Source organism: Heptranchias perlo, chromosome 22 (genome assembly GCF_035084215.1).
Source record: "Heptranchias perlo isolate sHepPer1 chromosome 22, sHepPer1.hap1, whole genome shotgun sequence".
Taxonomy (NCBI): domain Eukaryota; kingdom Metazoa; phylum Chordata; class Chondrichthyes; order Hexanchiformes; family Hexanchidae; genus Heptranchias; species Heptranchias perlo.
The window spans coordinates 35,052,316-35,124,404 of NC_090346.1; the positions used below are offsets into that span (position 1 = coordinate 35,052,316).

Genomic DNA, 72,089 nt, shown 5'->3' on the forward strand with positions numbered 1-72,089 from the left:
GAAAAGAAAGGCGTGCAAGCTACCAAGTACAGTTCCAATGCTGCACCACGGTCAAATGTGACTCATCCTTCCTCCACCCCACCCCCTCCCCCTCATTAGACACCAAACAACCTGCCATACACTGAAAACATCTTGGTTGAAGCAATGGCTGCACTTTGAAGCCAGGTAAAAATAATCACATTTTTAACCAGGCATCAAATATTCCTCTACTTTCAGTTCTGGTATCTGCTATATTTAGGTCCGGATTACAAAAGAAAAACATTCGAGTACTTGTGACAAAGATTCAGAGCTAAAAACAGAAAATTCTGGAAATGAACTGCATCTGAAAATTAGCCTGACAAACAGTTTCATCCCAGAAGTTAACCAGTCTTTTTCAGATGCTTTCAGGGTCCTTAACCCTGCCCAGTGCCAGGGTTAAGGACATCTCCTCACGACCGGAAAAGAACTTGGAGCATGAGGGGGAGGATCCAGTTGTCGTGGTTCATGTAGGAACCAACGACACAGGTAGAACCAAGAATGAGGTTCTGCGGAGACAGTTTGAGGAACTAGGGACAAATTAATAAGCTGAACCTCTAATAATCTCTGGATTACTACCTGAGCCACATGCAAATTGGTATAGGGACAAACAGATCAGAGAGTTAAATACGTGGCTCAAAGAGTAGTGTGGGAGGAACGGGTATTGATTCATGGGGCACTGGCGCCAGAACTGGGGAAAGAGGGAGCTGTTCCGACGGGATAGGCTCCACTTAAATCAGGCTGGGACCAGCTTCCTGGCGAATCGAATAACTAGGGCTGTAGACAGGGCTTTAAACTAAAAAGGGTGGGCAAGTGGGGCGTCAGGTAAGGGGAAATTTAGAAATCTAATGAAAAAAGTTAAAACAATAGAACAGTGTAGTGACTTGGGTAAAGATAAGCAAAGTGTGGCACGAAGGGAGAGTTTACCAATAATAATGCAACAAGGTCAAAGCAGGAAAAAAAGTAAAAAGTCAAAATTAAAGGCTCTTTATCTGAATGCACGGAGCATTCGTAACAAGATAGATGAATTAATTACACAAATACAGATAAATGGGTTTGACCTGACAGCCATTACAGAGACATGATTGCAAGATGACCAAGGTTGGGAACTAAATATTCCAGGGTACATGACATTTAGAAAAGACAGGCAGAATGGAAAAGGAGGGGGGTGTAGCTCTAATAATATGATATAAGGACAGTGGTGAGAAAGGATCTTGGCTCGGAAGATCAGGAAGTAGAATCAATATGGGTGTAAATTAGAAATAACAAGGGGCAGAAAACATTGTTGGGAGTAGTTTATAGGCCCTCTAATAGTAGCTAGACCATTGGACAGAGTATTAATCATGATATAATAGGAGCTTGTAACAAAGGAAATGCAATCATCATGGGGGACTTTAATCTGCATATAGACTGGGCAAATCAAATTGGCAAGGGTAGTTTGGAAGACAAGTACATGGAATGTATTCGAGACGGTTTCCTCGAGCAATACATCATGGAACCAACCAGGGAACAGGCTGTTTTCAATCTTGCATTATGTAATGAGATAGGGTTAATTAGTAATCTCACAGTAAAAGAACCTCTGGGGAAGAGTGATCATAATATGATACAATTTCACATTGAGTTTGAGAGTGACATACTTAAGTCAGAAACTAGAATCTTAAACTTAAATAAAGCCAATTACATAGGTATGAGGGGCAAGTTATTAAAGGTAGATTGGGAAATTAAAGGGTTTGACAGTTGAAAAGCAATGGCAAACATTTAAAGCAATATTTCAATATTCTCAACAAATATACATTCCATTGAGAAATAAAGACTCTACGGGAAAAGTGATCCACCCGCGGCTTACTAAAGAAGTTAAGGAGAGAATTACATTAAAAGAAGAGGTCTATAATGTTGCCAAGAGTATTAAACCTAGGGATTGGAAGAGTTTTAGAAACCAAAGGACAACCGAAAAATTTATAAAAAAAGGGAGAAAATAGAATATGAAAGTAAACTAGCAAGAAATATAAAAACAGATTGTAAGAGCTTCTACATGTAAAAAGGAAGAGTAGCAGCAAAAGTAAACGTTGGTCCCTTAGAGACTGAGACAAGAGAAATTATAATGGGGAAATCAGGAAATGCAGATTCGTTAAACAAATATATTGTATCTGTCTTCACAGTAGAAGACACATAAAGCATACCAAAAATAGTAGGGAACCAAAGGGTAAATGAGAGTGAGGAACTTGCAGCAATTAACATCACTAGAGAAAAGTACCGGAGAAACTAATGGGACCAAAAGCCGACAAATCTCCTGGACCTGATGGCCTACATCCTACGGTTCTAAAAGAGGTGGCTGCAGATATAGTGGATGCATTCATTACGATCTTCCAAAATTCTCTAGATTCTGAAATGGTCCCAGTGGACTGGAAGGTAGCAAATGTTACCCCGCTATTCAAGAAGGGAGGGAGACAGAAAACAGGGTACTACAGGCCAGTTAACTTGACATCGGTAGTTGGGAAAATGCTGGAATCCATTAAGTTATAGTCCAGCAATTTTATTTTAAATTCACAAGCTTTCGGAGACTTGCTCCTTCCTCAGGTAAATGTTTTACCTGAGGAAGGAGCAAGTCTCTGAAAGCTTGTGAATTTAAAATAAAATTGCTGGACTATAACTTGGTGTTGTAAAATTGTTTACAATTGTCAACCCCAGTCCATCACCGGCATCTCCACATCAGGAATCCATTAAGGAAGTGGCAACAGGGCATTTAGAAAATCATATGATTAGGCAGAGTCAACACGGTTTTATGAAAAGGAAATCGTGTTTGACAGATTTATGAGAGTTTTTTGAGAATGTAACCAGCAGGGTAGATAAAGGGGAACCAGTGGATGTAGTATATTTGGATTTTCAAAAGGCATTCAATAAGGTGCCACATAAAAGGTTGTTATATAATGTAAGGGCTCATGGGGTGGGGGTAATATATTAGCATGGACAGAGGATTGGCTAAAGGACAGAAAACAGAGTAAGGATAAACAGGTCACTCTCAGTTTGGCAGTCTGTAACTACTGGGGTGCTGCAAGGATCATGCTTGGGCCTCAGCTATTTACAATCTATATTAATGACTTAGATGAAGGGACCAGTGTAAGGTATCCAAGTTTGCTGACGATACAAAGCTAGGTGGGAAAGTAAGCTGTAAGGAGGACATAAAGAGTCTGCAAAGGGATATAGACAGATTAAGCGAGTGGGCAAGAAGGTGGCAGATGGAGTATAATGTGGGGAAATGTGAAATTATTCACTTTGGTAGGAAGATTAGAAAAACAGAATATTGTTTAAATGGTGAGAAGCTATTAAATGTTGGTGTTCAGAGAGAAGTGGGTGCCCTCGTACAAGAAACACAAAGTTAGTATGCAGGTACAGCAGGCAATTAGGAAAGCAAATGGCATGTTGGCCTTTATTGCAAGGGGGTTGGAGTACAAGAGTAAGGACGTCTTACTACGTTTGTACAGGGCTTTAGTGAGACCTCACCTGGAGTACTGCATACAGTTTTGTTCTCCTTATGTAAGGAAGGTTATACTTGCCTTGGAGGCGGTACAACGAAGGTTCACTAGATTAATTCCTGGGATAAGAGGGTTATCCTATGAAGAGAGGTTGAGTAGAATGGGCCTATACTTTCTCGAATTTACAAGAATGTGAGGTGATCACATTGAAACATAAGATTCTGAGGGGGCTTGACAGGGTGGATGCTGAGAAATTGATTCCCCAGGCTAGAGAGACTAGAACTAGGGAGCTAGTCGCAGGTTAAGGGATCAGCCAGTCAAGACTGAGATGAGGAGGAATTTCTTCACGCGGAGGGTTGTGAATCTTTGGAATTCTCTACCCCAAAGGGCTGTGGATGCTGAATCGTTGATTATATTCAAAGCTGAGATGGATATATTTTTGGACTCTAGGGGAATCAAGGGATATGGGGATCGGGATCGGACGGGAAAGTGAGTTGAGGTCAAAGATCAGCCATGATCTCGTTGAATGGCGAAGCAGGCTCGAGGGGCCGTATGGCCTACACCTGCTCCTATTTCTTATGTTCTTATGTTCTAGATACTGATCAAGCTGTTCACTTTCAGCATTTTGATCTTATTACAGATTTCCAGCATTCAAAGTTTTCTTTTTTTTTAAACCTGTAATGAAGGCAAATTTAAAAGAAAAGTAACCAAAGCCATCAAGGGGAACAGAAACAGAAAACGAGAGCAATCTGGAGATTAACATCAGTTGCCTGCATCAAATGTAAAAATATTCCTCCTTCCCATAAAAACAAGTAGTGAAAAGAATATGAAACATACCTTTAATAATCCAGACATAAGAAAAAAATCAGTGCTTTGGGTTACAATTTCGGTACCACTGATTTGGAAATCGTGACCATTGGTTTCACCAGGGGGATGAAATGGGGATGAAACGAGTTTGGAACCAAAGAAGATACTTTAAAAAGCAACTGATGACAAATCAGTTAAAACAAAAAGCATAGTAAATGTTAAGATTTACAAATTACTATATATATACAAATATACAAAAATATTTACACAACAGATGAATCAATTAGACAAAGGAGCTCAGCGAGTCGAAGGAAAAAAAGTCCAGACAAAAGTTAACTTCAGTTTACAATGCTCCTGAACAGTCTGCTGTAGGATTTTCTTCTCCATTTTAACACATTATGCTAGTAGTGCCTATCATACAAATGGAAAGCAACTTTAAAAAAAAACACATATGTCCTCTGAAAATTTGTACATTTATCTGATTTACAATGAAGTTCAAAAGTGACGCAGTGGAAACGTAATAGGTGGAGAGCCTACACTGCTTGGACTTTGCATGTGGGACTCAAAAGAGCTCGGCGTGATCCCAGTCTCATTTTGCAGTGTCTCTCCTTTTAAGAAATCATCCTCTTCATCTTCGGCTGTATCCTAAAAATTGATGTAGAAGGAGCATCATTAAGTATTTTGAAGTCTAACCAATACTATCCAGTTTCCTAGCAGTTACAACAGTGGCTTACCAACCAAGCACAACTGAGTTCAAGTCCAATGCTTGTATCACTCAGATCTGCCTGTCACAATAGTCAGGAGCCTAGTCAATCTTCAAATGAATAGAATTTTGGAACAGCAAAGTGTTTCACTTCAAAAACCACTTGTTGACTCATTATGATCTCACAGTGGCATTGATGGTAGCTGATAAGTTAGCAACCTGCCCTTCTAACTAAAGGCAGCTGTATGGATTAGATACATTTGTACCCAATTTCTCCACAGAGCTAAATGTAATGAGAGAAAAAAATGTAAACAGCATAGAAAGCCACATGGAAAAGCACCAAAAAAATTAGATGTAATGAAACGTGTCTTTAGCAGTATCAAAAATTTTCTTTTAAAAAGTGTTAACCACTTTAGTGCTTGCCTATTCGGACTCAACAATGGGTTCTCCTCAGAAACATAAATGAAATTCCAGCTCATTAGCAGTCATTACTGCAGACATTTACGCACAAGAACCCTTAGCAATGCACTGATACTAGTGTTTCTATTCAATAATAATGGATATTTTCTTTAACATGCCCTATGGGGTGTTCAAAGGAACCCCTAAATGGAGAAGACAGTGGGTGTGGAAAGCTATTTTCCTTGTTTCTTTCCTTACATCATCTTCCTTGTATCCACTGTGACAAGAGGTTATGGCTTATGCTAACTTATACTTTTTCATTAGCACTTTAAACAGTTTAAAATTGCATCAGGGATGAAAGGATGAGCAGGAGATTTGCTAATGACATCACAAGTACACAAACATGCCATGACCATGGAGTATTTATAAATGGGAACATGTTATTGAGTTTCTACTGTAATAACTTATCATCCAGTTCTTGCAATATTTAATACTGAAAGTCTGTCGGGAAATTTTACTAATTCTTGTGTTTTACCTTCTGCTCACTGTATTTCCAGTGCTATAGGTTGGAAATTACATCTATGAATAGAGCTCTAGCTACAAGTTTTGCATAGTAACCGGCTGAATTGGCAGTCTTTTCACTGTTATCACCATTTAAATAGCTGTTAACCTGCTTCATAAGTATTGCACACTGGATATGTCGTCAGCCTCCCTTTGTCCGCATGGACAAATCTGTTATAGAAAAATTTCCCCATACAAAAATAGTAACAGCAGATCGCTATTTCTCTTTACAAAAAGGGCATATGAATCACCCTAAATGAGAACAAGTCAAAGTTACCTGCGGTACCAAAACCAGAAAAATCTCACCGACTCATTTTCCATTTACTACATAGTGATAAAAAAAATCTTGTTAGAATAATATGCAGTGCCCACCTGTTTCATGACTTTCTGTGGAGCCTGAACATCCTGAAGGCTCAAATCCTCCCAAACCCGATAAATACCATCAAACATCTTCTTCGATCTGTCAGAAAAACAGATTATGATCTGTGCCCAAATAATCTCTCAATGAATCACTGTGTTTTCAGTAATTAGTCGCACTCGAGTACACCTCACCCAAAAGATTAACAGTGTACCCATTTCACCAGTGCATATGCTGCCAATATTGTCTTCAGTCACTACAAAATAGTGCTGAGAATAGCTATACTTTTAACCAGAGATAAAGGAACTGTAGCACACCAAAATCTAGATTTAAAAAGTTTAATGTAATAGAAATGTATTAAAAGTGAAATCTAACGGACTAGATTCAAAAAGCAAAATCTCACAACAGAACAAGCCAGCTGTTCTTTAATATCAAACACTGCCGTACACAAACCTTTTAAGAATATAAGGATCAAAGGGAAAGAAGCAATCAAGTGGATTAGTGCAAATCTGCACCGAGTCACCTCCAGTGCTGCTCCTAACAATTGGTAGGAGTTGTCGATTGTTTCGTTCAATAATTGTGTAGCAGAAAACTAATTGATACTTCCTATAAAAAAATAAAATTATTACTATAGTTAGATCATGATGATCTCTAAGTATGCCTATGTTTATCTGCCTTTATGTAACTTTTGTTATTTGGTGTTTAGCAGATTATAAAAATCAAACTAATGCATGAGATACTTTTTATTACTAAAGCATGTTTTCTGCAATCAAGTTCCTCAAGAAATCTTCATGGAACAGTAATGTTTTTCATTTTATAACAGAATATCCACATTTTCAACAATGCATTAAGAATTACTGTTTAATAACAATGAGAAGACACCTATAAATTCATGCTTCTTTCAAATGTCACCTATAGTACTCCAAGTCACAATTAAATCTCAGTCATCAATTACAGCTAGATAAAATAAAAGCTGGATGGATTTCTGTAACCCAGTTTCATCTAAAAAGTATAGATTTTACAATATGAACATTTCTAGCACTCTAGGGTGGAACTTTGAGACTCCACATTGTCAGGAGGGCTTCACACAAAACGGGCAACATATTGGAAAATTGTGGCTACGCTGCCTGAAATTTTCCAACCATTGACATTAATAGAAGGAAAATTATGGTCATTGCACCCAAATTTTCCAATAAGGCCTCTAATGCATGAGGCCCTGCCAGTGGTGCAGACCCTTGGACAGTTCCATCCTGTGTGTAGATTTTTAAATGTACAACACTGAAATTATAATTACCTTTAAACTGTTCACAATATACATATTGCAAATTTAACTAGTGATAAACAAATCTAGTCTAGAAATTGGTTCATTTTAATAATTCAAAGTGTTACATTAAAAGATGTTTTCAAGGCTTTTGACATTTTTAGAACTTTGCTGGAACATATCTAAAAATACTGTAACACATTACAAGATTCAAAACATTCAAATATGGAGTGCAATGTCAAACAGTCTTTGTACTTAGGCCCAAGGTTATGTATTACCAACAAAATAATACTCACCTCGTAATAGAGGCAAACAAGTTGATGACAGAAGGTAAACAGACTTTGAGAGGGTTCAGTTGGCACATTACCATACGTTCAAAATTTAGACTCTGCAAGTATGTCAAACCTGTACAGTAAGACAAATGATAAAACTAGACAAAGCAAATTCAATTCTACTTAATATTTTTTGAAAGCTATTTTAAAATTCACTGTACATTCCAAAATAAATGACACCAACTTAAAAAGCCTTCAACAGAAACTAGAGTAAAAAGAAAATTCCAAAGTATCATACTTTTCAAGTTCTTTATGCTTTTATTACTGCCATTCTCGGGCCTCTACCAACGTCACACTGCAACCATCCACTGAGAGGTATGCAAGAAAAGCCTGTGTAGACCAACTCTCTGACTTCCCTGATTTGGTTCTGTTGTATGCAATCCTGTGTGCTACTTATCTATAGCAACAACAACAACTTGCATTTGTTTAACACCTTTAATATAGTAAAACGTCCCAAGGCACTTCACAGGAACGTTATCAAACAAAATTTGACACCAAGCCACAAGATAGTAGAGCAGGCGACCAAAAGCTTGGTCAAAGAGTTAGGTTTTAAGGAGCGTCTTAAAGGAGGAGAGGTAAAGAGGTTTAGAGCGGGAATTCCAGCGCATTTTAGGGCACCAACAGACTTACCACCCACCTGGTTAGTTTATGATATATTTTATATTTTCGTTTTTATTCCTCATTTCCTCTCCTGTGTGTCCCCTATACCACGGCCATTCCCAGGCAAGGCAATGGGCTGTAGTCCCTCACCAGGTCTCCACCAGTGCTGTTCTATAGCCACCTCTGAAAGAGCAGTAGTAAATTCTGATTCCCATCCCTTACCGTAATGTGGTGGTAGCAGAGAGAGGAGACAGAATGTCTGACCTTCACAAAGTAACTTTCCCCTCCCAGCAACATGACTGAGATGAACTAACCATCTGGGAACTTGCAGGTGCAAATCTGCATAATACCACTGTGGTGCACAGTGCTCGGCTATGCTAGAACATCCTGCCACTTCATTATACTAAACATATTTTACATTTTGTGGAGTTGTGAAAAATGTGGATTTTTAAAATTCCACAATAGCTTCCATTTTAAAAAGTTAGCAAATTTAATACAAAGCTTAATCATTCAATCACCTTTCCTCAGATTTCCATCCAGTAATTGCTTGTAACGGAATATGAAGATGTAAAACACAGCTTGGCAAGCAGAGTAGAATGACCCGTGGAGAGCCACATCACAGTAAGCTTTTGATCCGGCATCCTGGCTGTCAATGTAGTGGTGTAACCAGGGGACCAGCAGATCCAAACAAGCCTTCACAGTTCTAGTCAAGGGAATGAAATCTTAACTCAGTGAATTAGTTTATCAGTACATAAGAGATTCTAAGAAGTCAATTCTTGGGCATTCACTCCATTTAATTCAAATGTACAGTCATCAATTGTGTCACTTTCTCGTTCAGATATTCACCTTCCTTATTCTTTGATTCATCTCCATTCTCTCCACTTATTCTAAGTAATATATCATGTGGGTTGGGCATTGCTACAGAACTGTACAGGGGTCAGAATGCTACACGTCGCAGGAGGAACTTGAGGAAGGGGAAAAACCTGACCACTGCAAATACAAATTACTTATAAGATGTATAATACACTGTGTGGAAACTGTGCACCTTTACAGGGATAAGTCACCCCAGCAACATCTTTTACAATGGTGCCTCACAATCCTCATCAACCAACAGTACAAAGTACACAAGTAGTGGTTTTCTATCTGGTATTCATGTGTAAAAGGATTCCTATGTAAGTGACTTTAAGGCAGTCACAATATGATTTAAAATCTCTGCAGTCATCTAACAACAGCGCTCATCGTTTAAACGCCAGAAATTACATACAAGATAAAAAATAATCAATTTATAATACAAAGCCATGGAACCTGCTGATTACTTACACCACAGGAATATATGTTGCCCTGGCCAGAAAACTTCCAATGTAGCCTGCAGCTGCTTGTCTTATTACCACAGGATTATTTGGATTCTGCATCATCTTCCAAAGGTGTTCTAGGAAAGCCTCTGCCAGTCCCTGAAAAATTGCAGAGGGAAAACTAACTGCATAAGCATTTTATTCCCCAGAGAAATGTTCTGGCTTAAATCATTCAGATTTGCTCTATCTTTAACGCTGGTATTTGTAGGGCAGCTGGTGAAAGTTCATGGATCGGGATTCCAATGTTAGATTGATATCCTGAACTTTCACAAGACTTATTAGGGAACTATTTCTGCTTGGAAGCTTTACCTATGGGGATTCATTTTCCTCTGGAGATGGAACAAGGCGAGTAGGACTCAACACTGCAAATTGTACTGCTCTGTTTTAAGTACCAAGCTGAATGGGCCATAAAGCCTTTTCTCTTTCCATAAGGTTCTAATAATATCCATCATTCATTGTCATCTCCATTGGTAGACGTCCTCATTTGTGACAAAAAATAAAGCCTTTTTGCCTGGATTAGATCAGCATTTTGGATTCTGTACTGCTGGGCACAATACACACACAAGGTTAAAATTAGTTATTGCAACTGCATACTGTAAGCTGGAGGGAATTGACATTACAGACCACCTAATATTCGCACCACAGGGCAAGGCAGAGACATATGGAAGTCTTTGGTATATAGGTATAATAGCTACCATTGTACTTGGATGGGAACCCATCTAGCCGGTCATTCAAAATATTTGACAGATGAAGATATCTGATTCAATTCCAAAATGACTGATATCCTGGGGTAAAGATGTGGATCAAGTCTCCAAGGAGAGCGGGACCAATGATTCTTTGTACCTCTCTTTGACGGACCGCTCTGTGGCCAGCAGCTTCCAGATGTGGGTTTAAAGTAGGCTGCATGGTATCAGCTCAGCAATTATGGAGAGACTAAGGTGATCTGGCTCTACGGTAGCACTTCATCACTTAATAATTCAGTGACTGTTTCAAAAGGTAGCGCAAAAGAAGCATCTTTGTTGATTGGTAAAGATTATGACTACTGTAAGACTAATATAAATATGCTTTTTGTATTGAATGCTATTATTTACCGAGTTAAATATTAAATAAACGTGTTTGTTGGTTTATAGCTGGAGCCCCAGTCTGATAGTATATATTCAACTGCGTACTGAAGACGCGGTCACGAGGTGGAATGTGGTGTGTTTCAATTAGCCAGAATACAGTGGCAAAAGTCCTCTGTTCGATCCTAGGGTCTTGCTACATTTACCTCGACACTAGGCAAATAAAAACACAATTTTTTTTTTAAAAAGGGATGCAAGATCCCTTACAAAATTAAAAATTTTCCTTGTAAAATCTATACCGTCCCTTCACTAACACACTGGCTATTACTCTTTTTGTTTCTATATTGTTACCAAAATCATCCATACATGAAATAATCTGACACTCACCAACTTGAAACTGCAGATATAGAACATGAAGTACTGGACATGACAAGAAGCATGAGTGCGTAGAACCAGTTTATCAAACGCTACTATCAAGTCACGGTATAAGTCTTTTGTCCTGGTCAGCTCCAACTCACCTACAGAAGAGAAAGTAATTGATTTACACATCCAAGTAAACTAAATATTTATTGCAGAAATATATCTCAACACAGACTCAACATGTTGGTATTTAAAGGAGATGTTTAACAACTTTGAATCCTGTGTATTATCGTAATATAACTCACTTGTATGCGGTAGATGAACAAAAGAGGAAAAATATTGCATTATCTACCTTTGATATGGTCTTCCTCATTCTTTGAGCAGTTTGCCATCACATGCAAGTTGCCTCCCTCCTAAACCCACTGTTCTTTCTCTCACCTGCTGACTCTCACCTGTGAGGTTGGACTCTTTTTTTTTTAAGATGTATATTTGCTTTGTTCGATCAACTTGTGTTTCCACAGTGAGGTCTTACATACAGCCCAGCTAGGACTTGGCTGGGCTAATGCAAGGATTTAGCCTTAAAGTTTGCCGACATAACAGACATTGTGCTGCAAAAAGCATTCAGTGTATGAGGCTTTTGAGATATTTTGAAAATGTGATACGGTGCTTTATAAATACAACCTTATTTTCCTAGTCTGTTTTCTCACATTTGAAATAATTTTTATGCACAAGTGTGTACAAAATTATGAGGGGCACAGATAGGATGGATACTAAGGAGCTTTTTCCCTTCGTTGAGGGTTCTATAACAAGGGGACATAGATTCAAGGTAAAAGGCGGGAGGTTTAGAGGGGATTTGAGAAAGAACTTTTTCACCCAGAGGGTGGTTGGAGTCTGGAACTCACTGTCTGAAAGGGTTGTGGAGGCAGGAACCCTCAACATTCAAGAAGCATTTGGATGAGCACTTGAAATGCCATAGCATACAAGGCTACGGACCAAATGCTGGAATATGGGATTAGAGTAGACAGGGCTGATGGCCGGCGCGGACACGATGGGCCGAAGGGCCTCTATCCGTGCTGTATAACTCTATGACTCTATGATAAAAAAATGAACTGTTAAGTGATTGTCTATTCCAATTTTTCCTCCCTCCTCCCCACAACAGTACAGCCAAGATGAGGAACTCGAAAGGACTAAGATAGCCAATGCTCCAAAGTCCACTGCACCAAGAACTTCTAAAATAATCTGTCTTAAAAGCCCATGATTAAAATGTTCCTTTGTCAGATCCTGCAAAACACCCACCACCATCTCATCATTTTTAGAATACTAACACAAATATCAAGTGACCTTTTTTAAAATTTAGATTTCAAATGCAGCAGGTCAGCAGACGGTAAGAGCTAAATAGATAACCAAATGCAGTAACTGTTCAAAATTGAACAATTTTTATGGTCGCTAACATTATAAATGACTCCTAGGTCATGCATCAGTCCTCTCCCCTTCAAAACCACTGATCACTCTCTCCTCAAAAATATGACCTTGATCCTCTGTCCTTTTCAACTACCATCCCATAACTAATCCCTTTCCTCTCCAATGTCCTTGAATGTGTTGTCAGCGTCCAATCATCTGTACAGCTCTCCAAAAAATTATTTTCTCAAATCCCTTCTATCCAGTTTCCACCTGCCCACCGTGTCAAGTCAGTCGTAATCAAATTCATTAATGGCATCATCTAAATCTTTTTGCCTTGATACTTCTCTTTTTGACCATGCATTTGGTCAATTCTAATTCTTCTAGTACTGCACATTGCATGATCTCTTTTGTGAAACACCTTGGGATATTTATTACTTTGAAGGCTATGTACAAGTTGTTATTGTTAGTACCATTGACATAACAAACATCCTTTATGTAAGCCAGCAAAACAGACATCAGAATATCCAATCGTTCAGCCACTGGATGGGCCATCACATCATCATTTGGCAGTTCCAAATGGACGTTCTGCTTCCCTTCATCCTCATCCTGTAGAGGGAAAACACAAAAATCAGCAGGCCACGAGGAAAGAAAAACACCAAAATTTTCCTTTTTTCCTTTTCTCCCCCCAAAAACGTTATCATTTTAGCAGAAAATTAATCTAAATCTTACCATTTGCTATTTACAACAGATTACTCACATACTTCCTGCAGATTGAAAGCTTTGTTACATTTACTATCTATAGCTGGGCAAAGATGCCATTAAAGTCCTTATTAAATATGATAATCATTCTACACAAGCCCTAAAAAGTACATGTTCACCTCAGTCTTAGGGGAAAAACCCTCCATTCAGAAAGCTGGTTGTGGTGAGAATCCAGGCCAGTGAAGGTAACCTTGATCTTTTTAGAGATAAAGGAAGGAAATAATGCTTTCTTGGGGCCCCTCTGAAGTTAGGGTTTGTAGATAGTGAAAACCAGATCAGCTTGCCTTATCATCGTAACAGTCCTTATCACATCAAGTTGGTTAGGATAAAAATGCTTTTCAAATGTGTGGTATAAAGTGATTTTAAAAGAAAAATTATGTTGACATCCTGCGAGGCAGATTTATGTTTCAGTCATTATATAATCCTTTTCGTACAATGGGTTTTCAGGTTAAGTACATTCATTTGTGCTTTAACCCACTGACATCACTCTGTGAACAGACCACTATAAATTCATTGTGTATAGTTAAAGGACATCACACAATTACCAAAAGTACTCCAGTCAGCCAAGTAATAAGGAGCAATCATCATCGAGAGTGCTGCACAGGGAGAGGAAAAGGAAAGTTATCACTCGGGAACCATTCTTCTCGTAATGTCAGGTAGTAGCTGGCATGCAAAGATGGTTTTCATCACTTTTTTCCAACTGGGTCTGCCAACCCAATGGTAGCGATGGGGTGCAAGGCAAGGAGTTGAACAGTGCTGGGCCGATAGCAAAGGCAAGCATATGCCCAGCTCCAGGCATAGTTCATATTATTTGTTCAAACTGGTGTGTCTTTTTTTTATTCGTTCATGGGATGTGGGCGTCGCTGGCAAGGCCAGCATTTATTGCCCATCCCTAATTGCCCTTGAGAAGGTGGTGGTGAGCCGCCATCTTGAACCGCTGCAGTCCGTGTGGTGAAGGTTCTCCTACAGTGCTGTTAGATAGGGAGTTCCAGGATTTTGACCCAGCAACGATGAAGGAACGGTGATATATTTCCAAGTCGGGATGGCGTGTGACTTGAGGGGAACGTACAGGTGGTGTTGTTCCCATGTGCCTGCTGCCCTTGTCCTTCTAGGTGGTAGAGGTCGCGGGTTTGGGAGGTGCTGTCGAAGAAGCCTTGGCGTGTTGCTGCAGTGTATCCTGTGGATGGTACACACTGCAGCCATGGTGCACCGGTGGTGAAGGGAGTGAATGTTTAAGGTGGTAGATGGGGTGCCAAAGCGGGCTGCTTGTTCCTGGATGGTGTCGAGCTTCTTGAGTGTTGTTGGAGCTGCATTCATCCAGGCAAGTGGAGAGTATTCCATCACACTCCTGACTTGTGCCTTGTAGATGGTGGAAAGGCTTTGGGGAGTCAGGAGGTGAGTCACTCGCCGCAGAATACCCAGCCTCTCACAGGCACCTTCCTATTGCAAGTGATAAACTATGCTAGAAGTGATACATACTTTAACTGTACTGTTATGGATATATTCTACTGATGAAACTTTACAGTATAAAACTTCAGGTGACAGGAAAGTTTGAAATCAAATCAACTGTGTTGTACACACCCAATCTTAAAATCCACCATACTGACAAAATGTAGAAAGATAATCTATACCATTTCACAATTCATATTTCTATGGCTTATCAGATGCTAATTTTGCCCCATTAAATTAGCATTTTGAAATTGCTCACCATTACCTCTAATTGAGTTTAACAAAGCTTTTGATAGCCCCACGTCAATGTAAAGGTATGGGGCGGTAGCAATATGAAAGTGAATGAGGAAATGACTTTATTCATTGCCCAGACTAATAACAGTGGGAGAATATAGGTTATTTGCTAGGACTGTAGCATGCATGCTACAGGGAACCTGGACCTATGTAGATATATTTACGTTCATGGCAGAAGTGAGATACTCCCCAGAATACCTTAATTTCTTGCATTCAAATTACACAGAACTTTCACAAAGTGCAAGGGCTGAAACAATTTTTCAAAATATTTACCATATCAAAGAGGCCTTCCTCTGCACATGTAGGCAATCCATTGTTAGCCTCAGCAGTTTCTTCTGCATCTTCAATGTCATTACGTGGGGCACTCACCTGAAGAATAACGGAACCAATATTATACCTACCAACAATCCGAGAAATATTTGGTACTGAATAAATGTACGTTTTAGGCTGCCTTGGTATGTAATTCATTATATCCTTTAGGGCCTGTCCAATGTCTCCACATTACCAATTTATTTTGGTTGCGATTTGCTTTATCGCCAATGTAAACTACGTAATGGATATCAGACAAATATTGAATTGGAAAAAAATGAGTATCTTCCGGTGAATAAAATGCAGCTGACCTCTGCCAATGAAGTAACATTAATATTTTCGGTACCAGAGTCTTCACTGGGTTAGTGGTAATTGTACATTAGACCTTGAGTAAACATGACACAAATATTACACTCTTATTGCTTTAGCTTCATTTGGTCATATTAATCCAGTGATTTTCAAATATTCCTGTGTGTGAATAGGCAGAGAGAAAATGTGGCTTTTTAAAAAATAAAATAAATAAGTTCTTAAAAAAATATTTTCAAATACATCGTTCTAGCAGTGTCTTAAAACTTCTAAGAATTATAATTAAAGCATGAAGTTCCTTAGCAACCCTGACAAACCGATCACTTCAGACTTTTATTTCAAGTTTGAGTACTTACATCCAGTTTTAGGAATTTTTCCACTACGAGTTCCAAAATCTCTAGGCGCAGCACTGGGAAATACACGGTGATCCTCAGTAAATTGTGCACATAACATTCCTGACAAATAAAATCAGGAAATAAAATATACAAATTTCTGGCCCATTGTTTATTTCATGCAACATAAATTAGTTAGTCAACATCACAGTAAAGGAATTCTCAAGTAATTTCAACTATATTTTTCAAAATAAACATTTGATGTTAATTTGTCCAGCTAACAAAAACCCCAAAAAATTAAGTTAGTTTGTCTATTGTGACAATGTTGGCTATCTTCTGCAGATAAAGAGGCAGTCAGAAGAACGCCAATGTCGCAGAAAAAAAGAGCATGAGTGTGTAGAGGAGAATGCAGCTCGGTATCATACCCATAATCAATTGTCTTCAAGGCAAATTTTATTCTAATTATATCTATTGAAATGTCAAATCAACTAATTAGCACAGCCCATGCCAAAACAAAATACAAATATATTTAACACCAGAGTTACATTTTGCAGTTACTATAATCTTTTGCTAACAATTTAAAAGCTATTCAAAAAATTAGGGCCATCAAGCAATTAAAAAAAATTAACTGCGATTAACCACACAATTAAAAATTTTAATCCGTTAATCTTAGTTTTAATTGCATATTTAATGGGTACAATTACTGCATCCATTTCATGTTTGTTTTAACACTGATGATTATCAAAAAAAAGCATTAAAACCTTGTTTTCCTATTTCTGGATTCATATAGTTGGTCTCTCTTTATAGTTTCATATTTATTTATATGAAACTTGTAGAATATCTCAAATTGAAATGTTTGTGAAGAGATATTCAAAAACTTCTGAGTCATCATATCCGAAAGTGCAAATTAAAAAGGAAAATTGGTAGGCTTTACGTAGCTATACGCAAAAAAGAAATGCAACGCAACCTACAAGTCTAAAAAGAATTTCATTTCTAATTCTGCCATTTAGCCAATTGCTTAGACATACAAGTTTGTTCACATCTTTTGGGAGATAGTGCTGTTCACTTCTCATTTACAATCCAACCCAAAAGTAAGAGAAGCTATTTGCATGGCACCGTTGTTGCTGGCATTGCTAATTATTTACTTGTCAGCTTTGTTAAACTTTCTTGGCCACCAACACACTTCGACCTCCATTCCAGAAAACAATCCTCCATGTTGATAACTGGTTCTGCTTTCTAATGTTTAAAAGTGGTGTTTTGACTTTGTTCCTTCATATTCGTCCTCCGAATCAGATACTGCTAAGAGGAGGCTCATTTTCTTTCTTGGTGGTTTCAGCTTCTGAAGTTTGCGCGCCAGGCTCTAGTCTTGAGACATCTAACAACAGTAAGGTTAGAATTAACTTCCACAACTCGTCCTACCAATTGGTGTCATCCTGTCTTGTATTTCTCACTCTTTCACAACATCCAAGAAACGCTTTGCACATGTTTCAGCATTGTGTCGCTCTTCAGTATGCTTATTGCTGTTAACGCAAGACTGTATTGTCCAAGCAGCATCAATCAGGTGTGCAGTGATTCCAAGATAGATCAAGTTGCTCACAGACATCTAGTGATCACCAGTCAAAGCAACAACTGATGCATTCTTCAATAATACTGATTTTGTAGTCTTTTCGTTGTTACAGATTGTCTATTCATGATGTGATGGTTCCTCTGGAAGGCAAGGTGTACGACTGATTGAAAGGTGCTATTAATATAACATTGCTTGGCCCTGCATTGCTTACGTCAGCGGGTCTGCAGTCAGTCGCTATCCGCTTTGCAATAGCATTGGTTATATTGTCTAACTTAGCTTGATTCATGGGCTTGCAGCAATGCTGAGTTTCTAACACAGTATACTGTCGAAACTGACTGGTTTCATTTGCTGTTTCTATTTCAGATTTCCAGCATCCACAGTATTTTGCTTTTAGTTTCGGTTTCATTTGTTGTATTGTTGTTGCCTGTAGCAGAAGAACTGCTAGAAAGTTTATTTTGAGAAGTGAAGGCATATTTAGCACATACTGCAGACTTGATATACTTTTGTGATACTGGAACTCAGTTTAACAGGTACAAGCAACTGTCTTTCTATCCAACAAATCGTCACAACGTTTTTTAAAAATAAAGTTCCCATTCACAAGTCCTTTGTTGCTTTTCTCCATAATGCTTTATCGTAACTTTCTCTTTCTTTCCGTTTGTACGTTAGTCCACTTTAACCTCATGATGCTACAGATCAATCAAATCTCACAAACACATGCGGTGGTAATTTTTTTCATTTTCTTTTTTTTTAAGCTCTCTTCCCTGGTTTGTTTTTTTTTTTAAAAAGGGAGTCAGCAGCCTGGCCTGGCCTACCAACAGCCAGGCTGTGCTTCTGCTTATTACTGAGAGAAACACTACAATTGCCATAAGAGCTAGCATCCATGTTGGACAATGTGCAGATAGAGGGGTAGAATTCCACACACAATGATGACTGCTGCTTACCCAGCAGTTTCTAGTTTACTGTCACTGTTAAAAACCTCGGAAGACTAATCTGTTTTGTCCTAGAACGCGTGAATTCCTGCCATTTCCAGCCACCTAAGTGGAGAGGATGGAAAAGAATGTGCTGGAACAATTGGGAAACTTCCACGATTAACACATGTTTAAAAAAAAAGAATTGCCAAAAAAATTAACCCATTAATCACAGAAGTTAATTGACAGCCCTACTAAAAATGCCACATTATAAAGTATATTAATTTTCTGGAATTAGATTACAAAGAAGGTACTCTTGCTTACCAGGGTTCTGGCTGATTTGTTTACAAATGGAAATTTTTCAACTAGTATTGGCATCAAAAATTGTGGTGTTCTGACAAATGAGAAAAAGTATGTTTTAGTTCAATGTAGAAATTGAAGAGATCTCATGGAAACAACACCTTGATTTATATAGCGCCTTAAAATAGGAAAACGTCCCAATGCGCCTCAAAGGACTGTAAATGACAAAAATTGATCTATGGATTGGATACTAAATAGCAATACTGTGTTTATATTTTGCATCAGTCTACCAATCATGCATCATTACTTTAACACTTAGAATCAAAAGCATCAAGTTCTTGGAAGCAAGAACAAAACAGGGGTAATCAAGCTATATGCAGCTCTCTCCTTTGCAGACTGAAAACCACTCTGTTGAGACAATGCACAATTTCAAATCAACTGGTTTAGTTTACTTAAAATACATGAATAAGCAATGTACAGTTTTCACAGTGAGTACAACTGATCAATTTCCCTACGTTTCTCGATTATGGAACACAATAAAGACACAATTACCTAACTCTTTAAATACAGGCTCACTGTTCCAACTATGCTACTCAAAGCAGAACTTGTTCAGACTTTTAAAATGCAGGAAACTTCCTGCTAGGGCACAGCTCACCCTCTGTCTGAGGGAGTGAGATAGGGAGAGCAGGAGAGCAAGAGAGCACGTTTGCACAAGAGCAAGAAACCTTCCTGCCCACTGCCTTAAGTCGTAAGATGGGGGGGGGGGGGCGGTGGGGTTGGCCCAAAGTTGTCACACAAAGTTAGTACGCTAAGTGAAATGCCTATCTTTTAATGTGGAATCAGCAGGTTCCCACACATCTGTCTTAGCAAGGCCCGGTCGTGCAAATGGAATGGAACATTCCCTGGCCTCTTCTCACAATGACAGTAAATGCTTGAAATTGTATATAATGACCCTACTTTTGTTTACTAATTAATATTTCATTCCCTTTTGTTGATGCTGATTTCAGGCTGCTGGTTTATGTAGGACAGTGTATAATAATAGGAAAAATAGTTTAACAATACAGAAGTCAGCATTAATATCTTTGTATTGCAAGAATGTACTCTGTGCGATAGAAGCTAACACATGGTTTAGATTAGGTCGTTAGAATTCCACAAGGGAATGCTAAATAAGTGGGCGTTGTCAAGTTAATGCAATTTAAGAAGCATCAATGGGTTTGTTTAAGAATTATGGCTAGTTTGTGCCCAACATATTAACGTTTCAGCTGTTATTATTCTGCTACAATGTGATGTTTATAGCCTTGCAAAATTGTCTTATCTACATAAACAAAGCCCACAGTCCAGTGAGAATGGAGCATATGCGGTGCGACATTGCCATCTACTGGTGTAGTAGCATTTAGCACAAAGATTATATGACAATCTCAGAATTGATAGGTTTGGAGCAAGTCATCTGACATTGCCTATCAGGTGTATAAATACGCTCACTTTCAGTAATTCTTTGGTATTCCTGCTGAGAACTCGCCTGGATTGGTTAGGGTTAAAGGCAGACCAGAGGGATATCCTACTACAGTCAGTATATAGACGTATAATTTGCTTGTACTTTCTGTCAATATTAATAAAACCAACAAGTTGATTTATCTCTGGCATTCAAACCTATATAATTTGGATTATTATATTTGGTTGATCGATCAGCTTATTGTACAAAACAATGCTGCATGCAGCCTTGGGATTTGGCCCCTTATAAGCTGAATCTAAGTACAGAAATATTAAGGTTGAAAAATTCAGCTCAGGCAACACAAGCAAAATCCAAATTGCTATGCTAATTAAGTATGACCAGTACAGCAAAATCCTGTGGTGACATCACCCTGACCTCACATGAAAAAGTATACTTGAAAGAAAATATCTTAACAACGTGTCCTAAAACGACAATTGCACAATGTAATAATATATAACAAACTATACTGGCCAGCTGCATCACCAACGCATTCAATTACAAAATCAAAGTTTAAATACTTTGAAGGCTCCAGGTTTGATCGCTGATCTGTGCCGAGTTAGCCAATCTCAGCCGGGGTGACATGCTAGGTTCTCAGCCGCTAGTCCATCAATCCACTAAGATCCGTTTCAACAATGCAGAAAGGGAAACAGTCTCTCCTTCACCTAAATGGCCTGGCCAATTCTGGGGAGTATGAACTCTGGCTGACAATGCAATGCTTTAGGGTTGTATCGCCAGACTACCCTCTCAAAGAGATTTTTATTCAAAAAATAAAGTCCCACCATTAATACTCTTTTTCTAAGCCAAATAGTCATAAAAAATTATTAACTTTAAACTTATTGCATATTATTTGTTTTTCTGTTAACTTATTTTTTTTTAAAACAGTTGAATATTGATGACATCACAGAGGGATAGTGAACAAAAACAACGGGGAGGATGAAAGATCAAAAGTGCTCTAGAGCAGGATACAGTTTGCTCCAGATCATGTATGACTTAACTCAATTCTCAGGTACAATGAAATACAGTGAAAGATACAATAACCTCATTATTATGTGTGTTGCTCCATTTGATTTAGAAATATGGTGGAGATAAGGCTGCACTGGATAGATTAAGGAATCAGTACTGAACGTCAATATGAAAAACTACTTAAATACTGTACCCGCATGAGAAATATGTGTTAATTAATTCTTTAAATGATAAAGACATAAGCTTCTTTAAAATAAACTTTGTTGCACTTTAGCCATTGAAGGTACAAATTAAATATGGACAGCAGTGTGACATACTTACGAGGGCACATATTTTGCAATCATCTGCAGAGCTCGATGACAGATGTCAAAATTTCTAGGAAGATCTGTAGAGCAAGAATGTAACAGTTAGGACTTCCTATCGGATCCATCAAGGCAAGGAGGCTTTCTGCTCATAGCAGCACAAAAAAAGACTGCAAGGGAATTGGGAAAGATTCGTGATGTTCTAAGAGTTGTAGTCTGGGCACATTCCCAAGGATTGGAGAGGATGCAGTCAACGTGGGAATGCTTGGTTCCATTTAAGGGTGATGATATGCTACCAATGAATCGTAGGACAAAGGTCCATATTTACAGTCCCACCATTCTGAACTCCTAATCTCAGTCACACTGGGGGTTGCCAAGCAGATACCAACATTTCTCCCCAAGAAAGGGAGGGTGTGCGCAAAAAAAAGTCGCTTCCAGATCACACTTGTACATCTAGCTGCTGGCTTTCAAAATCAGGATGTTATTAGGACTGTGAGGGTATTGTGTGAGTGAGTACACATTTGATTTTCTTAATAACAGTCTGTTCTACAGAAGACTTAAAAATAATTTTTGATCTCCAGTTTACCAGCTAAAAGTGCATATTACTGTGCATAGCATTGAAATTACATTTAATTAGGAAATATTATTTTAAGATATTTATTAAGTTTATTCCATTCAAATGTTCACTTATTATAATCACTGAATGTTTCATCATTCAGGCACATATTAAAAAGATGATTAAAAGGAGCAAGGGAGCCTAGAAAAGAGCATGCCTTCAGACACAAAACAAGCTACAGTACCAAAACAATTCTAATAGAGATGAGAACCATAAAGGATGCTAAAAGGGCTGAAATAGATGATGAGCGTAAAGCAGTTAAAATACTAAATGATTATGCCCTCCAAGTATTCAGTGGGGAAGACATGAGAAAAATGCCCTCCCTAAATAGTGATGACTGAATCAGAATTAACAATTTAGAAATTAATTAAATGGATTACTAGACAGGCTAACCAACAAATCTGCATAGATACAAGATATTTATCCCCAAATACGAAGAAAAACTAATTAGATTTATGAGGTGCTGATGGTCGTTCTGAATGAATCAAACATTAAGGAGGTCCTGGTAGATTGCGAACAGTATTCCCATTTTCAAAGGAGGTCGCAGAATAGACCCATCAGTCATACATAAATAACATGTAAAATAATGGAGTCAAACATCATACGTAAAACTGAGGATTACCTGTAAGATAATTTCCTAGTAAACAGCAGCCCCCAAAAATTTAAACAGGGAAAATCCTGCCTGGCCAACATGACTTTTTAAGGAAGTGACAATTCATGTGGACTGTTGAAAGCCCTACAACCTGGACTTCCAAAAAGCTTTAAAGCTGCCCATTAAAGTTTCCTACTTAAGCTTAAAGCAATGGGCATCTAAAGCAAAACCTGGGAATGGATAAGAAATTGGCTGAAGGGTATGAAGTAGCAGGAACTTGTTAAAAAGATTCTGTTGTAGGAAGGGGTTGGGGGAAGAGAAGAGTATTAAGTGCCCTAGCGATTAGTGTTGGGATTCCTACTGTTTCTAATTTAAATTAACTTTGGATTCAGAAGGTCAGTGCAAACTGGTCAAGTTCACAGATGATACAAAATGAGAATGGTCTGTTGAGTCTGAGGAGGAGCTCAGGAACTACAAAATCAGTTATGCAAAATGTAAGTAAGCAGAACAATAACACATTAAAATTGGTAGTCAAGTGTAAATTACTGTACATAGGAAGGAAGATAATACAACATAAATACTCTGTGGATGGTGTCCAAATAGATTTAACAATTTTGGTAGACTTGATACACCACATCAAATCATTATAGAACAGAAATGAATCATACAGCCAAAATAGTACAGTATAAATAAAGTCACAGTTAAACTATACTGCTCTTATAAGGCCACTCTGAGGACTGTGCTCAGTCCCATTTTTTTTATTCATTCATTGGATGTGGGCGTCGCTGGCGAGGCCGGCATTTATTGCCCATCCCTAATTGCCCTTGAGAAGGTGGTGGTGAGCCGCCGCCTTGAACCGCTGCAGTCCGTGTGGTGAAGGTTCTCCCACAGTGCTGTTAGGTAGGGAGTTCCAGGATTTTGACCCAGTGACGATGAAGGAACAGCGATATATTTCCAAGTTGGGATGGTGTGTGACTTGGAGGGGAATGTGCAGGTGTGTTGTTCCCATGTGCCTGCTGCCCTTGTCCTTCTAGATGGTGGAGGTCGTGGGTTTGGGAGGTGCTGTCGAAGAAGTCTTGGTGAGTTGCTCCAGTGCATCCTGTGGATGGTACACACTGCAGCCACAGTGTGCCAGTGGTGGAAGGAGTGAACGTTTAGGGTGGTGGATGGGGTGCCAATCAAGCGGGCTGCTTTGTCCTGGATGGTGTTGAGCTTCTTGTGTTGTTGGAGCGGCACTCATCCAGACAAATGGAGAGTATTCCATCACACTCCTGACTTGTGCCTTGTAGATGGTAGAAAGGCTTTGTGGAGTCAGGAGGTGAGCCACTCGCCGCAGAATACCCGCCTCTGACCTGCTCTTGTAGCCAGTGTTTATGTGGCTGGTCCAGTTAAGTTTCTGGTCAATGGTGACCCCCAGAATGTTGATGGTGGGGGATTCGGTGACAGTAATGCCGTTGAATGTCAAGGGGAGGTGGCTAGATTCTCTCTTGTTGGAGATGGTCATTGTCTGGCACGAATGTTACTTGCTACTTATCAGCCCAAGCCTGGATGTTGTCCAGGTCTTGCTGCATGTGGGCACGAACTGCTTCATTATCTGAGGGGTTGCGAATGGAACTGAACACTGCAATCGTCAGTGAACATCCCCATTTCTGACCTTATGATGGAGGAAAGGTTACCAAGTCACAGGGAGGTACTGAAGCTCTGGTGACAGTGAGGAGAACCACCACAAGAATGATCCCATCAGAAGACTTGAGTGGCTGGAGAAACTTGAGCTTTTCAGTTTGTAACAGTGAGCAATATGTACCTTTTTATAAGGTGGCCGAAGATAAAATAGTATCTGGAATACTACTTCATATCAAACTATGACAGTAGGACAAGGAAGCATAGGTTCAAACTCATGAAAATCAAATTTAGAACTGGTATCAGGTCGTTCTTCACACAGAGTGATCAACACATGGTATAAACTTCTGAGAATGGTACTGGAAATGAAAACCCTGGAATCATTTAAGAAACAGTTGAATGCTGTGATGTGGGAACTGCAAGATCTTTCTAGATGGGCTAAGATAAGATGGGCCGAATGGTCTTCCTCATCTGTAACTATCACGCAATTTCTTGTGACTGAAACATGTTGGATAGTGCAGCTTTAAGACCAATAAGGAACTCCTTGGCAGTCCTCCTTTCTACTCAACTTAAGAGGACATCTGTTTATGTCAAGTCATAGGAAATCTCTCCTTCACTGTTAACTTTTGAAGACAGCAGATTAAGCTCTCATTTTGTACTAAACCTCCCACACTTCCAGTTTTTCCAATTTATGCAGAGAATATTGTTAATAAAAATTTGTTAATATTTTTGGTGTAGAAGTCAGTTTTAATTTTTTTTTCCAAAGTATGCGCTTATTACGAAAGCTGTGAAATGTGATTTTTGTCTTCAGTGTTGAAGCAGCAGTACTTCAGGATATTTCAGAGGATTGATACAAATCTTCAGAGTCTAGATTACTGCAAATGCCACTTCACTCATTCTTACCAAAAAAAAACCCTTACTTACTTTCATCTTCATCTTCGGAGTCTGAGATATCCACACCATTTTCTTGGATAACAATTCTCCCTATATGAAATAGATACACATGGATTAATATTGTAAAACAAAGGGCTATGAACAATCAAACTTGGAGGTTAATTTACTAAAGGCTCCAGAGTGATCCAGTTGACAAGTTTCACACTATCTCCTCTCCCCGAGATGCCCGCATTTTTAATGTACTCTCAGATCTAGGACAGTTGTCAGTCTCTCCATCTGCCACATGACAAGTTTCTTCTCTCAAACTCTCCTACAAAATGAAATATCACCAACATGTTTCTACGATGTTGTTCTCTCCTGTGTCTTACCTCCACTTCTCTTTTTTCACCTGGCAAAAAGCCCATACATAGTGGAAATAAAAAATCAAATCATAGTATAATTGATAGATAATTACTCCTACAGACACAAAATCTCACGGCCAATACCTACGGCCCCTCCAAATATGCTACTCCAGCGCAGCGTGGAATCACCAAGTGTTAGAGCATTAACACTCAGTTAGAACTTGTGTTTGATCCCTGTTCCCATCTGCTCCCAATTTAAACAGTACTAAGCAGCAGCATCTCCAAGCTGCCAAGATCAGCAGAAACTCACATTAACTTTTCACAGCACCAGCTACAGGAAACACTGGCAGATCATCTGCATTCTCAGCAGCAGCACATGATTTATAAGGAAGTAAACTGACATAGAAGTATTAAAAAGTGTTATTCTAGATTGTTAATTACCAATGTTTACAAAAGCAAGTCTACTAAAACATACCTGACAATCCCGTTCTGCGCTAAAAATGTAAGTGGCTGAAAGGTATCTCTCTGATTAACAACACGAACCAAAACACACGGCCCTCCCCTTCACTGAAAGGACAAAAGCTATTCAGTCCCACAATGTATTAGAAATGAGGAAGAAAGCAATATTTTCTTACCTGGTACAAAATTGGAGACCACCATATTAAGGCAAGACCTCAGGAAGACCGTCTGTGCTGACACTAGGTTACTTAAAAAGGCCAAGTATTCCTCTACCACCATTAGGCTTCGGCTCAACCATGGCAGCTTCTGAAATATTTTTTAAAAATTTGATGAAGCACTTAGTTAATTTTGAATTTTGTTTAAACCTTAATATTTTATTTAACAATCTTATTTAACAGTTATATCTTGCCATGAGGTAATATCAAAACGGCAGATTACAAAAATGAACACTTTGATAAGAGCTATTCTACAATGAAGTACAGCAAACATTCTCTGACCTAATCTCTATCGTACAAAGAAGAGCCTTGAAAGAAAATCTGAAGAAACTAACCAGTATCTTGCTAACGAGATACTCAAAGTCTTTTGTCAATTGTGCTACAGAGGCACGAAATTCCTGAAGCCAGTTGATTATTTGAGCATCCTGAGAATAAAAAATATGCACATTAAATATAAATTTCAAAGTTTAATAGCCAAAGTAGAGACATTACATTTAATCAGTTAATTTAAATTCTACTAGTGCACCAAAACAGACTTGTTCAATCTAAAGAAAGAATCTGAATTTATATAGCACCTCATGACATAATCAGAATATCCCAGGAAGTGCTTTACAACCAATGAATTACTATGAAGTGCATTTGCTGTTATTAGGTACATGTCACAGCAAAGTCTCATGAATAAAATAAAAGCTAATCTGCTTGTTGGTGATGTTGGTTGAGGGAGTGCCATGGGAATTTTTCTGCCCAACTGAACCATCAGAATAGGCAGCCGGGAGCCTCGGTTTAACATCTAATCAGGATTACTTCAATAAATACATTCGTAATCCATTAGAGAAAATAAGCATGATAAGCAGCCCAATCGGACTATCTTTACAAGATGTCTGAACAAAAACGCTGTAGTATCAGAATCACAGTTAAATGATAAAGAAAAGGTTTCTATGCTATAGGTTTTAATGGTAGTTTTGAGCAGATTTTTCTCAAATCTAAATTAGCATTAATTTTGTAAAAACAGTGCATGTCACTTTCTTAAAAGTTGTGATATTAAATCTCAATTTATACAGTTAGATTGTTTTAATATAGTAATGAATATGAAATGCTGCTTTAGGTCTGGAGCAAGTAATAATTGCCTCAGTATATAATACTCACTAATAGCCTTTGAAGAAATTAGAAAAAGTCTGAATCATCATCTCCTAAATAGATTAACACTGCTTTGTGGCAAAACAAAAATTGTAATTTCATATTTAAGTACTGTTTAAATCATCATGACCAAAAATCAAATCCTGCTGCCTAAACCAGGGTGGTGGGGATGGGGTGGGTGGGGAGTGGAGAGAAAACTGCATCAGAAACTCTGGAGCTGTTCTTGGCATGTCTGCTGTCATATTCATACTATTTTAATTTAGGTAGATGATATTGTCATTTGGACGTTAGGACAGAGAGCCCTTGAGAGTGTGCCAATATTTGCAGGGCGACCCCGTGATTGTGTCAATATTTGCAGGGGGTTTTCTAAATGGAAATGTTTGAAAATCTCTGTCTTACATCAATCACTTGTGAATGAGTGAATTTTGTTGGACTGGGGACCTACTATAATTAGACTGAAACTGCTCAAAATTTATTTCAATTAGCAGTGGGAAGGACAGAGTTAGAGTACATTTACACTACAACAGCAGCATCAGTGCTAAACTCAGGAGGTCTCACTCTGCTTCGTTCCAGTTACATCAGGCCTTGTTTCCAGATATACATTACAACTTTACAGTTGGTGCTAAGTGAATCCAACACTAGTGCAAATGCTTCTCAAATCCCACTGATCTGAAGTAGGCACATGTGCAGATCACACAGCTAAAAGAACAGTGCCATCCAGTCTCCCAAAACTAAAAGTGCTATATTATTAAGCACTTCGGACTTTTTCAAGATCAAATATGATTTGCTAGGGATTGTAAAGTTTCAAAAGCATATCTGCAAAATGTTACATAAGAAAAGTTAATTAACACAATTTGTTGATTACCTTTATTTCTGGATCAACCAGTTGAGTCATCAGCAAGTCATAATCCACAGTATCTCCCTAAGAGAAAAAGCATTTTTCAAATCAAATGCACAAATAGGCGAGATAAAGTTTCGTGCACATTTCTTTAAACATAATTAATTGGCATAACCTATTTTACCTGTTTAAACTTCTTTAAGGTTTCTGTAACAGTTCCACCAAATCGGACAGTTTTCCTTGGTGGGGAACTGAGGAATTCACCTTCTCCCAACATCGTCAATCAAAACCTTGAGGAAATTAGAAACAGGTATTTGTATATTGTAAACAGTTCTCTCCTCTGGTACTGTCCCCCTCCCTTTCAAATCTGCCACCACCACCCACTCCTCAAAAAAAACGCACCTTTGACCCTTCTGCCCTTGCAAACCACAGCCCCATCTTCCATCTCACTTTCCTCTCCAAAGTCCTTGAACATTTTGTCGCCTCCCAAATCCGTGCCCATCTTTCCCGCAACTCTATGCTTGAACCTCTCCGATCAGGTTTTCACCCCTGCCACAGGACTGAAACGGCCCCAATCAAAGTCACAAATGACAATCTGCGACTGTAGTGCACTATCCATCCCCATCCATGTCAACCTCTTTGCAGCCTTTGACAGTGTTGAGCACACGATCCTCCTCCAACACCTCTCCTCCATTGTCTAGCTGAGTCAGACTGCCCTTGCCTGGTTCCACACTTACCTATCCAATCATAGCCAGAGAAATTCCTGCAATGGTTTCTCTTCCTACCTCTGAACTGTTACCTCTGGAGTCCCCCAAGGTTCTATCCTTGGCCCCTCCTATTTGTCTTCTACATGCTGCCCCTTGGTGACATCATGCAAAGACATGACGTCAAGTTCTACATGTACGCTGACGACACCCAGCACCTATCTCAACCCCTCCAATGCATCGATATCAAACCCTCCACTGCCTCTACTTTGTCAGACTGCTTGTCCGACGTCCAGTCCTGGATGAGCTGCAATTTCCTCCAATTAAACATTGGGCATACTGAAAACATTGTACTCAGTGCCCACCACAAACTCCGTTCCCTCCCCCTCCCCCTCCCAGGTCACTATCTTAGGATGAACCAGATAGTTCACAACCTCGGCATATCATTTGAAGCTGAGCTGAGCTGAGCTTCTGGCTCCGTATCCTCTCCATCACAAAGACCGCCTACTTCCACCTCCATAACATCGCGATTTTCCAACCCTGCCTCAGCTAATCTACCGCTGAAATCCTCATCCATGTTTTTGTTACCTCCGGATTCGACTATTCCAATGCTCTCCTGGCTAGCTCTTATCTTCCACCCTCCGTAAACTTGAGCTCTTCCAAAACTCTGCTACTCATATCCTTACCCACATCACACCAAGTCCAGCTCACCCATTGTCCCCGTGCTCAATGAACTACATTGGCTCCCATTGGCCCTTCAACGCTTTGATTTTAAAATTCTCCTCATGTTCAAATCCCTCCACGGCCTCTCCCTCCCTATTGCTGTAACCTCTCCCAGCCCTACAACTCTGCATTCCTCCAACTCTGGCCTGTTGTGCATCCCCCCACTCCCTTCGTCCCAATAATGGCAGCCTTGCCTTCAGCCACATAAGCCCTGAGCTGGAATTCCCTGCCTAGACCTCTCTGCCTCGCCAGCCTTCTTTAAGACCCTCCTTAATACCTACCTTTTCAACCAAGCTTTTAGTGACCCATGCTACTATGTCCTTCTTTGACTCAGTGTCAATTTTTGTCTGATTACACTCCTGTGAAGTGGCTTGGGACGTTTTCCTAGGTTAAAAATGCTATACAAATGCTTGTTTTTGAGACTATAAGCTTCATTTGTTACAGCACAGAGAAGACACACAATTCATGAGACGCTCCATCTAACAGTCTACCAAAAATGAAAACTGTTCTGTTTCTACAGAAAATGCTGGAAAAGCTCTCAGCAAGTGAGGCAGCATCTGTGGAGAAAGAAACACAGTTAACGTTTCAGGTCGAAGACCTCTCGTCAGAACTTTCGTTAGTATTAACTATTCACTTCCAGGCACTCAGTTCAACAGCTGAACTCCATATTGTATGGGCATCCTCCAGCAGTTTACAGGGTATTTCCCATATGAATCTAGAAGGCAACCCTTCAGCAAATTTTATGAGGCACTATTCCTACACCACCCTTCCTAACCATTTATATTTTAAGTTGCTGGGGGAGCTCTGTATAAGGGTGAAAACAGGCACATGCAGAGCTCTCTCCTGGCAGGACAATTGGAGACAAGTAGCTGCAGTATAAATCAAATGCTTTACTGCTTCTCACCCCATACTAATATCGCTGGAAGTGCAAACTGATAATGGGGCATCTGGGACCTTGGCGAATGACAGAACCAATAATCTATCTCCTTAACCAATTAAATTTAAGAACAGAAAACAATACAGAGCAAGCGATGGAAAAGGAAATAGGTTTAGAGTCAAATTAGATACAGAAAGAGAAATAAAGAGGGAAAGAAAGATTGGATTAAGAGAGAGAAAAAAATGACAGAAAAAGTAAGAAATAAAATTTAAAATTTAAAAAAATCTCTAGAACAATTTACTACTTGCGGGAATGAGACTCTAGTTTCAATTGTTCCCTTTCTGGGCCTCCAAGGTTGAACAGCATATCAGGACCACAAATCACCCCATTAACAGTCCTTACGCCATGAAATAGCAACCCTAACTTTCTGCAGCGAGTTTAATTTGTATTTATGGCACAAATCCAGCAATTTCTTGACACTCGTGGGGAGATTGATGACGAGATCCCATTTTTGCAAGGTTAACAGCGGAGCGGCATGAATCGTCCAGCAACTTGTGGCGATTCGCAACTCTCGGCATATCTCTTCCTCACCGCAAATTGCTGGGGGGTTTTCCCGCACTAATAATGGTGTGCATCATGAACTCACCATTATTTTCCAGCAAATTCTGGGCCAGTGAGTGCAGCAATCAAAGGCTTGAGCAGGAGACGATATTAAAGATGTTATATAAAAATTACCTGAACTTGGGTATAGGGTGTACAATTTCAAAATTTATGGATACCACCAAACTTGGCAACATAGTAAATAGTGAGCAGGATCGTAGCAGACTTCAGGAGGACAGACACAGACTGGTGAAATGGGCAGACACATAGCAGATGCAATTTAATGCGGATAAGTGTGATGTGATATGTGATGCACTTTGGGGTAGGGGGGGGGGACAACATGGAGAGACAGTATAATCTAAATGGTTCTATTTTGGGGTGGGGGGGGTGAGAGCAGAGGGACCAGGAGGTGCATATTCACAAATCATTGAAGGTGGCAGAGCAAGTTGATAAGGTGGTTAAGTGTATGGGATACTTGGCTTTGTAAATAGGGGCATTGAATACAAAAACAAGGAAGTCATGCTAAACCTTTACAAATCACTGGTTAGGCATCAGCTGGAGTAATGTGTACAATTCTGGGCATCCACACTTTGGTAAGGGTGTCAAGGCCTTAGAGGGGGTGTAAAAGAGATTTACCAGAATGATACCAGGGATGGTGTTCCACAGGGGTCGGTGCTGGGTCCCCAACTCTTTACAATCTATATTAACGATTTGGAGGAGGGGACCGAGTGCAACATATCAAAATTTGCAGATGATACAAAGATGGGAGGGAAAGTAGAGAGTGAGGAGGACATAAAAAACCTGCAAGGGGATATAGACAGGCTGGGTGAGTGGGCGGAGATTTGGCAGATGCAATATAATATTGGAAAATGTGAGGTTATGCACTTTGGCAGGAAAAATCAGAGAGCAAGTTATTTTCTTAATGGCGAGAGACTGGAAAGTACTGCAGTACAAAGGGATCTGGGGGTCCTAGTGCAAGAAAATCAAAAAGTTGGTATGCAGGTGCAGCAGGTGATCAAGAAAGCCAACGGAATGTTGGCTTTTATTGCTAGGGGGATAGAATATAAAAACAAGGAGGTATTGCTGCAGTTATATAAGGTATTGGTGAGACCGCACCTGGAATACTGCATACAGTTTTGGTCTCCATACTTAAGAAAAGACATACTTGCTCTCGAGGCAGTACAAAGAAGGTTCACTCGGTTAATCCCGGGGATGAGGGGGCGGACATATGAGGAGAGGTTGAGTAGATTGGGACTCTACTCATTGGAGTTCAGAAGAATGAGAGGCGATCTTATTGAAACATATAAGATTGTGAAGGGTCTTGATCGGGTGGATGCGGTAAGGATGTTCCCAAAGATGGGTGAAACTAGAACTAGGGGGCATAATCTTAGAATAAGGGGCTGCTCTTTCAAAACTGAGATGAGGAGAAACTTCTTCACTCAGAGGGTGGTAGGTCTGTGGAATTTGCTGCCCCAGGAAGCTGTGGAAGCTACATCATTAGATAAATTTAAAACAGAAATAGACAGTTTCCTAGAAGTAAAGGGAATTAGGGGTTATGGGGAGCGGGCAGGAAATTGGACATGAAGCTGAGTTCGGATCGGTCAATGCCCTGTGGGTGGCGGAGAGGGCCCAGGGGCTATGTGGCCGGGTCCTGCTCCGACTTCTTGTGTTCTTTAGATTTGTGGTTGGGATCAGATCAGCCATGATCTTATTGAATGGCGGAGCAGGCTCGAGGGGCCGATTGGCCTACTCCTGCTCCAATTTCTTATGTTCTTAATTATGTGGAGAGATTGGAGAAGCTGCGATTGTTCTCCTTAGAGCAGAGATGGTTAAGAGGATATCCAATAGTGATATTAAAAATAATGAGGGGTTTTGATAGAGCAATTAGGAATAAATTGTTTCCACTGGCAAGTGGGTCAGTATCCAGAAGTCACAGATTTAAAATAATTGGCAAAAGAACTAGAGGGGAAATGAGGATAATTTTTCTTCAGAGGGATATTAAGATCTGGAACACACTACCTGAAAGGGTAACGGCAGCAGATTCCATAGGAACTTTCAAAATGCAATTGGGCATGTACTTGAAAAGGACCAATTTGCAGGGTTATGGGGAAAATAAACGCCGGGGAGTGAGACTAAATTTGACAGCTCCTTCAAAGCGCCGGCACTGACGCGACGGGCCGAATGGCCTCCTTCTGTGCTCTACGATGCTACTGCACGGTGCTGACCGAGGGAGCGGGGACCCGAAACCCGAGGCCCTACACACCGGCCGGCAAATTAATGAAGGTCGGTCGGTCGGGCAGGCGGTGTTTGATCATTGCTGATGATCGCACCGGGCGCCCTGAACCAGGCGTCAACCCGGGACCCGCAGCCCCTTCCACCGGCTAAAGTTAAAGAGACGCGGCTCCCGAGTCCCGGCAACACGCGCCTGCCTGCCTGCTGCCTCCCTCCCTCCGGACCTGGACCCCGGAGCCGCCTGGTGCCATCCAGCCGGCAGCGATTTGAGACACGTACCGGTGACAGCCCTGACTACTGACGACGGCACCCCCTCCCCCGCGCCGGTTAACCGCTCAGGCCTCCTCCTCCTCCCGCCGCCGCCATGCTACTCCTGCCGCCGCCTCTTCCGGAAACATAAGCGCTTCACCCGGAAAAACATCATCGGGCAGGGTGAGAGATGACACGTGGCCTTTGGGGTCGATTCGTCTCCAAAGATGTGGCCTGTTTTGGCTCGTGTCCCTCACTAGGCAACTTCTTCTGAGAGCTATCCAATTAGTCCCATTCTTTCCCCATAGCTCTGCAAATTTTTCCTTATAAAAGTATCCAGGACCAACAACAAAGTGCAAAGAAATTCCTCCACTCTTTGAGTGATTTCCATGACCTTAAAAGTTTTCCACAGGATAACCAATGGAATTTTACAGCCTGCTAAATACAGGCTTGTGGGCATGGCACTCAAGCCGATTGTCATTCTTGACACAAAATGATTACGGTGCATTTGCACTGCACGTAAATTTAGCGTCGGTGTCAATCTGAAACGACTTCACGCCACCAAACTTAAGCGTGTAAATCGAGTGTGAAGTCCTGAACTCCCTCCTTCGATGTGCTACACTCTGTATCAGGTCAAATCCTGACGGTGGACTAGAGATGCATTTACACTATATCCCCAATTTTGCAAGACCTCTCACCGCCAGCAGGGCCTCGTGGGCACTCCCAATGCGCAGAGTACCTAATTTTGTGATTGCGTTTTTGGAGTGATTTTATGGAATGTGTGGGTTCCATGAACATTTGTAAATTAGTCCTAAAGGACCAGGGCTAGATTTTACAATTTCAGGCAAGGTGACGATACAACAAACAAGGGATAAAGTGCCACAATTTATTGAAGTGCCTACATCCAATAAACTTTCCTGTCTCCCACCCCCATACTTTCCCTTGGTGATTGAGTAAGGTGTGCTGACTCTATTTCTTAATCTCACAGTATGCCAAAGTGCTTCCCTATGAAAAGAGAAACTGTGGTGACAGGAAGAGGTGGGCCGCTATTTTCCTACTGGGATGATCATGGTCACGATCCTCTGGATACAGAACTCCCAGATGTGCCTGCAACAGCTGGAGCCACCTGAAAATGCAGTGGCTGCTAGCGCTTGCCTACTCTCGGGCACTTGCTCAATTATTGGTGGGAAGTGATTGGAATGGGAGGACGTGTGATCACCTTGAGAAGAAATAACTGCAATGTCACTTTCTACTGTCATTCCACTGGTAGTGGGCACTGCAGCCTGCCGGGCTGTATGAGTACAGTCTGCAGGGTGTTTCCTATGTAGGTAAAGCCTGCTGTCACTGCTGTTCCCAAGCAACCTCCAAATTGTTCTTGTCCAGCAGAGACAGACTGCTGTAACTGAGTGCGTCCAAGTTCTCAATTACAGCAGTTGCAGCGATCATGTGAGAATGATGCCCTGCCTCAGACTACCGTGCAAATGGCCAAGAAGAAACCCCTCACTCCATGCTATTCTGCATTTCAGCAAAATCATCCAAAAGCATTGCAGTAAAGTCCTTTGTGCTCTACTATGAAATCTCAGACAATTGCTGCACGCTACTTATGGTCGACACTGAGGTTGGACCTATTGCCTTGTGGTCTTGCAGTAACTTGCTTCTGAAGGCTGGGCCAGTAGGATATCAATCCCCTGCCCATACCCTATGGGGACACACCATGGGCTGGCATTTTATTCTGATTTCTCGTCTTCCTCTCCTGTCCCACCACTTGCTCCTGCACAATTGGGAACAGTGCATCACCTGGTATCTCTTCCTCAAACTCACTAATTACTTCCTCTGGTGGGGGTATTAGCTGGACTGGTGCTAGGTGCAGGAGGAATTCTTCATGTTTGGGACCATGATGCCAATCTGTCTTGACCCTCATCTTGCAAAGAGCTTACAGGAAATGAAAAGGGCAACCAGTTACAAAGCATCCCCAAAATGCCTTCAAACTCAGGTAAAAACATAACACTTTTGATGTGTGACACATCTACTTAGCAAGTTTAGGAAGATAGAATGTGGGAAAGATGCAGCAGAAAGAGGAAACATGCTGGATGGTGGCACCATGCCTCAAAACCCAGCATCTCCAATGTCTACCATAGTTTCCTTGGGCAAACTCCTCATGGAAGTGGGAGTCCTGATATCTGTAGGTCCTCTGTCTGGATCCTCTCCCAGTGAGTATGTGCAGCGCTGGCTTGCAGGCAGAACAGAGTAAAGAATATTAGAGGCATACATCCCACACCATGAACAGGACCCCTATGCCCACAACACCTCTATCCCTGAGACGTAATTGTGCCAAGAGCCTAGCTTTGTCTTTGTGATGGCAGTACTGAATTGCAGGAAAAGTTGTAAACAAAAATGCAAGATGGTGGGGTGTCCCACTGTTAATGTGCATTGCACTTTGTATTGCGCTGGCATTGCCAGTGTTCCATTACCTCACCCAACTGGCCTTTCTTCACGTACACACCTAGACAGTGAATGTTAGTAGGGTATTCAACTGTGGACAGCAGTACAACCTAGCCTGATCCTGTTACTACCCAATGATTACACGTGCACTTTCCAACGAGGATCACTGGGTAGAGATGGAGAGGAATCCCTGTCTGATTTTTCCCCTCCCTGCGAAGGGTGCTAAGGCCAACTGTAATATCCCAACTGTTGCACAATGAGGTCAGCTAACTCAGCACAGGAATTGAACCTGGAACCTTCTGGTTTTTAATGAACTTAGTACTACACTAGGTAGTGCCATTACCGACTAGGTCTTCAGGGGACCAGCTATCAACAACTTGTACTTAGATAGCACCTTTAACGTAGAAAAATGTGCCAAGGTGCCTCACAGAGGAGCAAAGGAGCTGATAACCAGTTTTTGTGGGAGAGTTGGGAGAGGTGACCAAAAGCCTGATCAAAGAGATGTGTTTTGAGAGGGCTTTTAAAGGTGGGGGAGGCGGTAAAGAGCCGGAGGGATTTGAAGGGAGTTCCAAAATGTAGGGCCAAGGCTCTGGTTTTAAGTTCATTTTCATTTTACCAGAATACAGGATGCCCATCTATACTTAATCATGAGTTTAAAAAAAGTTATTTTAATAAAATATAATTTTAAAATGTTCATACTTCCCCCGTGTATTTTAGGCGGAAGTTGCAATTGTGACAAAAGACTGTTAATGATCTCTCCAAATCAGTATATCTCTGCTCCTAGTAACTGGAAAACATGGACTTTGAAGCTTGCATTTCCAGTGTAGATGATACGATATCAAATGAATTAGTGCTAAGAACCTGATACTGGAGGAGGGCAGTGTATTACGTAGACGTTTAGAGCCCAGTGTTTTCCTTTAACTGTTGACTATACTGCCAAAATGTTTTAAAATAATCTACAAACAACTGCCCACAAATTCCTTCGAGAATCTAGTTTTTGCTCATATTTAGTCCCCCTCCCGTTCCACACACTTGCAAAATACAAGTTTTCCTACAAGTAAATAATTTGATGGTGTATAACTTTCTGCTCCATTAAGATTATATTTAAGATTAAGCCGTGGAAAATATGAAGAGATATTTTGATTACATTGGACCAAGAATGTGTGTGTATGTGTGGTTGGGGGAGGGAAGTTTTTCCACTACTGCCAATTTTCTTCCTGACCTTCTCCTTTCCTGAAGACAATAACTCCTTGTTTGGAGTACGGTTCTGGGAGCTGGGAGCTGGGTACCCTCCAAACCTTACCCAAATGGCCATCCTGCATGTGTGAACCTAGACAATGAACACTGGCAGGTTATGCGACCGTGGGGAGCATCATGGCCAAGCCGATTTTGTCCTCAATCAGTATCCATGCATGGGGCACTGGATAGTAATCAGGAACCTGAATTTCGGATGATTTACCCCTCACTAAACCAGTGTTCTGAAGTCAATTGTAGCATCCATATCAAGCGGCACTCACTCACCAATAACCTGCTCACTGATGCACAGTTTGGGTTCCGCCAGGACCTCCAACCTTGGTCCAAACATGGACAAAAGAGCTGAATTCCAGAGGTGAGGTGAGAGTGACTGCCCTTGACATCAAGGCAGCATTTGACCGAGTGTGGCACCAAGGAGCCCTAGTAAAATTGAAGTCAATGGGAATCAGGGGGAAAATTCTCCAGTGGCTGGAGTCATACCTAGCACTAAGGATGATGGTAGTGGTTGTTGGAGGCCAATCATCTCAGCCCCAGGATATTGCTGCAGGAGTTCCTCAGGGCAGTGTCCTAGGCCCAACCATCTTCAGCTGCTTCATCAATGACCTTCCCTCCATCATAAGGTCAGAAATGGGGATGTTCACTGATGATTGCACAGTGTTCAGTTCCATTCGCAACCCCTCAGATAATGAAGCAATCCATGCCTGCATGCCAAGCAAGACCTGGACAACATCCAGAATTGGGCTGATAAGTGGCAAGTAAAATTCATGCCAGAGAAGTGCAAGGCAATGACCATCTCCAACAAGAGAGAGTCTAACCACCTCCCCTTGACATTCAACGGCATTACCATAGCCGAATCCCCCACCATCAACATCCTGGGGGTCACCATTGACCAGAAACTTAACTGGACCAGCCATATAAATACAGTGGCTACAAGAGCAGGTCAGAGACTAGGTGTTCTGCAGCGAGTGACTCACCTCCTGACTCCCCAAAGCCTTTCCACCATCTGCATGGCACAAGTCAGGAGTGTGATGGAATGCTCTCCACTTGCCTGGATGAGTGCAGCTCCAACAACACTCAAGAAGCTCGACACCATCCAAGACAAAGCAGTCCTCTTGATTGGGACCCATCCACCACCCTAAACATTCACTCCCTTCACCACCGGCGCACTGTGGCTGCAGTATGTACCATCCACAGGATGCATTGCAGCAACTCGCCAAGGCTTCTTCGACAGCACCTCCCAAACCCACGACCTTTACCACCTAGAAGGACAAGAGCAGCAGGCACATGGGAACAACACCACCTGCACGTTCCCCTCCAAGTCACACACTATCCCGACTTGGAAATATATCGCCGTTCCTTCATTGTCGCTGGGTCAAAATCCTGGAACTCCCTACCTAACAGCACTGTGAGAGAACCTTCACCACACGGACTGCAGCGGTTCAAGAAGACGGCTCACCACCACCTCCTCAAGGGCAATTAGGGATGGGCAATAAATGCTGGCCTCGCCAGCGACACCCATATCCAATGAACGAATTAAAAAAAAATCCATATGGCTACCCTGGTTGAGAGCACCTAACTCAGCACAGAGCAGGGATTTAACTTAGAACCACAGATGTTTACAGCACAGAAGGAAGCCATTCTGCCCATTGTGTCTGTGTGAGCTCTTTGTTAGTGAAATCCAAATCTATTCCCACTGCCCTGCTCTCTTCCCATAGCTCTGTATCTTCATCTGCTTCAAGTATTTATCTATTTTTTCCTTATATGATGCAATGATCTCTGCCTCAACCAATGTGCGATCTTCTGGTCTGTATGGCTGAATTATTCATTGCCATTACCAGCTGAGTGACTGGAAATGCAGATATTTGCATGATTTTTATCATCCAGTTAGTGAACTCATGTAGTACTGATCAGTGACTTAGTGGTCCATGCCATTATGATAGCAAACTTTCCAGCAAGCTGTATGTGTATTTAATCATTTGCCATCACCATCTTGAACTAGTGTTGGATGAAATATTTGCATTGGGAGTTTTAGTGAAAAGAAGGCCCCTGTGAACTAGGAACCAAATGTATGTCGTTCAAAGAGATATTAGACTCAATATTTAACAAACAAGGCTCTATATTTCCAGCTTTACATTTACCACAACCGCTTCTTGCAAAAGATTTGTAACTCAATGTATATTCAGTCAGGAACTTGCAGAAATTTCAAGGACTTGTGGAAAAAGTCAGTTTTATCAGTTTTTCACAAATCTAGATGTGTTTTTGCCACAAACCAGTCACACTTTCTCTTCTATGTATTGTACTTGGTCTCATTTTTCATTGCATGCACTAAAGGACTACATGAAAATAACATACTTGTTTGCAACCTTTTATCTTAATCACAAAGGATATTTAAAGACAAAACCAAATCCAAACTACCTTCCGAAGGTCAGAAAACCTTGTTTCTTATGCTGTAAAGCTAGAGAAGGAGGTAAGATGGCAGCTATTATCATTAGCTACCTTGAGTCTGTTCCAGGAGATTTTCTCGAAATTGAGTGGCATGTAAGTGTGTTCATTGAAACGTTAATGTTACTTTGGTGTGCAACCAAATTTTTTTTTTATTCATTCATGGGATGTGGGCGTTGCTGGCAAGGCCAGCATTTATTGCCCATCCCTAATTACCGTTGAGATGGTGGTGGTGAGCCGCCTTCTTGGCAGACCATTTCAGGCCAGCCTAATAGGCTGGTTGGAAGAGTGTGCACTGTGCTAATTGGGTAAGGACCTGGTGAAAGGATTTCCCACCCGACTTCCCTGCTTGCAAGTTCAATGTCAATGGGACTGATCCTGCAGGCTGTAAAATATATCCTTGTATAAACTCACTGAGCTGTGTACAGAGCCCGTGCCAGGTACTTTTTGATGCAGACAGTGATACTTTAAAACAAATGGGTAACCTGACTAGTCTGCAAGAAGCAGGAAAATGTTGCTTGAAGTGTTTTTATTGCAGTATTGCAGTATTGCAGTTTTGCAGAGTAACTAGGGGCGAGCCATACAATGTGTCCATTAATTGAATAGCAGGAAGGAACATCACAGGGGAGATAATTATTATTTCTGTGTTATGGAAGACAGAGAGAGGTTGTGCAGTTTCAATGTTGGGGGCCACTGGGAAATTGCTCTGAGACCATTAACTGTCCCTACAGATCATGTCAGGCAGGAGAGGGAATGAAGTAAATGGCTTTAAACACTGGCAGAGTGTAATCTGAGCAGTTTAATTACTGGGAGTTGGAGATAAAGCTTAGCAACACTGGTCATGTGATTCACACTTACTTCACTCTCCTCTGTTTATATGACTATCAGGTAAACATTACAGGTTGTACCCAGCTACATTATATCCTGCAAGCTCTTATTAATGCCATATTGGATGATATACTGTTTCAAGACTATGCAACACAAAACACTGCAACAGAAAGGCTAGTAATGATATAACACTTATTTAAACAAATACTTTGGTTCTGTCTTCACGGAAGAGGACACAAATAACTTCCCAGAAATACTAGGGAACCAAGGGACTAGTGAGAAGGAGGAATTAAAGGAAATTAGTATTAGTAAAACAACAGTGCTGGAGAAATTAATGGGACTGAAAGCCGATAAATCCCCAGGGCCTGATAATCTGCATCCCAGAGTACTAAAAGAGGTAGCCATGGAAATAGTGGATGCATAAGTTGTCATCTTCCAAAATTCCATAGATTATGGAACAGTTCCTGCAGATTGGAGGGTGGCAAATGTAACCCCACTATTTAAAAAAGGAGGGAGAGAGAAAACAGGGAACTACAGACCGGTTAGCCTAACATCAGTAGCAGGGAAAATGCTAGAGTCTATTATAAAGGATGTGATAACAGGACATTTAGAAAATATCAATGGGATTAGACAAAGTCAACATGGATTAATGAAAGGGAAATCATGTTTGACAAACCTACTGGAGTTTTTTGAGGATGTAACTTGTAGAATAGATAAGGGAGAACCAGTGGATGTGGTTTATTTGGATTTTCAGAAGGCCTTTGATAAAGTCCCACAAAAGAGGCTAGTGTGCAAAATTAAAGCACATGGGATTGGTGGTAATATACTGGCATGGATTGAAAATTGGTTAACAGACAGGAAACAGAGAGTAGGAATAAATGAGTCTTTTTCGGGGTGGCAGGCGGTCACTAGTGGGGTACCGCATGGATCAGTGCTTGGGCCCCAGCTATTCACAATGTATATCAATGATTTGGATGAGGGAACCAAATGTAATATTTCCAAGTTTGCTAACGACACAAAACTAGGTGAGATCGTGAGTTGTGAGGAGGATGCAAAGAGGCTTCAAGGCGATTTAGACAAATTGAGTGAATGGGCAAATACATGGCAGATGCAGTATAATGTGGATAAATGTGAAGTTATCCACTTCGGAAGGATAAACAGAAAGGCAGAGTATTATTTAAATGGTGATAGATTGGGGAATGTTGATGTCCTTGTACACCAGTCACTGAAAGCAAATATGCAGGTGCAGCAAGCAGTTAGGAAGGCAAATGGTATGTTGGCCTTCATTGCAAGAGGATTTGAGTATAGGAGCAAGGATGTCTTACTGCAGTTATACAGGGCCTTGGTGCGACCACACCTGGAGTATTGTGTGCAGTTTTGGTCTCCTTACCTAAGAAAGGATATACTTGCAATAGAGGGAGTGCAGCGAAGGTTCACCGGACTGATTCCTGGGATGGCAGGACTGTCGTATGAAGAGAGATTGGGTCGACTCGCCTGTATTCACTCGAGTTTAGAAGAATGAGAGGAGATCTCATTGAAACATATAAAATTCTGACAGGGCTAGACAGACTGGATGCAGGGAGATGTTTCCCCTGGCTGGGGGGGGTCCAGAACAAAGGGTCACAGTCTCAGGATACAGGGTAGGACATTTAGGACTGAGATGAGGAGAAATTTCTTCACTCAGACGGTGGTGAACCTGTGGAATTCTCTACCACAGAAGGCTGATGAGGCCAAGTCACTGAATATATTTAAGATGGAGATAGATAGATTTCTAGGCACAAAATGCATCAATGGGTATGGGGAGAGAGCGGGAATATGGTATTGAGATAGAGGATCAGCCATGATCATATTGAATGGCGGAGCAGGCTAGAAGGGCTGAATGGCCTACTCCCGCTCCTATTTTCTATGTTTCTATGTAACACCTTACCACATTTCTCAGGAACATACCGAAGTTCTTCACATACAATGAAGTGCAACAACTGTTGTTATGTGGGCAAACATGTCAACTGTGTTGCAAATATCAAAGTGCCACACACATCAGTGAGATGAATGAGCAGTTAATCTGTTTTTTGGTGGTGTTTGTTGAGAGAAGAATGTTAGCCTGGACACTGGGACAATCCCCTGCTCTTCTTCAAATGGTGCCATGGGATCTTTAATGCATCTGAACAGGCAAATGGCCTCAGTTTAATTTTTCATCTAAAGGATGGCATCTGTAACTATGCCACACCCTCTCACTATTGCACTGGAATGTCTGTCGGTGTCCCTGTTTGCTTGTTATTTTTGCCTAAAGCATAGGATGAAAACGCTTGCAGAACTCTGCACGGTGTGTATTCATTTTGTTAAAGAAGAAACACTCTCTGACTCCCCAGAAGCTCAGCTGGTTAGGCCAGTGAGTAGTTGAGCCATACAGGCCATTCTAGACCCACATTAGATTACCGGTCAGTGCTAAATTATCTAATCTCAGCCAAGGTAATGGTAGGGGTTTTAAACTCTCTTTTTCACCGGGGGTTTGGGAAAGGAAAATAGTCCAGTGGTATGCATGTGGACATCAGTTGAAGGTAGGATTAGGTTCACCTGTGATACTCCTCCATTGTCAAATAGAAAAGAACCATAGAAAAGATACAGCACAGAAGGGGGCCACCCGGCCCATCGTGTCCACGCCGGCTCAAATAGCTGCCGAGGCTCACTGTGTGGGTTCACACATGAAAAATGGCAACTTGGATGAAGTACCGCAGGGTAAGTGGTGCCCATTCAACCATACTCCAGCAATGCCTTCAGGTGAGGAGGAGAGAAGAAAATTGATGGAACAACAACTTGCATTTATATAGAGCTTTAACGTAGTAAAGCGTCCCAAGGCGCTTCACAGGAGCGTTATGAAACAAAAATTTGACACATAAGGAGATATTAGGACAGGTCAAAGAGGTAGGTCTTAAGAAGTGTCTTAAAAGAGAAGAGAAAGGTAGAGAGGCGGAGAGGTTTAGGGAGAGAATTCCAGAGCTTAAAGCCTAGGCAGCTGAAGGAATTAAACACAGTGCAAGTGTTTTCTCAGGGAACCCAGCAACCTTAATTCAAATCAATCATTTTTACGTGGTATGTGAAGTCCTGGAAAATGTCCAGTTGTGTAATTTCATAGGGCAAGTGCAGCAGGAAAGTTCATCATCTGAAAGTGTTCATGTGTGCTAAATGGATTGTGCTGTGGCAAAAGTGATTTTTAAAAAACAATAATGCAAGACATCAGACACCTTATGAAGAGTACAACAACAAAAATAAACTCTAAATGTGACCTTACACATTTGATTTGTATTAATTAAAAAGAAAGTCCAATTGTAAGAAAATGTAGATACAGTGAGCATGATTTTCACCTGGAGCTGGGAACTGAGCGGGTGGGTAGATTTTCATGTGGGAAACCCGGAAGTGAAGTGAGCGCATCGGAATCTGCGATCGCAACTCAATTGAAGGCAATTATTTTTGCTTCCGGGTTTCGCGTCTCCAAGCTGCGTAGCGGGCGTACTGCGCACCCGCGTAACACGATCTGAAGTCAATTATTTAAAGGGCCAATGCAAAAATGGATTTTGGAGGAGAAAGGAGGAAATACAGGAATGGATTGCAGGAGAGCAAAGGCAGCACCTAGGTTTACTGATGCTTCATTGGAAGTACTGCTGGGTGCAGTGAGAACCAGGAGGGAGGTAATTTACCCAAGTGATGGGAGGAAGAAGATGTGGCTGGAGGTGGCAGGAGAGGTGAGCAGCAAGGTGCCCAGGTCTTGGCTACAGTGCAGGAAGCGGTTTAATGACCTAACCAGGTCAGGAAATGTGAGTACATTTGCTGATTCACCCATATCCTGTGGTGTTCAACAACCCCCCGCCCCCTCACTCTGCCTTGGCAAGCCTACTTCATCACAATACTCCTCACTTAAGTGTCACCAGCAACCATCCTTCACTTTCTAGGCACTTCTTCACCTCCCCATTTAAGTACCCACCACTGACACTCACCCCAATTCTTATGCAATGTGATGCATCTGTCTGATAGTCACCGTCTGATGCATCTGTATGATAGTCATTCTCACCTAATGCACTGCGTCCATCGGGTGAATACGGCACCTTTAGTCACTCACAAGTTTGTTCTGCCGCCACTTGCAGGAGAGTGCAAAACGCAAGGGAGAGGGCGAGGACTGGAGGTGACCCTCCACAAATTGTGCAGCTCACTGATGTGGAGGAGGAGGCCATGGAGATCAGTGGGACCGCTGCATCCCTATCGAGATGAGGAGAAATTTCTTCACTCAGAGGTTGGTGAACCTGTGGAATTCTCTACCACAGAAGGCAGTGGAGGCCAAGTCATTAGATGTATTCAAGAAGGAGATAAATATATTTCTTAATGCCACTGGGATCAAGGGATATGGGGAAAAAAGCGGGAACAGGGTACTGAGTTAGACGATCAGCCATGATCATTTTGAATGGCGGAGCAGGCCCGAAGGGCAGAATTGCCTACTCTTGCTCCTATTTTCTATGTTTCTATGTTTATCCATCAGAGATGGAGAGACTGGGAACCCGCAGATGCCTGGTGACAGAATTTAAACATCTTTCACATACAGGATGACTTTATTTCATCAATGACTGAACTATGAGAAACCTGAGTATTGTGATTGACAAGATTATTACTTTGTCATGACTAATTCATATCGCTTTCCAGGGCCTTCACAGGTAGAAGAAGAAGATTGTGGTGAGATGGATGACATTGATTCCTCAATGGACCTCATTCCTTCTGTGGGTGCACCATCACAGGACATACAGCCATGCAGTAACACAGATACTCGCGCATCGGTGGGTCTGAGCCAGTTGGGTTGTCACCTGGTGATGCATAACTCAAAAGTGAGCACGAGCAGACACTGATGGCAGGGGAAGCTGTGGAAAGTCCGCATCGGAGGGCACACTCCTCTCCAAGCTCTGATCAGCTGGACACAGATGCTGAACCCCGGGGGCCATTGTTGAGAGGGAGAATGAGAATGATTGAGGTACAGCTGCACCTTTGCGAGATACTGGAAAATGTGCCACCTACACTCTCCACAATAGTGGAGAGGATGGAGGAGTCCAACTCCAACATTAACGGTGTGTGGTCGCAAGTAAGTGCAAGAATGTCTGCAATGGAGAGTGGCTGCCTCCATGGACCTTCATACACGGCTCTCAAATGAGTCCATGCAGGCCATGACCACGGCCATGCAGACTCTGGATGCTAACATATCTGCCGCCTTAAACAGGCAGACAGATACCTTACCTGTGGCCTTACAATGTGGCACATCTGCTCACAAACCTGCTGTCCAGCAGAACGGCGGGAGTGATGTTGCGTTGGCCCGGGAGAGGGATGATAGCGAAAGGGAACACGGAAGTGGGAACTCCACTCAAAGCGCTCCCACCTGTTGCCCGCTCCTTAACCAGTACCCACATTGCTACCTCCTGTCCTGGTGACCAAGCCTGATGCTGCACAGGTGCAGGTGGAACAGTCTTTGGCGGGGCCCTCACCGTCCCCAAAACCCAGATGTCATAAGCCAAAAGCATCTATGCAGTCAGGGCAGGGATCGGAGGAACCTGCCTTTACCTCTGCTGAAGCCACAGGGGATGCACCATGTAGAAGCGGTAGGAAGCGTAAGTTTAAACAATTATAGATCACCAAGGGTATACACATGGGTGTTTGAAGAAATGCTATGTTGTTAAGTCTCCTTTTTTTTATATATTGGCACACAAAATTTATTATCACTACCTTCACGTCTGGGCCATTATTGTGTCTCGAGTGTTAAGTCGCCCTTTCATTTGCTTTATGATGAATGCCAATACATGACGACATGCATTAGGCAGATGTGCAATAGGTGTATGCAGTGTTTAAGGATTGTTTGCGCAAAGGTGGGGTGGTGGTTGTATCTCAATGTCTTTATTTTACCACCCGTGAGAGATGAGGGCATCCCTTGCATCCCAGGCAGCAACGTGCACAGATGGTTTGGCAATGGGTGTCCCATCTTTATATGCCTCCTCCTCATCCTCCTCTTCCTCTTCTTCAATGTTGGCACCAACAGAGGATGATTGACAAACGCTTTCGTCTTCCTCCACCTGTAAACCTCTCTGCAGCGCTATATTGTGCAGGACGCAGCCCACAACGATTATTCTGGAGACCCTCGCTGGTGAGCACTGAAGGGCTCCTTCAGACCTATCCAGGCACCTTAAGCTCATCTTCAACATGCCGATGGCTTGCTCAATGGCACACCTGGTGGTCATGTGGCTCTGGTTGTATCGCTCTTATGCCTCATTGGTGGGGTTCCTCACAAGTGTCATGAGCCACATTTGTAGGGGGTATCCCTTGTCTCCAACGAGCCAGCCCTAAGTCTGTCTCCTATCTAAAAGAGGTCTGGGATGTTGAACTAGTGCAAAATGCAGGCATCTTGGCAGCTGCCAGGGAATCTGACGCACACCTGTAGAAATCTCTTTTGTGATTGCGCACCAGCTGTGCATTGATGGAGCGATTGCCCTTTCGGTTTATGAAGACTCCTGGCTCATGTGGTGATCCTCGGATTGCCACGTGTGCAATCGATTGCGCCTTACACCCGAGGGAAGCCAGCCAGAGAGACAAAACCCAATGCCCGCTCATTCTGGCTGATGTCGTCACGGGGGAACTTCACATAATCAGACGCCCTGGCAAACATCCCATCCATCACCTGCCTTATACATTTATGTGCAGACGATTGACCCAGAGGCAAAGAAATTGAGGGCAGTGATGACTTCTACTGCGACGGGCAATGCATGGCCACCGGGTCCAGTAGGGAGGAGCTCTTCCTCAAGGAAGCTGCAGATGTCTGCGACCACCTGCCGACTCAATCTGAGCCTGAGTAGGCACTGCTCCCCAGAGAGGCCCAGGAAGCTCTGCCTGTATACCCTCTCACGTGGGTAGTGCCTCCTGCGACCTTGGCCCCTCTGTTGCACCCCTCTCTGCTGTTCTCCAGGTCCTTGTTGAGTTCCTCTCTCTTGTGGACCTGTAGATCCCAACACAGCATGACGTGGCTGCCGCGGATGGTCATTTTCCTCCTCTTCAGATGTTCTCTGGAATACATCCTGATCTTGTCAGTTTGAGAGGCTGCAAAGTTTTGGTAAATATGTCTCAACTCAAGAAATCACAGTCTCAACAAAAATCTCTCAGTCTCAACACCAAGAACTCTCAGCCAAACATTTGCCTGAGAGAAATGAGAGGCCAGCTGCAATATCTGAGCTTTTATTGAGATGTGTCAATCACAGGTTTATAGGGCCAAATTAGCTACGGCTGCATCTCGCCTCCGTTTCAATGGCGAGATTCAGAAGCCATGGGAAACCCGTGCAGGAGAAGTAAACTTCATTTCTGTTTCAGAATCAATTAAAAATTACCTACCTCAAGTAGGTAAATTGCCCCGTTAACGATTCACCCGCCGGCAGTAAGTGGGTACGCGACTTCTGGGTTTCGGCTGCGCGCGCATCCAAACGTGTCCATGTTGAACCTGGAATTGGGCACGTTGGAACCAGGTCGCATTCGCGCTGGAGAAAGCCGCAAATTGACTTCCCACCCGGCCCCGACCCATCCGTTCTTGGTGGTTAAAATTACCCCCACTGTGTCAAAAACTCCTTTTTAGAAGGCACAAGCCATGAATCATTATTCAACAAATATGTTGTGCACTATATTATTTCTATCAGGAATTAAGACCTGGCTTGAATCAATGATTAATCAAACCAAGTGACAGTCTTTATTACATCTTTACTTTCAAATAGGAGGCCTGTGAAACTACTTTTTAAAAAAGTTATGACCTGGATGTTAATGTTTAACATACTGGAGCTGGTTGATTCTGCAAGTTAAGACAGTTCTATGTGATTAATGGCTTGGATAAAAACAGGCCTTTATCATATTTATGTGACTGAACATTTGTCATGGATGGAGAAATCAGTGGAAGCTGAACAGACCATATATAAAGCTGCTGTCAACTAGTGCAAAGTTAGCATAGGCAATTTCAGTTGCATCACTTGTTTTATATGATGGACACACTCCAGCATTGATATTAATATTTATAATTCTACAAGACGTTTAACTTATATCCTTAAAAGTTAAGAGCATGAAGTAAAAAGTTAACTGCAGTGTATAAACAAATTCACAAAGGGAATACAATAATTCAGTCAACAGAAATCCAATTTAAGGACTACAATTACATATGTGAGGACAACTTTCTCTCGTTGTATAGCCCAACCCCAATTAAATAGAAACCACAATTTCAATAATTGTTTTACACTTAGTAAATGATAGAATGGATGAGAGAGCAGTGTACTCTTCCACTGTCTATTTTTAATTTATTTAGTAGTGTTTTCATGTATTTTTTTAAACTGACAGTTCAGCAATCATAGAAGCATTAGTTTCTGATTATAGTATTTATGAAAATAAATGAACAGTCACGATATTTTAAAAGTCCTAAATTCTGATAAGTTTAAACCATAATACTTCCATTTGCCAAATCCCATTAGATGACATGGTTGAAAATGTGATTATTTGCAACACCATAGTTACAAAAATATTTATTACATTTTAATGTACAAAATTAGTTTTATCTAATTCACCAGAGCCAACCAATAAATACAATTAAGTGCAACATAATTGTTAAAGCAGCAATTAAAACAATCAATCCAGACCAGTGGAATAATTCATGTGCAAATTAAGAACATATACACACTAATTGATCAGCAGGCCCCATTCTTCTGAAAAGAAACAGCAACAATAGCAGGTAATGCAATGAATATTACCCGAAAAGTTACATTCTTCTTTATTAAAAATTATATGGTAATATTAAATAAATGTAATCCTGACACTCAGCATTCAGACTTGGGCAGTGATCCCGTTGATGCTAGTAATGGATTCTGTAAAAATATAAATTAGAATCAGTTACAATGCAATTACAGATTCCTATATCAAACAAACACAGATCTGTTCACTGTATTACTCAGTATAGTACCTAACATGCCAGCAACTAATGGTGCCTTCACAATTGGGAACAGTTCATTGTGAATACAAATCAAAGTGTAATCAATGGAATCATTTCCCAATCCACAGATCGATTTAGTTCCCATTTAAGATTAAATCTTGAGCTCCCTTGATGGTTCAGTTTACTGTGCAGTGCAGAACAGTTGTACAGACCTGGCAAGTTCCAGGTTTGAGCCCCAGTCTGTGCTCTCATCTCATCAAATTGGCAACAGGGACACTGCAATTGGTACCTCTGGACTAAAGGGGAAAAAACCCAACCCAGGACTTCTACTCCTGACCACTGTCCAGTGACCACTGCTTAAGCTGCACGTGTGTGGATGTTTGTTGAGGACAAGAACAGCTCAATTGTGATGTCCCTGAGGGCTATTGGATCGCTTGGGCACAGCGAATACAAGAAAATCAAGCAGGCAGGAGCACACGCCCATAGGGGCACCCCCCACCCCGAGTTTCTATCCATTTAAATTAATGAACAGAAAATTAAGCAGCCTCCATTAGGGGTGTGAACTCCTTCCCATACAATTTTCCTGTATTCGCTGTGTCCATGTGATCCAATGTGCAGGATCAGGAAAATTGACCTCAAAATCTTACATCAAATTTTTATCATTTCAATTTTAAATACCAATTGTGGTGTAAACAGAATGCATGATGAAGTATAATATGAATTATGTCCCACACGATTTTCTGTACTACCCTATCTCCAATCTACACTTTTTCTCTAAGGTCCTTGAATGTATTGCTGCCACCCATCTATGACTTGTTATCTCCCTCCTTGCCTTCACCTCTTAAAAGTTCCCGTACCAAAGTAGCCCAGTTGGTAGCATTGTCACGTCTGGGTGAGAAGTTTGTGGATATGAGCCTCACATAAGGATTTTGAGATCATAATCTAGGTTGACACTCCAATGCAGTGCACGGGGAGTGCTGCATTGTAGGGGATGGGACATTAATTTAACATCTTGAACAGGTGGATGTTATGCGTCCCATGGCATTTCCAGATAAGAGTAGGGATTTCTTCCAGTGCCAAAAACAGATTAACTGATCAATCTACTCATTGCAGCTGCATTTGACTGCCTAATAACTCACCACTTCAAAAGTAATTCATTGTATGTGAAGCAAATAGGGCAGTAGAGGTTGGGAAATCGAGCGGGGTTTGGTCCTGCTCACTTTGTCCCTGTTTCTGGAGCCACCTAGTTTTCTGGGAGGTTTAATTTCTGGCAGACTGAGCTCCATCTGAAACAGGTGGGATCTCCTTTTGTAAATGTAGAAGAGGGTGGGGAAGGGCATTGTGTCATTTTCCGGGTCACAGGTGTGCAGATGCTGAGTCCCCAGCACGCCCATGAAATCTGGTGGGAAGGAGGCCGTGGCTGGACCTGCAGGTATGAGGTTCTTAAAGTCTGCAGATTTTACAGTTACATGTGGTTTGGGCTTTCCAAAGGTCCTTTCGTACTTTTAAAAAAGTTTTTTTATTTGCTGCTGGCACTTAAACTTTCATTGTGACAGTGTTTTTTTTATTTTACACCAAACTCCCTTTATTATTTGTTAGGCCAATAAAGATCATAGTAACATAGGAACAGGAGTAGGCCATTCAGCCCCTCGAGCCTTTTCCACCTTTCATGGCTGATCTGTACCTCAACTACATTCACCCGCCTTTGATCCATATCCCTTGATATCCTTACCTAACAAAAATCTATTGATCTCAGTTTTGAAAATTTCAGCTGACCCAGCATCCACAGCCTTTTGGGAGAGAAAGTTCCAGATTTCCACCACCCGTTGGGTTAAAAAGCACTTCCTGATTTCACTCCTGAATGGCCTAGCTCTAATTTTAGTTTGCCTGTATCTAACCAATCGAATCCTTCTATTATTTTAAAGACTTCGATTCGATCACCCCTCAACCTTCTAAATTCAAGGGAATACAAAAACCAAGTTTATGCAACCTGTCCTCATAATTTAACCTTTAAGCCCTGGTATCATTCTAGTAATTTTATGCTAGGCAAAAAAACTTTCCTGAGGTTCAGTGCCCAAAAACTGAATGCAGTACTCCAGATGGAGTCTGGCCAAGGATCTATATGACTGAAACCTCACTTCCTCACTTTTTTATTCCAACCCTGTGAGATAAAGGCTGACATTCCACTGGACTTTTTGATTACTCTTTGTACCTGTGCACTAGCTTTTAGTGATCATGTACATGCACACTTAAATCTCTTTGCTCCTCCACAGCTCTTAGTCATTCACCATTAAGAAAATATTTCAATTTGTCTTTCTTGTCTCTAAAGTGGATGACCTCACACTTCCCCACATTGAACTCCACCTGTCATTGTTTTTCACATGCACTTAGTCTGTCTATGTCCCTTTGTAATTTCCTGCTCCCATCCACACAACTTACTGTGCCTCCTAACCTAGTGTCATCTGCAAACTTGGATATACAACTCTCTGTTCCTTCATCCAAGTCATTAATATATATGGTGAAAAGCTGAGACCCCAGTATAGATCCCTGGAGAACACTACCTGTCACATCCTGCCAATCAGAGAACTTTCCCTTTATCCCTACTTTCTGGCTCCTGCCTCCAAATAATTACCAACCCATGTCACAAGGGTAACTCGAATTCCATGCACTTTCATTTTTGCTAATAAGCTCTTGTGCAGAACCTTGTCAAATGTCTTCTGGAAGTCCAAATGGACAATGTCCATAGACATTCCCCTATCCACTAGTGACCCCCTCAAAAAATTCAACGAGATTAGTCAGACATGACCTAAAACATTCACATATCCATACTGACTCTCTTTGAACAACTCATACTTGTCCAAGTGCTCAGTCACTCTGTCTCCCATGTTAGATTTTGATCCTTCGAGCTGAGGAGGGAGAGGAGTTGCAGAGCGATGTCAGAGAGTATAGCTACCCAAGAAATGTTCTGTGCTCTTTTGCTGGCACCCACACTCCCACATCTGCAGTGAGAGGTAACATACCTTACTTTGGCAGATGTTGTGCTGGTTGTGGCTCCTCTTCCCAAAGACTGCTGATGGAATCACTGTGAGCTATGAATGCCTGACTAACCATTCTGCTGGAAAGTTCCTCCGAAGCAACCCAATCACAGTATGTCATGCTTACATGGTACTGCATGAAAGAAGGCATGGCAGAGTGATCAGAAGCCAGCATTGCCTATTTCGTTATACCAGCCAAGATGCCGTCAACAATTTCTGCAGGCCATGGTAGACTGATTGAGAAAGGCACAATCGTCTCAGAGTCTGGGTTAGCAGAAGAGCAGATGCTGAGCTGTACCATTTGGTGTAAGGACACCTGGAGCTACCATGCAGCAGCGAGCTTGCACATGCACAAGGGAGTAACAGTCAGTTCTGGCCTGAAACTTTGATGCACCTTCTGCATGTTGCAGTGCTAATCTATGGGTTGGTGCTGTAGAGTGGCACAGAGGGCAACCCTCGCAACTTGCAACTAGCTCATGCAGCACCACCTCGCCAGCAGCCATCAAATAGGGGACATGTGCTGGGCTGCACCATCACTTGTCTGCAGATTTATGCCTGCACCTTGAGCTCCCTATTCTTTAATCTTGGCCTGTTATTTCTTAATCTCCTGCTCCATCAACCTTGGAAAAGGCTGCTGATGGGCTGAGGTGCCTTTGAAGGCACGCCAGAAGCTTTCTGAATTTTTGTTCACCCCACTGTGACATTCCCTTGCAATGTTATAGTGTAACAATTATCTTTGTGCTCAAGAAAATAGGGCACACCAATCCTGTCTGAACAGACACTTTATCGGTACCTATATAACTAACCACATTAATAATAATATTACTAGATCAAAAACTCCTTTTATTTCACTTAAAATGCAATATATTTCTAAATTGATTTTATTGCACTATTTTATCAAAGTAGATAAAATGTCAGTACGTTAATAATACACTGCATATTTTATATATTGTTACAATTAAACGCAAGAATTTGAATTCAGTAGAGAGTCAAAGGTCAGCATGGCTGAGGACATGTGTGGAGTAAAAACCTGTTCTTAGGAGTAAAATAAACTTGCTAAAATACTATAAATTATTACTGATTATGCACAGTATTCTCTTTGTACCACAGGTAAAAATCTGCACCAGTGTTGTCCAATATATTACCCAATTTCCACAAGTAATTGGGAATCCAGATGTGGCTAATTGCATTTCTGATTTATAAATAAAAAATGAGTAATAGATATAATTGTTGGACATTAGGATTGCCAACTCTGGTTGGTGCCATTCCTGGAGGTTTGATCACATAACAATTTAACCACGTGATGCCTGGTCACATGACATCTGATCACATGATGTCTATATTGCATTTACCTTATAAAACTTGGGATGCTTGTAGATGAGTATCTTTGCTTGTGGTTTTGCGCCAACAGTTGTTGTGCGAGAAGTTCCAAGAACCAGGTGGCCACCTGTGAGTAGGGGGAGAACGGATACCGAGGGCGGGGAAGAGGGGATACCGAAGGTGGGGGAGGCATTCACAGAGGGGAAACCAGAGATGGGTGGAACTTTGATTCCACCAATACCTAATAGTAACTTACTGAAATTGCACTGATAACTAATAGTAATACTGGTAACACTTGGATTTCCCTCATAGCCAACAATAATACAATAATTCACTGATAGTCTATATGTAACTGGTTGTAATAGTTGTAACATTTTGATATCCTATCTGTAACTAGTAGTAATCCTATAACCCGCTGATATTCACCCTGTAACTACAACCAGGATCCCTCTGCACTGCACAAGGTGCGGTCACGCTCCCCAGTTGATGCCATTTTAACAGTCCCCATCTCCCTCCCTATCTCCTTGGACTCTGCTTTGGACTCAGGTTCTGTGTGAAGGTGACAATTCTGAACTTTGAGCCTCAGCCAGAGCTGATCTGTACTTGGACTTCACACATCAAAACCGGCCGATACAGTCCAACTTGAAGCAAACCGAGAGAGCGCACAAAAGGCATCGAGCTCTGTGCTTGGGGCACTTCTCAAGGGCACATCGTCCTAAGCTCATCTCAGCACCAACATTTCTAAACCACTCCCTGGGCTTGGACTCAATAAAGGAGAGTTTTCATAAAATGATAGAAATTACAGCACAGGAGGCCATTTGGCCCCTTGGTGTCTGTGCAGGTACTGACGCTCTCTCCTGTAACCCCATTCCCCTTGGATCCTTGTATATTCCTCCTTTATAAATATTTATCCCAATCACTTTTAAATGATGTTCTAGTCTCTATTTCAATAGCTGCTTGTGGTGATGCATCCCATGGTCCCATAACACTCAGTTCAAAAACTTTCCTTCTCCCTTCCCCCTTGGTTCTTCCAGTGAGAATCCTCAGTCCTCCTTACCTTGTTCCCTATTCACCCACCAGTGGAAACAATCTTTCATTATTTACGCACAGTGCAGTCCACAGGTTTCACTCACCCCTTTACTGGCTGATCCTCTCTTGGTGCTGCTGCCACTCACCAGGTTGTTTCTGCTGCTGCCGGCTCTACAGAAAATGCTAGGCACCACGCCCACCCCATTCCTCAGTCCGGCTCTCACCTCCCCCTGCATAAGCCCCAATCCCCCTCCCCTCCACCTGAGCCCCAATCGCCCAGCCCACAGTCTCACACTCCCCCTCCCCCATCCGGACCTCATGCCCCCATCCCCTGATCTCCAGTCCCCTGCCTCTCACTCCTCGGAGTCGCAGTCTACTGCCACTCTCTTCCCCCTGCCCCAAGCGCCAATCCCATGCCCCCTAGTCCTTGTTCACCCTAGCCCCGTACCTCTCCCTACTCCATCTCTCTTCCCCCGACAAGACTCCTGTCCTTTGCAGGGAGGATGTTCCTGACGGCTGGGGAGTCCAGAACCAGGGGTCACAGTCTCAGGATACGGGGTATGCCATTTAGAACCAAGATGAGGAGAAATTTCTTCACTCAGAGGGTAGTGAACCTGTGGAATTCTTTACCACAGAAGGCAGTGGAGGCCAAGTCATTAAATGTATTCAAGAAGGAGATAGATATATTTCTTAATGCTAAAGGGATCAAGGGATATGGGGAAAAAGGAGGAACAGGGTACTGAGTTAGACGATCAGCCATGATCATTTTGAATGGCGGAGCAGGCCCGAAGGGCCGAATGGCCTACTCTTGCTCCTATTTTCTATGTTTATGTTTTCTATGACTCGACTCATAAGAACATAAGAGCAGGAGTAAGCCACATGATCCCTCAAGCCTGCTCCGCCAGTCAACAAGATCACGGCTAATCTTTGACCTCAACTCCAATTTCCCGCCCGATCCCCATATCCCTTGATTCCCCTAGAGTCGAAAAATCTATCCATCTCAGCCTTGAATATATTCAATGACTCAGCATCCACAACCCTCTGGGGTAAAGAATTCCAAAGATTCACAATCCTCTGCATGAAGAAATTCCTCCACATCTCAGCCTTGAATGGCCGACCCCATATCCTGCGATCATGTTCCCTAGTTCTAGACTCTCTAGCCAGGGGAAACAATCTCTCAGCATTTACCCTGTCAAGCCCCCTCAGAATCTTATATGTTTCAATGAGATCACCTCTCATTCTTCTAAACTCCAGAGAGTATAGGCCCATTCTACTCAACCCCTTTTCATAAGACAACCCTCTCATCCCGGGAATTAATCTAGTGAACCTTTGTTGCACTGCCTCTAAAGCAAGTATATCCTTCCTTAAATAAGGAGACCAAAACTGTACGCAGTACTCCAGGTGTGGTCTCACCAATGCCCTGTTCAACAGTAGTGAGACTACCTTACTCTTGTTCTCCAACCCCCTTGCAATAAAGGCCAACATGCCATTTGCCTTCCTAATTGCTTGCTGTACCTGCATGTACCCCACCAAGACTCAACTCCCATCTCTCTTCCCCCCACCGGACGGTCCTATTCCCAGTCACTCCCAAGCCGGTCATGGCTTTATGCCGCGCTGGGGGTGATGTCACCAAGCCAGAGGCTTCTCTGAGCGGCAGCCAGAGATGTCACAAGTGAGGGGGGAAGGCGCTGCTGCAGCGGGAAACTTAAAGCGCGAGGTTCTCCCGGGCAGCGCCCCTATTGGGCATGTGACCTTATATTCGCACGGTGTTTGCATGTGTACTTTAATCTTTTTGTGCATTTGCTGGTAAAATGGTAAGAAGAAAAGCGGAGGGTGCAATGTTTTTTGATCGTTGTGAGTGCTCTACATCCTTGGTTACTGAATGGTGATAGATATTAGTTAAGTCAATGTACATAGATGAAGTACATTTACTTGTAATGTGTGAGTGTATATAAGGTATTTTCTACTAAAATTAATGCATGTGGCTAAAATGTTATCCCACGCCTGTGGCTAGTCAGTGATTTATATTGGACAACACTGATGTACACTTGAATTACTTGAAACACTGACTGAAGGCAGACAGGCTCCTTTATGATGTCATGAACAAACTGTAGTGACACACACAAGGCGAGGTGATGTTGTTCAGCCCTTACCTGTATCTGTGCCCTAAATATATGAAACTTTCGCAGCAAAACATGCCTTGCTGATATCTTTACAATATTAGAAGGAAACCTGCAAGGGCTCTTCCTACCTGTGGAGTGGATTCCATAAATGAATTTGGGATTGCAGACATCTGCGTGAAAGTCCCCACCCATTTATACACCACACATTAAATAGCTCCCAGCTCTCAGAAATCGATTTCCCAATGGCAGCAATGGTTAATTATTAGCTATAAGGTAAACGCTCCTTGCAAAGTAAACACCCTCTCCACTATACTTAAAAGGCAAAAAAAAACCACATTCCTTTATTTAGTTAATGTGGATAAATCAAATGTGTTACCCGGCTAAATGGCTGAATTTTCCGTGCCTGTCGATGCTTCCGGAGGGCTGAAATGAACGTCGGCACTCACAGAAGCAGAGAGTGTCTTCAGTTGTGCATCAGTTGATGTGGGAAAAGGAAATGAGCTTTCGTTTATGCCTGCCAGGCTGCCCACAACACGTCTGGGATTGGCGGCCGATCTCCACGACCTGCTCCTCAAACTTTGTGAGAGTCTGCTGGAGAACCTCCTGAAGAATCCCGAGAACCTGGTATCCTTCTTGAGACCGACGTCGTCCTGCAGCTCGTCGTGGGGCACCTCGATGTTGCCCGTGTACCAGAAGATCCACCAGACCAGGCTCATGAAGATCACGATCGACCCGGCGTAGATCAGGAAATCGTAGAAGAAGACATTGACGAAGACCCCGATCAGCAGCACCGTCAGCCCCACAGCGTCGAAAGCGACCGCCAGCCAGAAGGCGCAGGCACAGCGTCCCAAGCCAGCTTGCCGGAACGCCATAGCGGCGGCAGCGTCCGACCCAACCCCTGTCGTTTCCCTTGAAGCCGTTACAGGTATCGATGGGGTAAAAGGTCAAAGCCAACACACCCACCCATTCACCTGGGCGCAACACCTGGGTGTCGTGCCCTGCACGTCACCTGTGGGCGGGGTTGGGACCTCTCTCGCCAATAAAACATGGCTCAATTAAAAACAAGTTTGTGTTTTAGAGAACATGCAATGTACATGTTTGCTGGTTACCGTTTGTCGGAATACAGACCAACTCAATAACAATTTATGTTGTTTTGCAAACCGAACTGCTTATGTAATTGTTTCATCAAACCAAAGCTTTGGAAATTCAATGATTCCCATCGCAGATTGATTCAAGGTTGTCTGCAGCCTTTCCACTGAGCAAGAGACTTTTTGTCTTCCACACATCTCCCGATTTTCACTCGATTTACTTGAAAGAACATCTAAATCTATTTGTTTCTTAATTTATGGAAGTTAGGAATTTGCTGTTCGTCTAAGCAAAATGTTACGGCCTGCCCTTCCAATTTTCCGTTGATGTGAAATAGCTGACTGCTTTCAATCAATGTAAGATGTGTAATATAACTCTACTGTCGAATAAGGCAAGTCAGGTAAAACGCCTGCAGGGTCCAGCTGACAGCTTATTTTAATTTTAATTTTGCACTTTTATAATGCTAGCAGACAGCTGACCCTGAGAGCTTCCTTTATACGAGGAGCAATATATAAATGTAAGCTGCCGTTGGGGAGTTCTTTATTAATATTAACATTTAATCAATATTTGGATCCCAATGTGCAATTAAGTCATTTTAGTGTCATCTCTGATAACGAGATCAACTCAACTTTGTGCACGTTGTCAACTGTTAAAAATAAAAGGGGAAAATCCTTTTGTAAATAAAATAAATCGCAATTTACTTACAGAAGTTTATATACTCCTGGTCCACATAGATCTGGCACAAGCATGTAATGCTATTTAGATTTCCCTGACATTGATTACTGGAATTATAAGCTCAGTGTCACCGGCGGAATACAGCTAGATATTCAACACTTTCCCATTACAGTGTCCTACATATTATTGTCCTCATCTATCAGCATGTTCCATTCAGTGTGTTCGACCAAGTTTTATATTCCATTTTTCCTTTTTATTATATCGTGCAATACTGATTGTGCAGGCAGATATTTTGTTAAATGAAATGCTATGCTCATTAAAGGATTACAGATTCATTGTATTAAAAGTGAAGGTTTAATATCTTTAAACACAATAACATGTAACCAATGTTCATTAAAAGTTGTATTGTCAGTCAGTTTGTATATTAAAGTAACGTTTTGTGTTGTCATTTTACGAAGGGTTTATTCTGAAATATCTCAGGATAAACCCTGCTCTAGATTTTTGTTACCATTGTACCAAATGGTAATTCTTTTGATACTAATTTTCTTGCTTTACAGCACATTTTAATTGTAACAGAATGTATCCTTTAATTTTTATATTGGTTAAACATGCAATATTATATTAAAATGTGAAACTTATTATTTTTCATGTCAAAGAAGTCAAAAAGTTAAAACAATATATTCTATTAACCAAACATTGTGAATAAAATAGCATTACATGCTGTGAGAGAAATGGACACACGAGAGTGATTACAAGTTAGTAATCACACAAAGAGATTGAGGTAATATGATAAAACATAGTTTCAATTCTCATCCTAAACATCCTAATTCTCCTGTATTCTAATCTTTACTTTCCTTATATTAGAGATTAAAATAGTGAAGAACTACAGACTGCTGTATCGGGAAAATAGAGACTGGGATACAGGAAAATTAGGGTCTGGGGTTCAGCGGGACTGGAGACTGACATAGGAGGAAAATAGAGACACATGAGAGGAAATTTCGTGTTGTTACGGGCAGTCGCTTTCTCCCAAGTCCAAAACAGGACAGGGGGCCGGGCAATGGCGGGATGGGATCATGGGTTGAGTTCTGATGTTTGTCTTGCTGCTGATAGAAACTCGTTAAACACCTCAATCACGTTAATAAGCTAGGCAACCATATCAAGGTACAGAAAGAAGATAAAACTGACTCCTAAAAAATAACTCGAGAGTTTTATATATTTTAGAAATTTCCGGACAGCTCATTGAAAAACCGGACCGGGTACATGATAACCCGAAGATGTATATTTGTCTTCCAAACACAGAAAAAAAGTACTATAATTTTGAAATCACTCCCACCGATCTATTATTTTAATTCTGTATAAAGATATAAGTATATATTATAGTGGATGGGAGGGGGGTGCTTAATGGGGGTATTCTTATTCTAACCTTCCTCATTGTATAAGAAATAGCTCGGGTTATGGTCCATAGTGAAAGTTGGCACGCTTCATGGAGTTAATACATAATAATAACGAAAGGGATTGAGGGTTGTGAAGTAATCACTGCAAATTTATGGAGTGACAATCCACAGTTGATTACCAGGAAATGTCACTGGGTGTAATGATGGTGATATCTTGCTAAAGTAAGGCATACGCTTGAAACGGCACAACAGAACCCCAATAAGTTCGTGTTCTGTTTCTACCATGCATGTAGCTGAAAAGCCCAAGGCAACTTGGATGGATCACGCAGCAGACTGCCTAGCGTACAGTTTCCTCATTAAACCTTTATGTCTGATCTTCTCCTTAACGATCGGAATCCACACGAGTCCGGTGACCATGAACATTAAACCAATGGAGAGACAAATCGGCCCCAGGACGTAAGGGACCTCCACCACTCGAGTGAAGTAAAGGATCGTGAGGAGGATGCCGATCAGTAAGGCGAAAACTCCGATCACCACGACGGTTACAGGTTTGTGATAGTAAACCCAATTGCTGCACTCGTCGCGTTCAGAAAGGTGGCCGGGCTCGGCTCGAAGCGCTGAGCTGGTCATTGACCTTCCTAAAGAGTAGCTTCTCCGATCTGCATGAGATGAAATCTGGTCCGAGCCAAACTGCTCCGAAGAGCTCAGGGCTACAAGTTGCATTTTCCCAATGACCTGCAAAAGCAGAAATATATGTAATGGCATCGAACTAAATTTCTCGTACGTTAATGTTAAGACCTACCAGCATCCGTATTTTGTACTAACACAGCTGTGCACATAGACATGGTGCACAGGGAATGTTAATAAGTGTTGACAAGTGTATTTTATGTTTTTTCTGAAATCGTGTATCTTATGGTCAAAAAAAATTGGGTATCTACCTTTGAAAACAACTGATACATGGAAGCAAGCATGATCTGAATCAGAACGTTGTGGGTTCAAGACCCACTCCAGAGACTTGAGCACAAAATCTAGGCTGTCTCTTCAGTGCGGCACTGAGGGAATGCTGCACTGTCTAAGATGCCCTCTTCCTGGTGAGAGGGAGGCCCCTCTGTCCTCTCATGTGGATGTAAAAGATCCCATGGCACTATTAGAAGAAGAGCAGGGGAGTTCTTCCCAGTGTCCTGGCCAATATTTATCCCTTCTCCAACATCACCAAAAACAGATTATCTGGTCATTATCTAGTTGCTGTTTGTAGGACCATGCTCTGCGCATATTCCTATATTGCAACAGTGACTATATTTCAAAAGTACTTCCTTGGCTATAAAGCGCTTTGGGAGATAGCGAAAGGTGCTATATAAACGCAAGTCTTTCTTTTACTAGTGATGAAGGTGGCGTTCCATTGATAGGTATTCTTGTGGAAATGTCAAAGTCCAATATTCTCGAATACCATTAGAAAGAAATAAAAACAGAAAATGCTGGAGAAGCTCAGCAAGTCAGGCAGCATCTGTGGAGAAAGAAACAGAGTTAACGTTTCAGGTCGATGACATAATCTGTTTTTATTTCAGATTTCCAGCATCCGCAGTATTTTGCTTTTGACTTACTGTTAGAAAGAACTGAGATCAGTTTGTGGGCTAACAGAAATATTCAGAGACGAGCCAGGAAAATGACCGGTCAGTGTTAATTTATGAACAGTCCTGATCAGTGTTTCATCGTTGCTGAGTTTGTCTGTACGAGGTTTGCCTGTCCTGCCTGCATCTGACTGTTGACTATTCCATCATATACGCCATCCTGTATACTCTACTATCAAACCGTTAATATGCAAATCTGCCACAAATAGGTTCCTCAAATCAGTTTTTAACTAACTGCTGGTATATTTTAGTCTCCACTCGTTTATACGGCCTCACCTTTCATATAAGATCGCAACCTATTTGTACCACGCGTACATCTATATCCCACCACTCTGCTAATATCTGCTTCCTTGTATTTGCTGCATTTGTTGACAGTATTTGTTTTGAAATGATTGTTTTTCTTGATGAATTCCTGACGCCAAACCTCAGTGAGGTCCTTGGTCAACCTCCTGCATAATTAGGCGACATCATTTAACACGCGTTTTAAGAGCCGTACATGTGATCAGCAAGAAGCGAATTCGCGTTCGATCCTATTGGTCATGTTTCAAAAGTCAAAGATCTGAACTTTCAATAAAACGTTGGGCACTGTCCCTGTGGTAATAAGGAGTATCACTTAAAACAACTTTTGGACTTTGAAACTGAAAATTTGGAACTGTAATATACACGTCATATATTACCTATATTACTACGACAGACACACACATTGCGATGACTATTGCAGTTTTAGTTATTTTTCCAACAAAATACTTCTGATTTTCGGAAATGTTCAAAGCCAGGACACGCGTGTGTTGGAGTTACATTTCAATGCGCGACTTGGTTAAAGAAATTTTTGCAACTATCCCGATTTAAATAGACGGAATATTCGGAAACAATAAAACAGGGAAAACGTGGATTAATGTCAAAAGTTCATGCGATGTCATTTTGAAAATAGGAACTCTATTGTAAAGCGTTTTTTTTTTGTGGTTGGGCCTCTGTCGTGGTCTTCCGACGAAGACAGGTTTGAATCGACATTCCTTATTCTATCGCCAAGAAATATATTTTTTTATCAGATGGAAATGTTTACCGATAAAGCGATTTTTTCATTCCTCAGATATTACCTTATGTGATATTGGAAACTCCCATTAACTAGTTAGTGTGATGCCTGAGCCATCAAATGTGCCTCAGATGTACACTCTCAAAATGCTCTGTCATTTCAAATGTGTATTGGCAATCGCTAACCCGACCCTGTTTGAAATGTGAAATTCTAATCCGACCCGATGTTTGAAATGAGCATTGGTAAATGCCAGTCATTGTATACCGAGGGGCTGCAATCAGGGAAAAAGCCCCTGTACAATTCAAATTGATGTAATGTACCTGTAATGAGTCTGTAATGTACCTGTAATCAATAATCTTTATTGACTTTAATGCAATGAGGCACCCTAGAGCGTCATGAACTGTAATTATGTACAATGTGTTCATTGAACTGTACTTGATGTAACCTGGAAATTGTATAATCTGTATTGTGTACGTTTGGAATGTGATATGACAACTGTATTGTGTGTATTGTTGCAAATTTTATGAATAAAGTATATTTTTTGAAAAAAAAATGCCAGTCGGAACCTACAATGGTAGAATTACCTGAGTGAGATCTGAACAAATGCATATTATCCTGATCCAGCAATAAACCCCATTTACTTTAGATTCACTGTAATGATCTCTACTACACTTAAGAATCCCAGAGAGGGTTATAGGTAAAAACCGAACATGTGCAACCAGATTCCAGTTTCAATATGTGGGCCTGTTGCCTATAGGCTGAATAAAAGGTTTAACATTTCACTCCCAACACAATTCTCGCACAGTTTTCTGATTTTCCTTTTTGAATAAGATTTCTTTAGGGAGCTGCTTTTCACAGGTGATATAATGCAACCAGAATCTGAAACAAAACAAAACTCGACAAAGAGAAGAGAAAGGTGAAATAAAAAACGGAAAATGCAGGTCAGTCAGTGTCAATCTGATGATATGTTTATTTGTTTACTATTACTGTATTTGAATTTACCATATTGAGAAGTCAGAAGCCATTGTTTTTGGCCTGCTCCACATACAGCTCCCTTGCCAATGATTCCACCCCTCTCTGCAGTCACTGTCACAGTCCTGTCTAAGGTTGAGCTGAGCTGAGCTGACCTTCAGCCCCATATCCTCTCCATCACAAAGACCGCATACTTCCACCTTGGCAACATTGTTCACCACCATCCAAACCCTCATACATGCCTTTGTCACTTTCAGGTTCAACTACTCCAATGATAGTCCTTGCTGGTCTCCCATATTCCACCCTCCATATGTCTAGCTCTATTGAACATATCCTGTCCCATACCAAGTCCCTCTGGCCCATCATCCCTTTGTTCGCTGACTTACATTGGCTCCTCATCCTCATGTTTTAGCTTTAAAATCCTCAGCCTTGTCTTTAAATTCCTTAATGGTATTACCCCACTGTACCTCTGCAGCCTCCTCCAGTCCTGTAATCACCTGAATACTGTTCCTCTGACTCCAGCCTCTGATACATCTTCTGCTCCCTTTACCCTACCATTGGTGGAAAAGGCTTCAGCGAACTGAAATCTACTTTCTAGAATTCCCTTCAAAACCCCTCCACCGCTCCTCTCTCTTGTCAATAAAAACATGCTCAGAACCTATCTCTTCCGCCAAGCTTTTGGTCACATCTCCTAATCCCTCTTTCCCTGGCTTGGCTCCACTATTCTGTTCATCTATCTGTGAAGTGCCTTTCTTCCAAACATGTAGTTTTCTAATTTTCTTTTTACATTAAAGTTGCTGTATAAATTCGAGTTGTTGCATTAACCTTGGCTCACTTTTAAAAAAATATTTTGATCCCCATGGTTTTTAGTTGCTGAGAAACAGATTAAAATTCCAATTTTCCTCCTTGTATTGCCCCCTTATTTTGGAGGCACTGACTGGTGCTGGAGTATTGTCCTATGGGTAACTTGCTCAAGTGCCTATACTTCATTTGTGCCTAGACAGAGGGTGTGGCAGAGCCTTTCCCCTTGGAGATGGGGGAGGGGAGGGGAAAAAGAAAAAAGATAGACTTGCATTTATATAGCACTTTTCATGACCTCAGGACATGCCAAAGCACTGTACAGCCAATGCAGTACTTTTGAAGCACAGTCATTGTTGTAATATAGGAAGGTGCCACAAACAGCAACGTGTTAATGACCAGATAATCTGTTTTAGTGATGTTGCTTTAGGGATTAACATTGGCCAGGACACTGGGGAGAACTCCCTACTCCTCTTCAAAATAGTGCCCTGGGATCTTTTAGGCCCACCTGAGAGGGCAGACTTGGTTTAACATCTCATCCGAAAGATGACATCTTGGACAGTGCAGCACTCCCTCAGTACTGCACTGGAGTGTCAGCCGAGATTTTGTGTTCAAGCCTCTGGAGTGGGACTTGAACTCAGAACCTTCTGCCTGGGAAGAGCCATTAAAGCCCTATTCAGTCCTCATCCAATGTGCACATAGGCACAGGTTCCATTATGGTTCACTGAATATAGTGAGTAGTTGGGAGTCTCACTGATTTAGCTTCTTTCCTAGCCCAGTGGGACTGAGGCCGATTTCTTATGTATTTTTAAAATAGCGCCCCACAGAAGCGCAGTTCCTAATAGTGCAGAATATAAACAGGACATTCCATCCTCAGAACAACTATCATAGAAATTTACAGCACAGAAGGAGACCATTCGGCCCATTGTGTCTATGCCGGCCGAAAAAGAGCCATCCAGCCTCATCCCACTTTTCAGCTCATAGTCCGTAGCCTTGTCAGTTACGGCACTAAAAGTGCACATCCAAGAACTTTTTAAATGCGATGAGGGTTTCTGCCTCTTCCATCCTTTCAGGCAGTGAGTTCCAGACCCCCACCACCCTCTGGGTGAAAAAAAATTCTCCTCAACTTCCTACCAATTACTTCTCCTCATCCTTCTACCAATTACTTTAAATCTATGCCTCCTGGTTTTTGACCTCTCTGCTAAAGAAAACATGTCCTTTCTACCCACCCTATCTAAGCCCCTCATAATTTTATATACCTCAATTAAATCTCCCCTCAGCCTCCTCTGTTCCAAAGAAAACAACCCCAACCTATCCAATCTTTTCTCATAGCTAAAATTCTCCAATCCTGGCAACATCCTCGTAAATCTCCTCTGTACCCTCTCCAGTGCAATCACATCTTTCCTGTAATGTAGTGACCAGAACTGTACGCAGTACACTAGCTGTGGCCTAACTAGTGTTTTGTACAGTTCTAGCATAATCTCCCTGCTCTTATATTCTATGCCTCGGCTAATAAAGGAATGTATCCCGTATGCCTTCTTAACCATCTTATCTACCTGTCCTGCTACCTTCGGGAGTCTGTGGACATGCACTCCAAGTTCCTTTTCCCTATTAGGATATACTCGTCGTTTCACAAAGAGGAACTGAATTCATGAGAGCCTTCTCTGGTATTCTATCTATATTGTCTGAATAAAATGGAAAGTTCTAATCTGGTGCCATTAGCCCTAACAGTGGCACCGATGGCCACGAAGGGGAAGAGTTCCTCTGTACACTAGGCACAGCCAAATCTAAAATCCATTTATAAACAAAATATTTACAACTGTTAGACTTAACAAACCGGAGAAATCTCTCCTTCCACCATTTTTGCAGAAATGTCAATTTAATTTTCAAACAGGATTCATTGTCAATAAAAGCCTTCGGTTCTAATAACTCAGATATCTCTACCAATCAGAAGCCATGATGCGGAGATGCCGGTGATGGACTGGGGTTGACAATTGTAAACAATTTCACAACACCAAGTTATAGTCCAACAAATTTATTTTAAATTCCACAAGCTTTCGGAGGCTTCCTCCTTCCTCAGGTGAATGGTGTGGAAATGAAATTTTCGAATCCTTCGCATTTGAAAATCACAGAACAATGCCTGGTGATTACTGCCCGTTGCCAAGGCAATCACAGTGAGCAGACAGAGAGGTGTCACCTAAAAGGCCACCGAATATACAACCCCCCAAAAAAAAAAAGAGAGAGAGAGAAGGAAGACAGTCAATGATCCGTTATATTAAAAACAGATAACATTTGTTCGCTGGTGGGGTTACGTGTAGTGTGACATGAACCCAAGATCCCGGTTGAGGCCGTCCTCATGGGTGCGGAACTTGGCTATCAATTTCTGCTCGACGATTTTGCGTTGTCGTGTGTCTCGAAGGCCACCTTGGAGTATGCTTACCCAAAGGTCGGTGGCCGAATGTCTATGACTGCTGAAGTGTTCCCCGACAGGGAGAGAACCCTCCTGTTTGGCGATTGTTGCACGGTGTCCGTTCATCCGTTGTCGCAGCGTCTGCATGGTCTCGCCAATGTACCATGCTCTGGGGCATCCTTTCCTGCAACGTATGAGGTAGACAACGTTGGCCGAGTCACAGGAGTATGAACCATGCACCTGGTGGGTGGTGTCCTCTCGTGTGATGGTGGTATCTGTGTCGATGATCTGGCATGTCTTGCAGAGGTTACCGTGGCAGGGTTGTGTGGTGTGGTGGACGCTGTTCTCCTGAAAGCTGGGTAATTTGCTGCGAACGATGGTTTGTTTGAGGTTGGGTGGCTGTTTAAAGGCGAGTAGTGGAGGTGTGGGGATGGCCTTAGCGAGGTGTTCGTCATCATTGATGACATGTTGAAGGCTGCGGAGAACATGGCGTAGTTTCTCCGCTCCGGGGAAGTACTGGACGACGAAGGGTACTCTGTTGGTTGCATCCCGTGTTAGTCTTCTGAGGAGGTCTACGCGGTTTTTCGCTGTGGCCCGTCGGAACTGTCGATCGATGAGTCGAGCATCATATCCCGTTCTTACTAGGGCGTCTTTCAGCGTCTGTAGGTGTCCATCGCGTTCCTCCTCGTCTGAGCAGACCCTGTGTATTCACAGGGCCTGTCCATAGGGGATGGCCTCTTTGACGTGGTTAGGGTGGAAGCTGGAAAAGTGGAGCATCGTGAGGTTGTCCGTGGGCTTGCGTTAGAGTGAGGTGCTGAGGTGCCCGTCTTTGATGGAGATTCGTGTGTCCAAGAAAGAAACTGATTCTGAGGAGTAGTCCATGGTGAGCTTGATGGTGGGATGGAACTTGTTGATGTTATCTTGTAGTCTCTTTAGTGATTCCTCACCGTGGGTCCATAGAAAGAAAATGTCGTCGATGTATCTGGTGTATAGTGTTGGTTGGAGGTCCTGTGCAGTGAAGAAGTCCTGCTCGAACTTGTGCATGAAAATGTTGGCGTATTGGGGTGCGAATTTGGTCCCCATGGCTGTTCCGTGTGTTTGGGTAAAGAACTGGTTATTGAAGGTGAAGACGTTGTGATCCAGGATGAAGCGGATGAGTTGTAGGATGGCGTCTGGAGATTGGCTGTTGTTGGTGTTGAGTATTGATGCTGTCGCAGCAATGCCGTCATCGTGGGGGATACTGGTGTAGAGTGCCGAGACGTCCATCGTGGTGAGAAGTGTTCCTGGTTCAACAGGTCCGTGGGTGCTGAGTTTTTGTAGAAAGTCTGTAGTGTCGCGACAGAAGCTGGGGGTTCCCTGCACGATGGGTTTCAGGATGCCCTCGATGTATCCAGAGAGGTTCTCACACAGGGTTCCGTTGCCTGATACGATAGGACGTCCGGGTGTGTTGGCTTTGTGTATCTTTGGGAGGCAGTAGAAGTCTCCCACGCGGGGAGTACGTGGGATGAGAGTGCGTAGGATGTTTCCAAGGCGGCCTTCGAGACACACGACAACGCAAAATCGTCGAGCAGAAATTGATAGCCAAGTTCCGCACCCATGAGGACGGCCTCAACCGGGATCTTGGGTTCATGTCACACTACACGTAACCCCACCAGCGAACAAATGTTATCTGTTTTTAATATAACGGGTCATTGACTGTCTTCCTTCTCTCTCTCTCTTTTTTTTGGGGGGTTTGTATATTCGGTGGCCTTTTAGGTGACACCTCTCTGTCTGCTCACTGTGATTGCCTTGGCAACGGGCAGTAATCACCAGGCATTGTTCTGTGATTTTCAAATGCGAAGGATTCGAAAATTTCATTTCCACACCATTCACCTGAGGAAGGAGGAAGCCTCCGAAAGCTTGTGGAATTTAAAATAAATTTGTTGGATTATAACTTGGTGTTGTGAAATTGTTTACAATTAGAAGCAAGGCATTGAACACATGTAATAACTAGCAAACTTTAGTTGTGCAACGCACGGCAATATCTCCATCGTGGCTGCAATAACTTAGGAATGTGGAGATGCAGAAATGCGGGAATATACATGATCCCTTAAACCAATGCGACCCAAGAAACAGACACCACGGCTCAGCACCTCAACTAATCAGATTACAGAATAAGGGACCAATCGTATCCCAGAATTAGGGACCAGTAGGATCCCAGAATAATATCTGTCGTGTAATTTCTGACATGCTCAGTCACAAAACAACTAATCACATTCTACCAAAAAATGTCTGTTATGTACAATCTGTTCCACCTCCACCCCCTCCACACACACACACACAACCAGCTAGACTGCTGCCTGGCTCCGTTCCCAATCTCCAGGTCTCAGTCCTACTACTTTCTTTGTCTCAAGGCTCTATTGTTTACACTCAAAACTCTCCTGTCTGTGGCTCCACACCCACTCCCGCTGCTCTTTGTGGCGCCAATTTCCACGTATCCGGGCCCTGCTGCCACCACTCCCCAGCTCCAGGCTCCATTCCACACTGGTTCTCAGCCCTGGAATCGACCGCTGCTGTCTCCTGACATTGGACTTCGCAACACTACAAGAGTAAGTGCAGAAGCTGGAAACAGGAAGCAGCAATAAACAGACTAAAACCCCGATACCGTCATCATAAAGATTACAGGACTTATACTTTATTTTAATAAACCCTACTTTACAATAACAACCGAGGCCTGGAGGCAGCGACAATGTTAAAACCAAATTATTATTGTTGCAATTTTTGGGGGGTGATATTCATATGGAGAAGGCGCTGCCTCATTTCCTACTCGCTCTTGACCCCGGCCTCCTCCTATGTTCAAAAGCAAAATACTGCGGATGCTGGAAATCTGAAATAAAATACAGAAAATGCTGGAAATACTCAGCAAGTGAGGCAGCAACTGTGCAGAAAGAAACAGAGTTAACGTTTCAGGTCGATGACCCTTCGTCAGAACCTCATATATTCCCTGGCAGTCCCAGGCAACCCTTCCCTCTCTGCTCACTCCCCACTTGCTCTTAGTTCTCTCCCCCCCTCCCCTATTATTATATCCTCCATATAAGGCTCTAATGTGCCTGCTCCGGATTTCCCCATTTGTTGCACTTCATCTCTCCCAATTATTTCCAAAGTGTCACTTTATTCATTCCCTCCTGTCTCAAAGCTCCTCACCTTCTCCCTCCAGACGTGTTCCTATTCCGGAGCTTATCAGTCACTTACTGTCCCAACCCCAGCTTCCCTGCTTGTTTGTTCCAGTCCCTGGCTTTCTTGTTCCCTTCCGGCTCTGGGAGAAAGGGAGATGAAGTATATGAACAGCTTACAAATTGAGCTTTGCCTCACATAGAAAGTGAGAGACACGGTGGAATACTGTGAGAGGGATACAGAATATAGATAGATACAGAGAAAGAGCTGGCATTGCAGAGAGGAGAAAGAGTGAGAAAAGTGAAAGAGATATATCATCAACAAACCAAGTGTGTGAAAGGCATGCAGAGACAAGGAGACAGAAGGTGACAGAGAAAGCTGAAGACAAACAGAAGGCTGTAGAGGGAGCCAGAAAGAGTGCGAGTGTAGGCAAGAAGCAAGCAGTTACAGAAAGAGAGATGGATTTTAAAAAAAAATTGTCTGTGACCAAAGAATATTCTTGCAGTCCTGTTTCAGGACTGCAATAATATTCTTACACCACGTTCAAAACTAATGCAAATTAAACTTTCCCATAGTCTCAGATTGTGCTAAAGTATAAATTAGGATAATTCAAATGACCTACACTAGCTTTATCGTAATAGTCAACGCCATCTGTTTTTAGAGTAAAAATCCTATATTTGTTACTGAGGAATTTAAAATGACCTTAGGTTTAGGTTTAGATATTTCGTGTAATTTAACTATTGCATCTGATGATGGGTGGGTTGTACAGTGTAGTGTTAGTCAGAAATCTTTCCCCAAACCTATCATACCCTACCACCTTTCATATTTTATTTTTGGTCAACTTCTAAAGCATCAAGGACATCGTGCTTCTCCGGCCTCCACTATTTCTCTGATGCTCGCAGGTGGAAACGTCTTTTGCTATTGAAACGCGATTTTAGTCTCGATGGTCGCAGCTCAATGAAGTAACTGTAGCATATTTTACTTTCCGAAATTTATAAACAACTATATCAATTTACTTTAGTTCCATTGCGTATGAAACCGCAACATTTTATATGTTTCTGCAGGGAACCGTTTATGCTGAAATGTCGTAACAAACTCTTAAACTTCAGTTTTGCAATATACCCGCTCGAATATAACATACCGTATTTTGACTCGCTCTTTTGTAACAAATGTATCAACATTAATAAATATCTGTATCACCGTTTACGGTTGTTTGCATTATCCCTTTCTTAAGCTCTGAAGTTTTGATCCCACGTTTGTAACCGACTTTGAAAGCTGTTCCCGAATGGCCCATGCTGGAACAACCGCTGCCTGCACCAACTGATGTCTGATTCTCAAAGGGAGAGCAAGGGGGAGGGCGTGAAGCTGTAAGGGTATGGTACTTACTTCGCAATCTGATAATCGAGTTCAGACAGCGTCCAGCGAATGCTTCATGCCTGTTGTTTTACTCCGATGAACCAGGAGATAGAGGGATTTTGCTGCAATTCAGCAAAGTTTAATTGCCAGACTGATGATGGGGAAAGCAGGAAACACCATTCCGTTTTCCAGAGTAGCATTGGCTGTGGGTCAGAAACAGGAAAGAGACAACCCCCAAGGGAGGCGCTATTACTGAAGCCCAGAACTTCACACATCACCTTCATCTGTCACAGATAGCCTAATATTACATAGTTTCTATTTAAACAGTTAGAGAATGGCTTTACTTTTACACCAACAAAGGTAATTCTCAGAATCC

At 41.9% G+C, this 72,089-nt stretch overlaps 2 protein-coding genes across 4 annotated transcripts; both read right to left on the reverse strand.

Moving 5' to 3' along the window:
* Positions 1-4,313: 4,313 nt before the first annotated feature.
* Positions 4,314-33,882, reverse strand: rrn3 (RRN3 homolog, RNA polymerase I transcription factor). Of its 3 annotated transcripts, XM_068003248.1 has the most exons (19): positions 33,792-33,824; positions 30,085-30,360; positions 28,561-28,666; positions 28,404-28,460; positions 26,737-26,826; positions 26,363-26,492; positions 25,417-25,476; positions 21,684-21,747; positions 18,932-19,001; positions 16,157-16,255; positions 15,459-15,554; positions 13,154-13,289; positions 11,310-11,440; positions 9,830-9,960; positions 9,028-9,212; positions 7,874-7,982; positions 6,770-6,922; positions 6,331-6,418; positions 4,314-4,940 (listed from the first exon to the last, which is right to left on the reverse strand). In XM_068003248.1, exons 3-19 carry the CDS (start codon positions 28,651-28,653, stop codon positions 4,791-4,793), a joined length of 1,842 nt encoding a protein of 613 aa, XP_067859349.1. In that variant the 5' UTR covers positions 28,654-28,666; positions 30,085-30,360; positions 33,792-33,824; the 3' UTR covers positions 4,314-4,790. The 3 variants fall into 3 exon arrangements, with proteins under 3 accessions (XP_067859349.1, XP_067859348.1, XP_067859350.1); XM_068003247.1 differs by lacking the exon at positions 30,085-30,360 and having other exon boundaries at positions 33,792-33,882; XM_068003249.1 differs by lacking the exons at positions 6,770-6,922; positions 30,085-30,360 and having other exon boundaries at positions 33,792-33,882.
* Positions 33,883-48,848: 14,966 nt separating this feature from the next.
* si:dkeyp-72e1.6 (transmembrane protein 238-like) lies at positions 48,849-58,165 on the reverse strand. Its single transcript, XM_068003729.1, has 2 exons — positions 57,585-58,165; positions 48,849-49,636 (listed from the first exon to the last, which is right to left on the reverse strand). Exon 1 carries the CDS (start codon positions 58,078-58,080, stop codon positions 57,589-57,591), a length of 492 nt encoding a protein of 163 aa, XP_067859830.1. The 5' UTR covers positions 58,081-58,165; the 3' UTR covers positions 48,849-49,636; positions 57,585-57,588.
* Between the last annotated feature and the right edge of the window lie 13,924 nt (positions 58,166-72,089).

What these genes read in the sequence shown, in the direction of transcription:
- rrn3 (XM_068003247.1), bottom strand. Translation starts at nt 28,653, where the DNA reads ATGTTGGGAGAAGGTGAATTCCTCAGTTCCCCACCAAGGAAAACTGTC. An exon ending in ACAAATCAGCCAGAACCCTG is followed by an intron (nt 16,256 to 18,931) that starts GTAAGCAAGAGT and finishes TTTATTTGTCAG; the next exon opens with GAATGTTATGTGCACAATTT. An exon ending in GCAACATATATTCCTGTGGT is followed by an intron (nt 9,213 to 9,829) that starts GTAAGTAATCAG and finishes TCCCTTGACTAG; the next exon opens with AACTGTGAAGGCTTGTTTGG.
- si:dkeyp-72e1.6 (XM_068003729.1), bottom strand. Translation starts at nt 58,080, where the DNA reads ATGGCGTTCCGGCAAGCTGGCTTGGGACGCTGTGCCTGCGCCTTCTGG.